Consider the following 72,089-nt stretch of genomic DNA (forward strand, 5'->3'; position numbering starts at 1 on the left):
TATTAAGCTTAATAAATGAGAAATGACTGCAAATTTTGGTCACAAAGGTTAGGGTTAGGGTGACCAAACCTCTTCAGGACAAGAAGTAGAATTTTGTCAACATCGCAGAATCCCCCTGAACACTCCTTTTGAATCACAATTTCTTATATCACAAGTATGTGCTTTCCTGACACTGTGGTAATCACTCACTAGCTTCTTTTAAGAGCCCCCTTGAACAATTTTTATCCTATTTTTGAACTTCGTAAGAATACAGTATACTACATATTATTTTCTATCTGATTTCTGCAGAAGAGTATATATTCCAGAGTCATGCTGGTTGCTACACGGAGCTGCACACTGTTGATTTAATGACTATTCTATTTAGTTTTACCACTACACCACATTTTCTTTGTTCATTCTATGGCTGCAGGGCATTTTAGTTTCTAGTTTAGACTTATTATATTTTATTATGAATAATACTGCTATAAATTTGTTATAAACATACATTATAACTTATTGTAACTATATATATTTTTCCAGGTTCCAATGCACATAAACACATTATACACATACCCAAAATGTATATATAATCTCAGAGTAGAAAGATTTCTGGATCATAGGGCATGTGCTCAAATTAAAAATAATAAAAGATAATAAACATTTTAACAGTATGTTGTTAATTTTAGTAAGTGTTCCATATTCACTTCATGAGAATGTGGATTTTATCATTATGTAATTCTGTATCTGTCATTTAACAATTCTGTGAAACTTATCTATAAATTTGTTTTAAATTTTTTATATTTAAAATTATCTGTATATAATGAGGATTTTCCTTTTTTCCTTAATTTTATTTTTTTCTTCTTAAGTATACAAATATTTTTAGTTCAATTATGATTAGAAGTGGTAAGAACAAGTAAACACTTTTACATGAGATGAATGTATTTGCAATTCAAGCACCATGAAGTATATATTTTTGCTTTTTCTATATCAAATCCTCATCTCAGTTCTACCTGCAGATATTATGCATTTTCTTTATGTCTATTAAATTTAATTACTCCATTTTCATTGGAATTCATTATTATTTTTCTATATCAAGCACTTTAAAGTGAGTTTTGGAGGGATGCTTTGAGGGCTTTTTTTATTACATCTTAATATTATGTTCATTATTTAAGAAATGAAATGAAAAAAGAAGCCTTTTTTGAAATCCAATAGCTCAATATTCAGTTAATATTTTAGATACTTAAATCACTGTTAAAGAAGTATCTTAGTCAGCTTGGACTGCCATAACAAAATCGGATAGACTGGGAGTTCAAACTACAGAAATTTATTTTCTCACAGTTTAGGGACTATAAATCCAAGACAAGGTGCAGATGGTCAGGTTTTGTTGAGAGATCTCTTTCTGGCTGCCTTCCGGCTTTGTCCCCACATGGCAGAGAGAGAAAGAAAGTAAGTTCTCTCATCTCTCATTTTATAAAGGCACTAATCCCATCATGTGGGACCCAAAATTTTGACCTCATCTAAACCTCACTAAATCCCCAAGGCTCTTTCTCCAAATACCATCACTTTGGGGTGAGCACTTCAAGGTATAAATTTAGGAAACACACAATTCAGTCCATAGCAAGAAGTACATTTCTCCCTCATTTTTTCTTTCTTACCTTCCTTCCTTCCCTCCCTCCCTCCCAATCTCTCTCTCTCTTCCTTTCTTTCTTACTCTTTCCTTCTTTCCTCCTTCCCTTTTTCCCTTCTTCCCTTTCTTCCACCCTCCCTTTGTCTCTTTCTCTCCTTCCTCTTCTTCTTTTCTTTCTATCTTCCTTCTTCTTTTAATATTGAAAAGTCTTCAAACAATAATTATTACATAGTACTTTAACTTTATATTAGTGATCATTTCATGATAATCTTTGAATGATTTATTATCTCTTCGGTTCTTTCAAGTTGTCAGGCCTTTCTTTAAATCACCGGGGCCTACATCTTTTGGTGAGGATAATACAAGGAAAATATACATGATCCAACTGACTGAAATACTTTACAGCAAGAGCAGCCTTGTTACACAGTAAGATTGTCATTAAAACCCAGTAGATTATGTAGACGTAAACTATCTAATCAGCTTTTCATAAAAGATCTAGATATTCATTTCTTTAGTTAAACTGATCTGTAATTAGGCATATAGTTGTATACTCATTTTTGTTCTAGATGAAAGAACAGCAATCGTGAGGTATTGAATTATGAGTTATTGCTTTTTTATAGCATAGTAATTTATTGAGGTACTTTGTATGTTGCTATATATGCACTGTTGTTATAGTTTTATTTTTGAATACATTAGTGGATACTAGCAAAACTTTCCTGCCACTTTATCTTTAACACGGAGGACTTGGATCTAAGATATATTTGCTCTGTACTTCTACTGAAATATCTTCTCTGGCAAATTAAAAATGAAGATCAACCAAATTCTGGTTGCTCACATTTATTATCAAAATGGTTTAATTCAAATGAAAATTGTTTACTCCAAAACAGTAGCTTGCTAACTTATTTTTTTTACTTCCATTTCTTTAAAATTATTTTAACACTATAATTGTGCACTTCTCCTCATTTTTTAAATTGACCTCTAGATTTTTTCAATTAGAGTACAAAGTGTTGCATTAAAACAATTTCTGTCTTATTTTTTTAAATGTCATTTAAAAAATAAAACTATTCCATCACTATTTTAAAGTTATCCTTTGTAATATGAAAGTTTCATCTGTGCATTATTTTTAACAGGGTGTGTATACTTTGTTTTCTCATTTAACTTGTATTTGCATTCTCTTTCCTACAATATTTCATCTTAATATAATGTATTTTTTGAGAATCGTGTTTCTGATCACCCCCACCATATTATCCTTAAAAAACTGTAGGCATAAATTTATTATTTAAAAGCAATTTATTTTGCCTGATTATAAAACTTTTTTTTTCTGGAATTAGTAATCCTTACAACTATTATTAGCAAAAAATAATAATAATAATTACAACCTCTCTCAATTTTGAAAAATACATTAAAATTGCAATGCAAAATTTTATAGAGAAGTATTTTTTTCTTTTTTTTTCAATTGGATGGAGTGCTGCCATATTAATGTAAACTTCTTTGTACACAGATCTTTTGAATTGTCCATGTCTGGGACACCCGCAAATGTTTTACCACTGCCCTTTTTAACATTTTACAATGAGTGAAAACTATGACTTATTTCCATAAACTGAAAAACAGTGATTGTGGAAAAAAAAAAATAGATTGGCATATAGAATTTCAATGACATAGGTATATCCTCAAACAAATCAATTCTAGGAAGGAATTAAATTCTTACAAATCATTGATACCAATATACTCCTTGTGAAGTCTTCATTATACCTCAAGAGTTAAAACACCCTGATTTGAAGACTTGTCATTCCAGGGAAAGAATTCAAGGACATTTATTTTCTGAAAATCTCGTAAGGTCTTTCACTTTAGACTCTCCAAAGGAGGCATTCCTTCTGAAAGGAACGTTAGATTAATTAAACTAGTAGGCCACTAGACTGAGGTGATGCTAATGCTCTGGCAGCATCAACAATAGCCAAGACATGGAAGTAACCTAAATATCTATCAAAGGAGGAATGGATAAAGAAGATGTGGTACATATATACAATGGAATATTACTCAGCCATTAAAAAGAATGAAATAATGTCATTTGTAGGAACATGGATGGACCTAGACATTGTCATACTGAGTGAAGTAAGTCAGACGAAGACAAATATCATATGGTATCACTCATATGTGGAATCTAACAAAAAAATGATACAAATGAACTTACAAAACAGAAAAAGACTTACAGATATTGAAAACAAACTTATGAAACTTATGAAAACAAAGAGGAAACGTGGGGAGGAGGGATAAATCAGGAGCTTGGGATGAACATACACACACCACTATATAAGATAGAGAACCAACAAGGACCTACTGTATAGCACAGGGAACTCTACCCAATATTCTGTGATAACATATATGAGAAAAGAATCTAAAAAAGAATGAATATACATATATGTATAACTGAATCACTTTGCTGTACTCCAGAAACTAACACAACATTGTTAATCAACTACACACCAATTAAAAAAAAAAAAAAGCAAACCAAAACCTAAGCTTGTGAATATCTCAAACTTAAAAGTCAAAACCTGAGGACAACCAATCACAGTCAACTAGGCTTTAAGTTATAGACAATCAATAGTTTTCTTGTTTTGCTTGAGCCTTTTCTCTAAAAAGCCTCTCCCTGAGATTCTGTGGGAGAAGCACTCTTAACCACTTCCAGTTTGGTGCTGCCCAATTTGAATTGATTTTTGCTCAAATAAACAAATTTTTTAATATGCATCAATTTATATTTTATCAGAAATAAATTAGTGAAACCCCTACATGAAAAAGCAAATAATGGAGAGACCTTCAAGATGGTGGAGGAGTAAGAGGTGGAGATCACCTTCCTCCCCACAAATATGTCAGAAATACATCTACATGTGGAACAGCTCCTACAGAACACCTACTGAACACTGACAGAAAACTTCAGACTTCCCAAAAGGCAAGAAACTCCCCACGTACCTGGGTCGGGCAAGAGAAAAAAGAAAAAACAGAGACAAAACAATAGGGATAGGACCTGCACCTCTGGGAGGGAGCTGTGAAGGAGGAAAAGTTTCCACACACTAGGAAGCCCCTTCACTGGTAGAGATGGCAGGGGAGCAGGGGGGAAGCTTCAGAGCCACAGAGGAGAGCGCAGCAATAGGGGTGCAGAGGGCAAAGCAGAGAGATTCCCTCACAGAGGATCGTTACCAGCACTCACCAGGTTGAGAGGCTTGTCTGCTCACCCACTGGGTCGGGTGGGGGCTGGGAGCTGAGGCTCCAGCTTCGGAGGTCAGATCCCAGGGAGAGGACTGGGGTTGGCTGCGTGAACACAGCCTGAAGGGGGCTAGTGCACCACAGCTAGCCGGGAGAGAGTACAGGAAAAAGTCTGGAACTGCCTAAGAGGCAAGAGACCATAGTTTTGGGGTGCGCAAGGAGAGGGGATTCAGAGCACTGCCTAAACGAGCTCCAGAGATGGGTGCAACCTGTGGCTACCAGCGTGGACACCAGAGATGGGCATGAAACGCTAAGGCTGCTGCTGCAGCCACCAAGAAGCCTGTGTGCAAGCACAGGTCACTATCCACATCTCTCCTCCCAGGAGCCTGTGCAGCCCGCCACTGCCAGGATTCCATGATCCAGGGACAACTTCCCCAGGAGAACACACTGCACGCCTCAGGTTGTTGCAACGTCATGCCGGCCTCTGCTGCCGCAAACTCACCCCGCTTTCCGTACCCCTCCCTCCCCCCCGGCCTGAGTGAGTCAGAGCCCCCTAATCAGCTGCTACTTTAACCCCATCCTGTCTGAGCTAAAAACATACCCTCAGGCAACCTACACGCAGAGAGGGACCAAATCCAAAGCTGAGCCCCAGGAGCTAAGCAAACAAAGAAGAGAAAGGGAAATCTCTCCCAGCTGCCTCGGAAGCAGCAGATTAAATCTCCACAATGAACTTGATGTACTCTGCATCTCTGGAATACCGAATAGACAACAAATCATCCCAAAATAGAGGCAGTAGACTTTGGGAGCAACTGTAGAATTGGGGTTTGCTTTCTGCATCTAATATTTTTCTGGTTTTATGTCTATCTTAGTTTAGTAATTAGAGATTATTATTACTGGTAGATTTATTTATTGATTTGGTTCCTGTCTTCCTTTCTTTTTATATATATATAGATATATATATTGTTTCCTTTTTCTTTTTTTGTGAGTGTGTATGTGTATGCTTCTTTGTGTCATTTTGCCTGTAGAGCTTTGCATTTACTATTTGTCCTAGGGTTCTGTCTGTCCTTTTTTTTTATAGTTTGTAACGCTTGTTATCACTTGTGGATTTGTTTTTTGGCATGGTTGCTCACTTCTTTCTTTCCTTCCTTCTTTTATTTTTTCCATTTTTATTACTTTAATTTTTTTATTTTTAATAATTTTTATTTTTTTAATTTTAATAACTTTATTTAATTTTATTTTTTTTCTTTCTTTTTTCTCCCTTTTCTTCTGACCATGAGGCTTATAGTGTCTTCATGCACTGGCCGGGTGACAGGCCTGTGCCTCTGAGGTGGGAGAGCTGAGTTCAGGACATTAGTCCACCAGAAACCTCCTGGTTCCATGTAATATCAAATGGCAAAAGCTCTCCCAGAGATCGCCATCTCAATGCTAAGACCCAGCTCCACTCAATGATGAGCAAGTTACAGTGCTGGACACCCATGTCAAACAACTAGCAAGACAGGAACACAACCCCACACATTAGCAGAGAGACTGCCTAAAATCATAATGAGGTCACAGACATCCCAAAACACACCACCAGATGTGGTCCTGCCCACCAGAAAGACAAGATCCAACCTCATCCACCAGAACACAGGCAACAGTCCCCTCCAACAGGAAACCTACACAACCCACTTAACCAACCTTAGCCACTGGGGACAGACACCAAAAACAACTGGAACTATGAACCTGCAGCCTGCGAAAAGGAGACCCTAAACACAGTGAGTTAAGCAAAATGAGAAGACAGAGAAACACACAGCAGATGAAGAAGCAAGGTAAAACTCCACTAGACCAAACAAATGAAGAGGAAATAAGCAGTCTACCTGAAAAAGAATTCAAAGAAATGATAGTAAAGATGATCCAAAATGTTGGAAATAGAATGGAGAAAATACAAGAAATAATTAACAAGGACCTAGAACAACTAAGAGCAAATAAACAATCATGAAAAACCCCATAAATGAAATTAATAATTCTCTAGAAGGAATCAATAGCAGAAAAACTGAGGCAGAAGAATGGATAAGTGACCTGGATGATAAAATAGTGAAATAATTACTGAAGCACAGAATAAAGAAAAAAGAATGGAGAGCATTGAGGACAGTCTTTGAAACCTCTCAGACAAATCAAATGCACGAACATTCTAACTATAGGGGTCCCAGAAGAAGAAGAGAAAAAGAAAGGGACTGAGAAAATATTTGAAGAGATTATAGTTGAAAACTTCCCTAATATCGGAAAGGAAATAGTCAATCAAGTCCAGGAAGAAAGGGAGACCCATACAGGATAAATCCAAGGAGAAACACTCCAAGACACATATTAATCAAACTATCAAAAATTAAATACAAAGAAAAAATATTAAAAGCAGCAAGGAAGAAACAACAAATAACATACAAGGGAATCCCCATAAGGTTAACATCTGATCTTTCAGCAGAAACTCTGCAAGCCAGAAGGGAATGGCAGGACATATTTAAAGTGATGAAAGGGAAAAACCTACAACCAAGATTACTCTACCCAGCAAAGATCTCATTCAGATTTGACAGAGAAATTAAAACCTTTACAGAAAAGCAAAAGCTAAGAGAATTCAGCACCACCAAACCAGCTTTACAACAAATGCTAAAGGAACTTCTCTAGGCAGGAAACACAGAGAAGGATAAGACCCACAATAAAAAACCCAAAACAATTAAGAAAATGGTAATAGGAACATACATATTGATAATAACCTTAAATGTATGTGGATTAAACGCTCCAACCAAAAGACATAGACTGGCTGAATGGATACAAAAACAAGACCCATATATATACCATCTACAAGAGACCCATTTCAGACCTAGTGACACATACAGACCGAAAGTGAGGGGATGGAAAAAGTTATTCCATTGAAATATTAATCAAAAGAAAGCTGGAGTAGCAATTCTCGTATCAGAAAAAATTGACTTTAAAATAAAGATTATTACAAGAGACAAAGAAGGACACTACATAATGATCAAGGGATCAATCCAAGAAGAAGATATAACAATTGTAAATATGCAACCAACATAAGAGCTCCTCAATTCATAAGGCAAATGCTAACAGCCATAAAAGGGGAAATCTACAATAACACAATAATAATAGGGGGCTTTAACACCCCACTTTCACCAATGGACATATCAAACAAAATGAAAATAAATAAGGAAACACAAGCTTTAAATGACACATTAACAAGATGGACTTAATTGATATTTATAGGACATTCCATCCTAAAACAACAGAATACACTTTCTTCTCAAGTGCTCATGGAACATCCTCCAGGATAGATCATATCTTGGGTCACAAATCAAACCTTGGTAAATTTAAGAAAATTGAAATCCTATGAAGTATCTTTTCCGACCACAATGCTATGAGACTAGATATCAATTACAGGAAAAAACCTGTAAAAAATACTAATACATGGAGGCTAAACAATGCAGTACTACATAACCAAGAGATCACTGAAGAAATCAAAGAGGAAATAAAAAAATACTTAGAAACAAATGACAATGAAAACACTCTGACCCAAAGCCTATGGGATGCAGCAAAAGAAGTTCTAAGAGGGAAGTTTATTGCAATACATTCCTACCTCAAGAAACAAGAAACAACTCAAATAAATAACCTAAACTTACACTTGAACAATTACAGAAAGAAGAACAAAGAACTCCCAAAGCTAGCAGAAGGAAAGAAATCATGAAGATCAGATCAGAAATACATGAAAAAGAAATGAAGGAAGTGATAGCAAAGATCAATAAAACCAAAGCTTGTTCTTTGAGAAGATAAACGAAATTGATAAACCATTAGCCAGACTCATCAAGAATAAAAGGGAGAAGACTCAAATCAATAGAATTAAAAATGAAAAAGAAGCAACAACTGACACTTGAGAAACACAAAGGATCATGAGAGATTACTACAAGCAACTATATGCCAATAAAATTGACAACCTGGAAGAAATGGACAAATTCTTAGAAAAGCACAACCTTCCAAGACTGAACCAGGAAGAAATAGAAAATATAAGCAGACCAATCACAAGCACTGAAACTGAGACTGTGATTAAAAATCTTCCAACAAAAAAAAGCCCAGGGCCAGAAGGCTTCACAGGCGAATTCTATCAAACATTTAGAGAAAAGCTAACACTTATCCTTCTCAAACTCTTCCAAAATACAGCAGAGAGAGGAACACTCCCCAATTCATTCTACAAGGCCACCATCACCCTGATGCCAAAACCAGACAAACATGTCACAAAAAAAGAAAACTACAGGTCAATATCACTGATGAACATAGATGCAAAAGTCCTCAACATAATACTAGCAAGCAGAATCCAACAGCACATTAAAATGATCATACACCGTGATCAAGTGGGGTTTATCCCAGGAATGTAAGGATTTTTCAATATATGAAAATCAATCAATGTGATACACCATATTAACAAATTGAAGAAGAAAAACCATATGATCATCTCAATAGATTCAGGAAAAGCTTTCGACAAAATTCAACACCATTTACGATAAAAAGTCTCCAGAAAGTAGGCATAGAGGGAACTTACTTCAACATAATAAAGGACATATATGACAAACCCACAGCCAACATCGTTCTCAATGGTGAAAAACTGAAAACATTTCCTCTAAGATCAGGAACAAGACAAGGTTGTCCACTCATTATTCAACATAGTTTTGGAAGTTTTAGCCACAGCAATCAGAGAAGAAAAAGAAATAAAAGGAATACAAATTGGAAAAGAAGAAGTAAAACTGTCACTGTCTGCAGATGACATGATACTATACACAGAGAATCCTAAAGATGCCACCAGAAAACTACTAGAGCTAATCAATGAATTTGGTGAAGTAGCAGGAAACAAAGTTAATGCACGGAAATCTCTTGCATTCCTATACACTAAAGATGAAAAATCTGAAAGAGAAATTAAGGAAACACTCCCATTTACCACTGCAACAAAAATATAAAATACCTAGTAATAAACCTACCTAAGGAGACAAAAGACCTGTATGCCGAAAACTATAAGACAATGATGAAAGAAATTAAAGATGATACAAATAGATGGAGAGATATACCATATTCTTGGATTGGAAGAATCAACATTGTGAAAATGAATGTACTACCCAAAGCAATCTACAGATTCAATGCAATCCCTATCAAACTACCAATGGCATTTTTCACAGAAATAGACCAAAAAATTTCACAATTTGTATGGAAACACAAAAGACCCCGAATAGCCAAAGCAATCTTGAGAAAGAAAAATGGAGCTGGAGGAATCAGGCTCCCTGACTTCAGACTATACTGCAAAGCTACAGTAATCAAGACAGTATGGTACTGGCACAAAAACAGAAATATAGATCAATGGAACAGGATAGAAAGCCCAGAGATAAACCCACACACCTATGTTCACCTTATTTTTGATAAAGAGGGCAAGAATATACAATGGAGAAAAGACAGCCTCTTCAATAAGTGGTGCTGGGAAAACTGGACAGCTACATGTAAAAGAAGGAAATTAGAACACTCCTTAACACCATACACAAAAATAAAATCAAAATGGATTAAAGACCTAAATGTAAGGCCAGACACTTTAAAACTCTCAGAGAAAAACATAGGCAGAACACTCTATGACATAAATCACAGCAAGATCCTTTTTGACCTACCTCCTAGAGAAATGGAAATAAAAACAAAAATAAACAAATGGGACCTAATGAAACTTAAAAACTTTTGCACAGTAAAGGAAACCATAAATAAGATGAAAGACAACCCTCAGAGTGGGAGAAAATATTTGCAAAGAAGCAACTGACAAACGATTAATCTCTAAAATTTACAAGCAGCTCATGTAGCTCAATATCAAAAATAAACAACCCAAGCCAAAATAGGGTAGAAGACCTAAATAGACATTTCTCCAAAGAAGTTATACAGGTTGCCAACAAACACATGGAAGGATGCTCAACATCACTAATTATTAGAGAAATGCAAATTAAAACTACAATGAGGTATCACCTCACACTGGTCTGAATGGCCATCATCAAAAAATCTACAAACAATAAATGCTGGAGAGGGTGTGAAGAAAATGGAACCCTCTTGGACTGTTGGTAGGAGTGTAAATTCATACAGCAACTATGGAGAACCCTATGAAGGTTCCTTAGAAGACTAAAAACAGAACTACCATATGACCCAGCAGTCCCCCTACTGGGCATACACCCTGAGAAAAACATAATTCAAAAAGAGTCATCTACCACAATGTTCATTGCAGCACTATTTACAGTAGCCAGGACATGGAAGCAACCTAAATGTCCATCAACAGATGAATGGATAAAGAAGATGTGGCACATATATACAATGGAGTATTACTCAGCCATAAAAAGAAATGAAATTGAGTTATTCGTAGTGAGGTGGATGGACCTAGAGTTTGTCATACAGAGTGATGTAAGTCAGAAAGAGAAAAACAAATACAGTATGCTAACACATATATGGAATCTAAAAAAAGAAAACAAATGTTTCTGAAGAACCTAGGGGCAGGATAGGAATAAAGATGCAGACGTAGAGAATGGACTTGACGACACAGGGAGGAGGAAGGTTAAGGTGGGACGAAGTGAGAGAGTGGCATGGACATACATACACTACCAAATGTAAAATAGATAGCTAGTGGGAAGCAGCTGCATAGCACAGGGAGATCAGCTTGGTGCTTTGTGACCATCTAGAGGGGTGGGATAGGGAGGATGGGAGGGAGACACAAGAGGGAAGAGACATGGGGATATGTGTATATGTATAGATGATTCACTTTGTTATAAAGCAGAAACTAACACACCATTGTAAAGCAACTGTACCCCAATAAAGTTGTTAAAAAAAAAGCAAATATTAGCAAATATTTTTTGAAGCCAACTTATTCGTAGTAAATATTATCAAGATAAGGGTTTACTTCCCAAAGAGTTCTTACAGTTTTGGAAGGGTCATGGTGGACACTGAGCTCAAATTGTTAAATAGGCCAAAACTGGAATGGGTATTCACTCAATGCAAGTAATTATTTGAACATATGCAAAAATGATACATATTAACTAGTAACCTTTAAAACACAGACTAAAAGCACAATAAATTACTAGTTATGCTCTAGATACATTGAAAAAATAAACTATTTTGATCGTTGAACTGGATGTATTCTTATTAAGTTAAAAATGTAAATCATTTAAGTGAAGAGATCTTTGCCACTTTTCTTGTGCCTCAGATTTCTCAATTAAAGACAAAAACCTAAGGAAGTATTCTAGCCCTTCTTTCAAGTGTATCATTTATTTATATTTCCATTAAAAAGTAATCGTGTCCAGTCTGAGCTGTCATCATTTGGAAGTTTTATTAGGCTACATTTCACTAGTGAATGAGGTTTTTGTAACTTAAAGTAATAATTCTACGCATACCATATTTGTTTTCCTTCTCCTTTCCATTTGCTATATTCATCTGATTAGGATATACGCCTTTGGGTCAGGCTAAGGAGAACCTTCTCTCTTTTCCATTCTTTCCCCTATGGCTGGATGAGTAAATTGTGATTTGAGGGGAACAAAGAGCCAGCTTTACGATCGCCAGACCTAAAATGAATTCTCCAATCCACCTTTTCCAATCAGTACAGTCTCACCTGTCATTAGGTTCTTGCCAGGTTTTTGCTTGCTTCATTTTCAGTTAAAGTAGGAATTAATTTCTTATTGACAAATTACTCTTAGTGCGCTTTATTTTTTGACTAGAGTTAAGGAGGTATATCCCTCATCACAGTAATCCCAAAGTGCCTTAATACACCTGAAAATAAAAGACAAATCCACAAACTATAATAAAAATAAAATATTAATCATAGTATTACATATATTCACATAAATATTAAATGGCTTTTAAGACTTTACCAAAAGTAATCATAAGCATAGACAAAGATTTACATAAAAAGTTACGTAGCAATGTGACCATGATTAAGAACACTTTAACATGACTCAATAAACACTATGTATAATTTAAAATTCTCTGTTTTTAACCCACTTAAAACATGAAAAATGTTCCACATAATATTAAGGGAAAAATACAGATAAAGTGTTATTGATGTTATAACTGCAAGAGTATGGAAAGAAGCTTACACTCATAAAAAGAACAGAATTAAAAAACAAAAGTGCACAATTATTGGGGGTGGAGGAGTTTGTTATGAATCACAGTTTTCTTTTAATCTTCTTTATTTTCTAAATTTATTAGTGAGCTTAAATTACTATTCTATATCAGTTGTACAAAATTGTTAATATAAGAAAAATAAGGAACCATACAGATAATTTTTGTAGAACTCAATATACCTTGCAGTGCTTCTCATTTTCAATATCCTCTTTTAAATTCCTTTTATTTGTAATCTCTTTTAGATATGTTTTCACCTCCTTATAAATATATCTTTTTTTGTATTGATGACAGATTGACATCATAATGGAGTAATCAAAGTTCAGGCACACAGGAGTCCAGCAGCCCTTGAGGACCTGGTCTCAGACACATCCCTGCACTACTGAGAACTTGAACTTTCTGTGAACTATACCAAACCCAAGAACAGCAAGCATTTGTAAAACAACATCTGCTAGCTGAAACCTTGTGGTCTCAAGGTTTTTCCCTCTTATAACTATGCAATCAACTCAGACTCCAACCAATCCTTGCTTAACTCTTACTTCTTCTTACTTCTTGACTGTTCCAATTACAATGCTTGACAAACAACTCATGTAACTAACTATGGCCTTGCAGTTTTTGCCTTTATGAGGTGTCTCTGTCTTGTCGTCCAGAGGAACACAAATTCCAGTGCTTCATAAATCTGTTTCCCTGGCTGGAGTCCTAAGAAACTAAATAAATAACTTTTAATTTCAATCAGGTCTCAGTTTCTGAAATTTTTTCACCTCACAGGGATGACAAATAAAGATATTTAAATATATACATATATATATTCTTATATTTGATAGTTTGATACCAGGTCCTTTGATTTTAGGTTTATTCTGAATGAATTTTTCAGTGATATTCTTTTTGTAGTAACTTTTCAAGACTACTACAATACTTGTTAAAGACAACAGCGTTAACCTAAATTTGAAGGCATTTCACTCCATTGAAGCCATTTCACTGTATTCTCTTTTGATATTGCTATTATAATTTGCATTGTGACATTTTTAAATACAATATAAAAATGTTTGTACTCTTAAAGTTTTACCATGCATTTGGCATGTTCACATTTTCTTAAATGTCTCTCTGTTCATTCAATTTTGATGTTCTCTGAGTATGCAGGAAAATCTCCAGTATTCATTTATTAGTGTTTATTTTATTCTGTTGAGTTTTATTGGACCAGTGTGGGTTTCAGAAACTACAACTGACTGTGAGCAATTTCTGGGGCAAAATTAAGTACAAAAATTCATGTAATTACTAAGAATATGAATTTAGTCAGTCATGTATACGTGATTAATGAGATAGTTGTTTACTAAAATAGTAATAATGCATTTTACTTTATATTCTTCCAGATAAAACTTGTTACCAGTTATTTTTGCTAATTTTCTTTCAACATTCATTGTACACACTAAAGAATGTTGCACATTCTCTGTCTTTCTGTTTTACCATCCAATTTAGAGAAGGCAGGCTCCTTCTCCGCCTGCCAGGCCAGCCGCTCTCCACCGGAGCTGTCGCGCTGCTCCTCGCCGCGCCGCAGCTCCCGCTGTAGCTCCGCCCGGAGCCGCTCCACCTGGGCCCACAGGCTGCCCCAGACCCCGGCTGCCGCGCCCCCCATGCCTTGGCCTCATCAGTCTCTGCCAGGAGGAATGGGTCAGCAGTGGCAGGTGCCACAGGGTGTTCCTGGAGTCCGGCTGCCTCAGTGTCCACATGAAATCTGTTTTGTTTTGTTTTGTTTTTTGTCCCTGCATCTTACGGAATCTCAGGTCCCCGACTAGGGATTGAACCCGCGAACCTTGGCAGTGAGTGCGGAGTCTTAACCACTGGACCACCAGGGAATTCCTGATGGCTTCTTTTTTTAATTGATAGAAATAGATGCCTTTTTGTTTCATTATGTAGAGAATTACTTTCAATATTAATGATTTTGTTCATTATGCTGAAGCTTCTCCTACTGGTGCTGAGCTAAAACAATTGCATAAAAATATTACACACTTAAAAATTGTAGCTAAGATTTTTATAGATCCATATTTTTATTGTAAATTAAGTCACAAAATTGTTAATAAGAATGTTATATTTAGTTAGACCAAACTTAATCTTTTATGCCAGACAAGAAATGCTGCAGGATGAGAGTAAGGAATGCAGAGCTGACACGGTTTGAACGGAAGCTCTGCATCTTACATAACCTCTTTGCATCTCATTTTCCTCCCCTGTTAAAAGTAAAAAATGATACCACTTAAAGCAAATGAAATGAGCAATCATAGATACCGATATTTGCACTAGCATATTACTCTGGAAAGCCTCTTGTATGCCAAGGTGTATCATTTAATTTCTGGATCATGGGAATATTGGAGGAGGGGGTTCCTGGTGAAATTCCATGGCAGCAGAAGAGGCAGGCAATACTTAAGGTATAATAGCTATATATCAGCAAGTGTGGAAATACTTGTATATCTTAACATCCAGTAACGTCAGTATTTTAATAACTACGTATTAGCTGTGATTACACTCCCGATTAATGTGTTAAATTCTCCCTGAGTGAATAGAAGACAGATGAGGGAAGAGAGATGACAGCAGGGCTTTTGTGGAGAAAGTATAAATGGATTGTAACTAATAAGTTTTAAAATTCCAGGAACAAAGGGACAAGGGGGAAGATCCTTGAACCAGAAAAGGAATCCAAGCTTGAGCTGCTAGACAGAAGGTTCCAGTGAATCAAGAGTGGCACTTTTCAAGTGTTTCGAACTTGTGTTAGACCTAGAAAGGGGATTGTCAGCTGATAATCCAGCCTCCACATCAGAAGTAACTTCATACATATCATCTGTGCCCAGGGAACTTGGCAAGCAAATATTCAGAGATCACTAGAATGAAAAATCCCCATTGCTAATATCAAGCTTCTCCTTGTCAGATGGGTGGAAATTTTGCATTTCTACATCTAGACCTCTTGCAAAAGAGAGTAAGGTTTAGCCTCTGTTTTTGACCTACCTAAAAGAACGGTGCCGTGTAAAAACACTTGGGAAACAATAAACAGTCATTATTCCCATTTTGTGAATTATAAATATATCTACTACCGTGGAAAGAGAGGCAACAGAACTGTTATGCCATGTTTTCAGTTAAACACTTCACGTCTGCTAATTTCAAACAACTTCATGCAAAAGCCTATGAGACAATCATATATGTATAAACGCATGCAGTTGAGAAAATGTAGACTAAAAAGTTGAACTCACAGTTAGAGAACCTGGAATTTAAATGTGTACTTGATACCAACAGTCATTCTTTTAACTACTATTCTGTAATGACTTGGAAGAACCAGTGTACCAGGATATAAATTCATGATGGAGCTTGTCAAATATAATTCAAAGACATTGTGCAATGTTTGTAAATTTATAATAATCATAGTGAAAATATATTCATTTTCTAGTAAAAAGTAATAAAATAGCAGTCACTCATTTATAGACTTTCCATAAAATAAACATTTTACTATGGATTTTACATTCATTATCTTGTTTAATCCTATCAGATATCCAGTATGTAATCTGTGTTTCATTTTACAGATGAGTTAAATGAGAATCAAGCTAGGTTGTTTAAGTGGACAATGTCAAAGTTTGAATATTTCTTGCTCCAAATATCATTCCTTTCCCTCTATGCTTAACATAAATACCAAAATGGGGTAAAAACTCAAAGTAAAACATTTTTGAATTGTTAGATTTTCAAAATGAAGTAAGGAAATTTATTTAAAATCATTCATAGGTATATTTTAGTGATTTTATTATATGAATTCAATATTACAAAATACCTGACAAAAATACATGATGCAATATTAGAAGGTGAGATCTTGTTCAGATACTCAGCCCTGCTGCTTAGTGAGAAACAACTCTATGAACTTTGATAGCAAATATTTGCAGTAAAATATTTGCTTTGAAAAAGGCATATTTTATTCTTTCCAAGATAGAGATTTTTGAGTCATTGTGTAGATTTTTGTGTCATTTACTCTGTAAGGATGCAGTTAGGGTTATAGTTAAATCAACGTTTTTCATATCTATATGTTTTGGTATTGTAAATAGCAGAGAAGTTTGAAAGAACAATGAAGTCAGAGTCTAAACACTTGCTGCTTAGCAGTATCTGTTTTAAAAGTCTACATCTATACTTCTATGCCACTTAATAGCTTCCCCTGAGCAGACATGAGAAACAAAGCCTATTGGACGTTTGCATGCATTTAAGGGTTGTTTCATTCATTATACTCTATAGATGTTCTCTCTCAAGATACTTTCTTGTTAACAACAACAACAACAACAAAAACAAGGTTGGGCAAGGTGTTCTAAACACTGGGGTCAGGGGGACAACAGCCCTGGAAGATACTGTGTTAACTATGATGTGCTCAACTCTGTAGTTAAACCCGATTTTCAAAATGTCTATTTTAATGATATGACAGCAGCCTAGGGTAATTTTGGGGAGAGAAAGAGTAATTTTCTGGTTACAAAATAGACTGAAATTACAGGATATAAATGCATACGTGGTAAATGTGAAATTTAGATTGCCAGTGGTGTATGAGGTATTTTGTTTTAAAGGTGTTGGAAATTCTGCATTTCAACATGTATTCTCCATTTGAATTTAATTCAGTTAGTGATTCTTTATCTTTCCAAAAGTCATTCCTAGCATCTTCTAAAGCAGAAAGGGTATTGAAATTGTGGAAGATTAATAACCACTGTAAAATGATTGACTGTCACCATCAACTTTAATTGTTGCTATTCTCTATTATGAGGATCCTTGGATCCCTTTAATTTACTTATCCCTCTTTCATAAGAGAGCCTGAAAATTCTCTGAGCTAACAGGAAAAAAGCCAAATGTGGAAGTTGAGTGTGAACCTAACTATGGAGGCTCGTATTACATGGACAATTCAGGTTAAATATCTAATATTAGATATTTTAGGTATAATTGAAAATCAGTATTTGTAGCATAAGTTTTGAAAAGAATAAACTCCATTTTTTTCATTTCTGTAAATACATTTCTCTCCCCAGTTTTTTTGTTTTTGTTTTTTTTTTTTTCTTTACTAAACATTTATGTTATCCTGCCTTATCCCAGGTGCTTTGTTGAATTTGGGAAATATAATTAATTCAGACATGCCTGGTAAAGGAACTGCCTACAATAACACATGATAAAAACAATGTACAACATTGTAGATATAACTAATTGTCTTGATGGGAAATGATTAGCAAATCTCCAGTTTGTTAAGAGAGGGAGTCATGTAACTGAGAGATGAACAGTAGATATAAAAGGAAGAAACATAAAAGTCTGTAGAAAATATAGGAAACTTCAGGGAGGTGGCGGAGGCTGGACAAAAGAAAATGTTATTAGGAGACAGATTATGAAATTCCTATTAGACTTCACAGGACAGAAATATTCAGGAACATATGTGTGGAACTGAGCTGAGTAGATTGGACGGTTTAAAGCCTTGCTATTCAAAATATATTCTGTGGTTCAAAAGCACTGGCATCACTTGAAAGTTTGCTAGAAATACAGAAAATCGGGATGCACCTAAAATTGAAAAATTAAAATATGCATTTTTAAAAAGATCCACATAAAATGCAAATCACATGTACATTAAAGTTTGAGACATATTGCAAATGGTATATCTGGCACTGTCTACCTGAGAAGTTTGATGGCAACTGGCTGAAACCAGAAATCATCATCCAAGTCCTTCAAAAGCAGTGAAAGCTTAAAGGAACTTATTCTTGGAAATATAAAAAACAAGGATTTACCACCAATTACAATTAGTTCCATAATATGACCATGTAGATAACAAGATCATTTGGCAGACATGTTTTTGCTTGTTTGTTTTTATTTGATTTTGTTTTATTTTTAAAAAATCAACAACCCCTTCCTTTTATGTAGCATCCTGATTCAGAATATTCCAGAAAGATAACTCTGGGTAATCTTTAATCTGAAAATGAAGCTCAAATGGGCTTAGTACTTTATACCCTGAAATTTTATTTATTTATTTACTTTTATTTATTTTTTTGATACCCTGAAATTTTAAGTTGTCATTGTCTACTTCAAAATTGTCTATTTTGGCTGTTAATGAAGTAGAGGGATGTCATATGCTCACTGCATGTTTTACATTTTACATCATTTATTCTATGTTTTGATTCTTTAAAAACTAATTTTCTAAATAAAAGCCTTGAATTGTTCATCTTCTGTGGAGTAAAATCAATGAGAGTTTTTATTTGAAGACTCCATAAGAGTGTTCTAGTTTAGGCAAGAGGAAGGAATCTTTTATAGCGCTTTAGCAGGATTGGGTCAGCCGAAGTTCTGCAAATGTTGGAGTTCTGCAAAGTTTTGCAATAGTTGGTCAAGGATGATTCTTAGAAGAGGAAGGATTGGCTTTATGGTCGAGCAGTCATTTTGGGGGTAACTTGGATGTTATCAAGAAGGGCTGAAGAACAGTGAAGGACTAAATTTATTTTCAAGAGGTGATGAGATAAAGAGCTCCAGGGGACAAAGGCCTACAGAGTCCATAATGAAAAATTGTTGGTCCTACCATGCTTTTCACATTCAGCATGATATTTTAGCATAGGTGTTACAACTATAATATTTATATATAGATATCTTGTGTTTATTATTATAAATACAAAACTATTTCACTAATGCTAAACCACCGTCAAGTATCCTTTGTTTGTGTTTTTGTCAAAAAGAAAAAGGAAACAATATTGAATATCTTCACAAAACTTTAAACTCAGTCATGCAGGAGGTCTTGAATCCTTTCAGTGAAATACATTAAATATCTCTATTGTTGCCCTGATTCTCATCACTCTCATCCTTGCTCCTTAATTCCAGGATTCCAAGGACTCTGTTTATTATACTTTGCTTCTTCGTACCTAAATTAGGGCAGGTTTGATCCATTGTTGGTCTCAAAGTCAAAAGCCTAAGACCAATTGATGTTATAGCTGAATTGCATTCCCTCAAAATTCATAGGTTGAAGCCCTAACTCTTAATACCTTAAAAAGTGAATATATTTGGAGATTGGGCTTTTAGAGAGGTAATTAAGGTAAAATTAGGTATTGTGGGTAGGACCTAACCAAATATGATTGGTGTCTTTATAACTAGAGGAGCTTAGCATACAGACAACACACAGACTGAAAGACAATAACTAGAGGACACAAAATTAGAATTACTTTTTTATGGAGAAAGATCTCCAGAGTCAAGTTACAAGAGAAAAGTTGGAGAGAAGGTGTTTCATTATACAGTTTACTGTTAATACTGGTAATAAATGGTGTTTGTTTTTTTTTTTTCTTTTTTTTAATCCAAGGAAATAGGTTGTCCTCATTTTAATTCTCTTACATATTGTGGGCACGTAAGGTCTAGGTCTTATGCTGTTCTTGGGAGAAAGTAAAAAGGCCTGCAAGTGTTTGTGGTTGCTGATTAACTGTCAGAGCTTTCTCTGTGTGAACTGTTATTCTCACCCAAAAAGATAATTTCAGAGGCAATCACTGAATATTAAAATTAATCTGAAATTAGCAAACTCATCCAGAAAACCAAGGACAATTACCAGACTAAACTTTTAACACTTAGATTTTTTAAATAAAATTTAAACATTTGCTTTGTTGGCAGAAAATATAATTTTAAACTCAAATTCAAATAAATAATATATGATTTGGCAAAACCATTGGCCAGCCTCTGCCTTACATTTCTACTTTATTATTACAAGTATCAGGAAATAAATGTGTTATTTTGGTCAGTGTCTGATAATTTCTACCTGTGTAACATTTTTCTTTGTGATTCAATAAGAAAAAAAAATCAAAATTTCAATACATCACTGGCCAAAGGGTTTCAAACAGACATTTAATAGACTTAAATCCAAAATATCTATAAAACATCCACAAACTTGCTTTTACAAAAAACAAATAAAATGTAATTTCTACCAAGTTAATTGGTGAAATGAAAACATTTGATCATACATTATATTAGCGACCGTGTTGAATAACAGATGTATCGCAAACAGTGTTTTAGGAATTTAAATTCGTGCAGCTGCTCCCTTTACACGCCGCCCCCTTTACGCGGTCAGGCTGAGCTAGCGCCCGGACCTGGAATAGGGCCGTAGCCTCCGCCGTGCCCACCGCCTCCCGCCGCCTCCGGACCATGGACCCCAGCAAAATGAGGGAGCTTTGAGTCTTTCTGAAAATATGCAAGCAGGACCCGAGCGTTCTGCACACCGAGGAAATCCGCTTCCTGAGGGAGTGGGTGGAGAGCATGGGGGGTAAAATACCACCTGCTACTCATAAAACTAAATTGGAAGAAAATACCAAGGAAGAAAAAACAGATAGTAAGAAGGCGGAGGAAAACATAAAGACAGACGAACCATCAAGTGAGGAAAGTGATCTAGAAACTGACAGTGAAGGTGTGATTGAACCAGACACTGATGCCCCTCAAGAAATGGGAGTTGAAAATGTAGAGATAACTGAGGAGTTGATGGATCAGGCAAATGATAAAAGAAAAGTGGCTGCCATTGATGCCCTAAATGATGGTGAACTACAGAAAGCCATTGACTTGTTCACAGATGCCATCAAGCTAAATCCTCGTTTGGCCATTCTGTATGCCAAGAGAGCCAGTGTCTTCATCAAATTACAGAAGCCAAATGCTGCCATCCGAGACCGTGACAGAGCTATTGAAATAAATCCTGATTCAGCTCAGCCATACAAGTGGCGAGGGAAAGCACACGGACTTTTGAGCCATTAGGAAGAAGCTGCCCATGATCTTGCCCTTGCCTGTAAACTGAATTATGATGAAGATGCTAGTGCAATGCTGAAAGAAGTTCAGCCAAGGGCCCAGAAAATTGCTGAACATCGGAGAAAAGTATGAGCGAAAACGTGAAGAGTGAGAGATCAAAGAAAGAATAGAAAGGGTCAAGAAGGCTCAGGAAGAACATGAGAGAGCCCCGGGGGAGGAAGAAGCCAGACGACAATCAGGGGCTCAGTATGGCTCTTTTCCAGGTGGCTTTCCTGACGGAATGCCTGGAATGGGAGGGGGCATGTCTGGAATGGCAGGAATACCTGGGCTCAATGAAATTCTTAGTGATCCAGAGGTTCTTGCAGCCATGCAGGATCCAGAAGTTATGGTGGCCTTCCAGGTTGTGGCTCAGAACCCGGCAAATATGTCAAAATATCAGAGCAACCCAAAGGTTATGAATCTCATCAGTAAATTGTTGGCCAAATTTGGAGGTCAAGCATAATGCCCTTCTGACAAATAAAGCCCCTGCTGAAGGAAAATCAACTTAGATCACCTAATGGATGTCGCAGTAATACAAACCAGTGTACCTCTGACCTCATGAAGAAAGCTGGGGTGCTTTGAAGATAATCCCTACCCCTCTGCCCCAAAGGCAGCTGAAACATTTTACAGTGGTTTGCCATTAGGGTATTCATTCAGATATGTTTTCCTACTAGAAATTAAAAACTTTAAACAATTTTTAAACCTTAAAAATATTTAAAACAAAAGGGTATGTTAATCCCTACATTTTTCTTTACTAATCATTTTGGTTTTTTCCTTTGAATTAATTCGGCAAGGAAGATATTTCAGTATGGAAGATTTATTGTTCAAGTTTGAGTGAAATAAAGATTTATTAGTGGGAGGCAAATGTAACATTTAAATAGATAAGATTTGAGTTGGATATATGGTCACTGAGGCATTTTGATTTGTCTTTTTAATTGCTTTATTATTATTATTATTTTTAATGATTTGCTTCCATAAAACTATTGGGAAACCAGTATTGCAGTAGGACCTGGGTAGGGACTGGAAATACTTGGCAGGGCAGCAGCAATCTTACTACATTTTATAGAATGTGTACCCTTGTGCAGATGCATTTAAATCTTACACTGTGGTGAATGGATGACTTTTATACTGCTGCAGTAAAATTGGAGTACTTAAAAATAAATAAATAAATAAATAAATAAATAAATAAATAAATTGGTGCAGATGTTTTGGGAAACAATTTGGTAATATCTCTTTTTTGTCTATATATAATCTTGGCCCTGGTATTTTTACTTTCAGAAGTTCATCCTATAGGTAAATATGTGCATGTATATAAAAATATAGCCATGGCTATGTGTTTCATTGCTTTTAATAGCAAAAAGTTTAACACAACTTGTGTCCATCCACTGGAAACTTGTTAAAATAAATAAGATGGGCCCTTCTATCATGATTCTTTTACACCACTGAAAAAGATGAAGTAGATACTGTATATACTAATACAGGGAAATGTGTATTATATAATATAAAGAAGCAAAAAAATGTTTGCAGAACAACATTAAGCTATTAATTTGCCTTATGAAAAAAAAAAAAAACTTTTCTTTGTTCCACATCTTCCATCAGCTACTACCCATATTACTGCTCCGCGTCACAACCAAACTCCTTTGAAGAATTAATTGCCTGTCACTAAATCCTTTCCCATTCTCTCTTCAGCTGTAGTTGACCCCACTACACTACTAAAATCTCCCCTTGACAAAAATCACCAACGACCTCAAATTGGCTAAAACCAATGGTCAGCTATCAATTTGACCTGACTGATAAATAGCAGATAACTGACACAATCTATTCTCTTAGAAATTCTTATTTTGCCTTTTTTAATTGAAATATATTTGACATATAATATTGTGTGTATATATATAAGGTGTACAACACGTTGATTTGATACATTTATATGTTGTAGTATGATTGCCATTGTAGCAATAGTCCTTCTATCACATCGTATAATTATTCTCTCTTTTTTGTGATGGGAAAATTAAGATCTAGTCTCTTGGCAGGTTTGATGATTATAGTACAATATTGCTGTCTATATTCCCTATACTGTGCATTAGGACTTATTTATCTACTAGTTGCAAGTTTGTACCCTTAAACAACATCTTATTGCTTTACATTTCACTTAACACACTCTTCTTCCTTTCCTTCTATCTGGTATGCAATGTGTTCTAAATCTTCTTTACTGACTTCTACTCATCTCTTATTATAGGAGTGACCAGTGATCATTCCTTCTACCTCTTATTTTTATGAATTTATTTTCTTGGTGATCTTATCTAGTTACATAGTTTCAAACAATACTTATATGTTGAGAACTCTCCCCTGAATCTCACACTCTGTGTACAAATAAAACATTTGACTGAACATCATTTATTAAACAAAAATGATATCAACTTCGGGCTTCTTAATTCATGTGAATTACATTGCTTTTTATTATGACACATATCTTAATGCAACCCTTGACCTACCTTTCATTTCTTTTTACATTCATCTCCTTGCTTGAAGATTTCCACTCATTATCAAGCAGACTGAGCTAGTTTTGTTTATTCTTTAGGAATTAATTATGATTGTTAAGTCAGGTTTGGGTATAGTTAGACAATATTTCACTGCACATGATGTAGATGCTATTCTAAAGGGATGTGATAAGGGAAGCAACATTGTTAAGTGTTTACTATTGTCTAGATAGTGATTTAGATATATGTACAGAGGGGAGTAAATGTTTGATCATGCTGTTTTCCCTGCACTGTTTTAATATAGTGATATTTGGATGCCAGGATTTGGGATACAATATTTTGATCACAAAACATGCGTTTATATTTATGAATAAAAATTAAGTAAAAAACCAAAAACCTCCCCAATATTATGGATTAATTCTTATTAAAAAATTACTTTCCATCATGAAACTTTCACTACCAAGATAGTATTAGTATTCCATATGGATAAACATACTTCTCACATGTTATTATTTAATGTTAATTTAAATTAGTTTGTTTTAATTATTCTCAACATAAACATTATACTTATTTTTTACAAAATGTTACAATAAATACTACAATAATATTTTTCTTAATTGTGTTTCAGATTCAATTTTCCTGGATCAAATTAGCCAATCTAAATTTTAAAGTGCTGATTTGATTCTTTCCTCAATTTTTAATAAATAACAAATGTTATTGATGCCATTTTAGTCACTAAAATTTACATTTGTGGAATTTATACTTGTAATATTTATTATCAATATGCTGCTGATTTAAATTAATCTATGAGAAAATAGTGAGAATCTTGAGAGATAACTAGGTTATTTTTTTATTATCAAAATGTATAATCCTAATTATATCATTTATCAGTAGCTACCATTCTTTCCAGTGAGGAAAACTAAAAGAGCAGGATCAAAATATTTGGGGGACAAAATTTTCAGTGTCCAAATGAATGATTTAAAATGGAGGGACAAAAATTTTATTTTAAAAACATAATTCTATTGCAATAAAATAAGTATATTGCGGAAGCATAAGTGGTAGGCTTCAATGATAGTGCAAAGATATTTCTTCTACTGTTGCTCTAACTTTATTCAGTGGGCTAATTTTAACCTGCCACGGATAACTCTTCTGATTACTCTTTGTTCCTTAGATCAGGTTAAATTTGCCAAACCATCTCATTTCAGTAATATAAAATGTCCAGTTCATTAAGCATTCTGAATTTTTAGTTTAATATTGTCTTCTTCATGAACTACGGCTGGCAAAGTGTCGTAGTCCTAAAACATGGGAAGGGGGTAAAAAATCCTTTCCCCCCAACCCCAGTTTTCAACTTCCTACTTTGTTTTGACTAACTAGCTCCCATTTCTAACAGGTCAGGGTAGTAGAAACAAAGAGGGAGGAAGCAGGAGGAATAGCAGTAAATTCTCACTTGACTAAAGCAGTTTTAAAACTGGCTTCTCAATCTTTCCTCCAGATGACATATAAAACTTATGTCTTATTGTTTTGAGGCAACATTCGTATGTCTTCTTTGGAGACATCTTGTCATTAAAAATCTTTCACTTGTCGATGTTAGTAATGCACTCCCAGGAATGCAATGATACGTTCAGCTTCTTCCTACTGAAGTCGCTTGCTCCTCCAAGTACCATTTTGGGCAGGATCTAATTTGATCTCACACTAGTTGTCCCTCACATATTGTCTATATTGTGCTCCACAGGAAACAAACTCAAGCAGTAAGAATCTGTCCCCAGATAGCCACGCCCCCTTGGGCTTTCTTCAGCAGCTAAACACACTCTTTCTCAAATTTTAAAATCAGCTGAAAAGTGTTAAAAATTAGCTCATTGGATCTCCCAACCCCAACTGCAATAGCCTTATATCCTGTTTCCTGAGTGGGCTATATCCTAAGCTTTTCTCTCTAATTCTGAGTTTGGGGGGAAATCCCCCACCTTCCAAAATTGTAGAGAAAAAAATTCATAGCAAATCAGCAGCTCTCTATGGATAAATTATCTTCCAAATCCTCCAATAACCCGTATTTATATCTTTAATATGGGTTACAGTTTTAAGAGTGGTGTAGCTAGTTTTCAGTATGTTGCTTGAAGACTTGTAATTTTGCTTTGGCAAATAACCATGGTGTGTCTTATCAATATTATCTGTTGCCTTGGGCTGAACTTCCAATTAAATATTCTACTTCTGAGTATATATCCAAAGGAAATGAAAACAAGATATTGAAAATATATCTTCACTCCCATGTTTCTTGCAGCAGTATTCACAGTAGCATATGGAAACAATTTAAGTGTCTGGCAAGGGATGAAGAGATTAAGAGAATGAATATATATATATATATATATATATATATATATATATATATATATATATATATATATATATACACACACACACACACACACACACACACACACACATAAGGGAATATTATTCAGCCATGAGAGAGAAGGAAATCCTACCATTTGTGATCACATGAAAGGACCTTGAGAGCATTATGCTAAGTGAGGTAAGTCAGAGAGAGAAAGACAAATATTGTTTAATTATCACTTGTATGTTCAATCTAAAAAGGCCAAACTCAAAAAACAAGAGAGTAGAATGGTGGTTACCAGGGCCTAGGAGGTGGGGATATTATGGAGGTGCTGTTTAAGGGTGCAAACTTGCAACCAGTAGGTAGATAAGTTCTTGAAATCTAATACAGAACATAGTGATTATAATCAACAAAACTGTATTATAAATTTCAAAGCTGCTAAGAGACTAGATCTTAACTTTTCTCATCACAAAAAAGAAATGATAATTATGTGACATGATGGAGGTGCCAGCTAACACTACAGTGGAAATCATATTGTAATATATAAATGTATCAAATCAACATGTTGTATGCTTTAAATTTACTCAGTGTTATTTTGTAATAACCTATAAGGGAAAAGAATCAAAAAAGAACATATATATATATTTATATATCTGAATCACTGTGCTGTACACTAACATGACTTTGTAAGCCAACTTACTTCAATTTAAAAAATAAATAAAATTACTTAATGTTGTATATCAGTTATATCTCAAAATTAAAAACTAAATAAAAAATGTCATACGTATTTCTAAAAATCTTTACAGTTGGAATTATACTTTCTTCTTTTACACTTGTGAAAAAGACAATTCAAAGAAGTTAACTAATTCTTTTAAATTCCATAGTTAACAGGAGTTACAGCAGCTATTTGAAGCCAGATTTTTCTACCTATTTTTATTGTGTCTATGCCATGTCTGTAGTAAAACAAAACATGCAATGCAGTTAAATTGATCTTATCTTTATATAATATGTATATGAATATGTGTAAACAAATATTTACGCTGCATCATTCTATGTATTTTATTTCCAACTAATTCCTTTGCAATTTTCATACTGACATGAGTTAATACACTGCCTTCAATAGTTAAAAACAGGATTAACAAATCATTCTCATTTGCAGTGATCGTCAGCATGCTACTATTTCTCTAACCAGATTAGCAATGTGTTTATACATTATAGCTTTGGAGGTATGAGCCATTAATTACACATGCCCAGTGGCTGACATGTGATTAATTAGAAGTGGGAAAACTATTCTTCAGGTGACCAGAAAACTCCTTCCCCTTGTCAATGTTCATCTCTTTTTCTAAGTTGTATTATCCCAGAAGATATAGGAAATAATATTAAAGAAAAGAAAGCTCACCCAGAAATTTTGACAGTCAAGTTCTTGGACATATTTAGAGGCTCAATGCCAAAGCTATTTGAAAAACTGAATCAAGATTATACCAAAAAAAAAAAGCTGCAGGCTAATTTTACTTATAAATATTAAAGAAAAAATTAAGAGTATAGGAATTTTTTATTGTTTAGTTTAAAATATCATAAATAAGTTTCTATATTAAGGACTGTGGTGGACTAAAAATCAAAATATTCTCTTCATAATTATATCCTTAGTCAACTTCCAAAAATACAATTAAAGTCCATTCTTAATCTCACCATTATAAGGCTTTCAGATTTTCTTCAATGTCAAGTCTCAGGGTTTTTATAACATGAGAATGAATCTATGTTCTAGTTTAAGCTCAATTGCATTTTTTTGTTTGTTTGTTTAAACTTGTACCTACAAGCTTTGCATTTATTTATTCTATACAAGATTATTCAGCTATTTTATTGGTGTCGAAATCTTCCAATCATCTTATAATCATGAGATCAAAATCTTTTTTATAGTACTTAAAATTGTCACAGACAAGGTAGTCATTAATATCTACCTTCATATTTGAAAACTTTTTAAAATGTGAAGATCAAAATTGCTAAGTTTTTAATAATGATTCAGCTTAAGGCTAAATTGTGCATCTACTATATGGAATCTCAAAAAATAGAGTAGCTAAAAGTAATAAATTATTGTAAACACACATACATAAATACACACAGACACATACACATGTTCATTGATTATCATAGTAATAGTTTTACCAGTTTTCTGAGTTTTTTTACATAGTGTTCTTCTAAACATCTTTAAATAGAAATATCCCTTTGAAAAAATTTGATAGTGTTTTTCTAAGTGTGGTCTGCAGATTGTTAATAGGAATTCTGGGAAGCATCCCTGATCTAAAAAATCAAAATCTTTGGAAGTGGGTTCAGGAATCACTTCTGACAAAATCTACAGGATAGTTTTAGTGGGCTCCATTGTTTGAATCACTGCCCTTTGAGGTATATACTACTATTATTCCATTATGTAGGCAAATATATTGAGCTTCTGAGAGATGACATGACCTCCCAATATTACCCAACTAGTAAATGACTGAGCACTGATTCCAACATGGGGTCACTCTAAAGCTCATGCAGCCTCTAGAAGCTGGAAAAGGCAAGGAAACAGATTCTCCCCTAGGGCCTCCAGAAGAAACAAACCCCTGCTGGCACCTTGATATTGACCCCATAAAAAACATTTTGGACCTCTGACCTCCAGAACTGCTCAGGGACACAGTGACTAAATGGACGCAGTTTCTGCCCTCCTTAAACATGGAAGACAGAAGCAGAAGAGTAAGTATCAGAGTAATATAATATAAGAGAGACTTGATGGGCCATTGCTGGTTTGGAAGATGGCAGGGTCATAAGCCAAAGAATGTGGGCAAACTCAGGAAGCTGGAAAAAGCAAGGAAAGAGATTCTCCCCTAGAGTCTCCAAAAAGAATGCAGCCCTGCCTGACATCTTGATCATCATAGTCCAGTGAGACCTATGCTGGACTCCATATATATATACTTATTTTACATAAATGCATGTGTAAACTACCTTTGACTAATGTTCAGTTATTTTTACGCTCTTACTATAATGAAAGGAAGCTCCAATAAAAATTACTAGTCACAACTACACTTATTGTACTCTGATGTATTAATTCAGAAGAGTAAGTTAAAAAATAAAACTAAAGTATTGTATAATTTCAAAATATTAGAGAGTTGCAAGGCTATATTTCTTAACCACTATCACACTGATGTGTTGTGAATTTTTCACTACTTGTTTTGTCCATAAATAACTAAGTCTTGCTATATATTTTATTAAGATTAATAAAAAAAAAATAAAAGCAGAAAAACCTCAACCTGAAATTAAAAATGGAAATGACTTTCTTTTTCCAAAATAGAATAACACAGAAATAGAAAATGCTATGATGTAAAAGAATCTCAAGTCCAATAAGAAATATTTTCACCTTCAAAGATCTCACCAAAATTTTTATTGTTATCATATTTCTAAAGCACTTCAGATATTTTTAGAGATATTGAGACAGCTAGAGCAATACTGAGACATTATTGGTATAGACAATTTAATTAGGTGGGAGAAGACTTAGCTGGTGAGATGTCTTTGCTTTTGCTACACTTACCTTCCTTTAAATTACCATTGTTTCATTCACCATCAAGTTTTATTTTTAATAAAAGAATGAGAAACACGTGACCTTGGGTAGCAGTGGAAGCAATCCCAGAGACCAAGCCCAGTTTCCAGTGCCCACAGCCTCAGGTGTGCATGGTCCAGCCATTTTCCTGACAAGAGCAGTCTTAAAATTCTAATCTGCCTTGTTCCACCATGTGCTTTGGAGATGTGTTCCTGGGTCAGTAATGCTCAGCCCACCCAAACAATTCCAAATTCTTGTGATAAACTCATTTTCTGCACAAATCCCCTGAATTTGGCTTCGGTTGCTTGCAACTGGGAACTTTTATTCATACAAGTAGGTATCATAATCTCATTTCCCATATGAAGAATTTAGATTTAGAGAATTTAATTTATCACCGACTTTATGCAGCTGGTAGAAAGCAGAATCTAGATCCAAATCCACGTCCACCCGATTCCACCTGATTCCAAAATCCATTCTCATTAGTACGCTAAGATATCCCATATGAGCTGAATGAAAAACTGACACATGCTCCTACCTAAATATATTTGCTAAGTACATCAGATAACTACAGCTGCCTTGAAGTCCTATAATTTAAACTTACGGTGTGCATGTGATTTTAAAAATTTACCACATCCTCTTTTGTGCTTCATTTATGATTATGCTTGTTCCACTGTTCTTTTCTAGCTTTAAGCATGAATTTTGCATTGTCATTATTTATACACTGGAAAAACCTCAGTGGTATCTCTGATCAGCATTCTTTTGCTTCTTGAGCTACAGTTAATGTTGTCATTCAGTGTAATCAATCTTATTTAAAAGCCGTCTCTCTTATAGCAAACCATATTGCAAACATGTGCATGCGGCATAGATCCCTAATATGGTGTTTAGCATGGCTCAAAATAGGCACACTGCAAAAGAATCTGAGTTATCCTGGGGCCAGCCAGTAGAGTCAAGCTGAAACTCAGGTCCTGGATTTAATGAGGGAAGAGATCATACAGCAGAAGCACTTTGTGAAGAAGTAGATCTTGACACAGCGTAAACAATCCAAGCTGGAAGAACCGAAACCTGGCATGCAGTGATTCATTGGTTCATTAAGTGGAAAGAAAAAGAGCAGTCTTATTGACGGATGATAGCTCTAGGACAGTATCTTTGGGCCTAAAGCTAAGAAACTCTGGAAAAGGGCACTTCTAAGAAATAAAGAAGTAATGTAGAATGTGAAGGTACCAGAAGACCGGAAATGGTTAGAAACAGTGAGGGGACAATGGACTGTAGCTGCCGTGCTGCGGTAGCTGCATCGGAGTAGCTGAATCAGAGCGTTGTGATGAAGTGCTTACAGGAAGCCATGGCAAATCTTCATTTTCAAAAAGGAACTGCCCCAGTCGGACTTCTTGAATCCAAGAAGGCAAAGGCACATCCGGGAAGTTCAGAGAGCTTTCCTGAATTGACCCCAACTCCTCCCTTTAGTCTACACCTTTCCCAGCCTCCCAGCTTACTGAAGTATAATTAGCAAATAAAAAGGTAAGACATTTAAAGCGTACAACATGATGAGTTGATATATGTATACATTGTGAAAGGATTCCCCCCATGAGTTAAATAACACATTCATGTCCTTGCAATTTTTTTCTGTCCCCTCTTTTTATTTAGTCATTGACTTTGTTTCCAGCGTGTTCCAAATTTGGCATATCATTTTATAAGACTCTTTATCCACTATATTTTATCTTCTCTACCAGACTTATTTCAGAAAAAAACCTTACAGTCATGGAACTGTCTAGCCTTGGAAAATTACTTCTGAAGTTTCTTCAGGGATGACCCTAGAGGATTAGTGCCTGCTGGCACTGGTACTAGGCTTAACTAGGCATATTGAAGAGAATAAGTTTTCTATCGGTCTATCTTCTGAAGATATAAATGAATGCCAACAAATTCAGTTAGCAGTATGCCAGGAATAAGGGGCTTTAATTTTATATGCATAGAACAATGGCAACTTTCTGTAATAATTTACCTTGAAGAAAAATTGTAAACTTAAAAGAAAAAGATTATCTATCTTATAACTCATAAATATATGACAGCAAAGAAGCCAGACCCTTTCACAAGGGTAGCCTAATCCCAAATAAAAGTTGCTAAAGGTAAAAATTTCAGTTGTTATAGCATTTAGAAGAGAAAGACTTGTGCCTAGGAAGCCAGTGTGCCAAAAACTACTTAAAAAATGTGGGATTTCCCATGTAGAGTATAACTGCATTTCTGCAAAAATACTGTCTTCTAACAATGGACTGTCCACAAGATCTCTGACCCTGGATTAAGGATTTAAGCTATAATCCATTCTGCTTCTACAGCTGTTTTTGCATGTAAAAAAAGTCTTTGTTATACAAATTTAATTCTTCAAACTTTTGATGATATGGTTAACCACAACATAAAAATAATTTAACGAAAACATCGTACATGGAGAGGCACCGTCTTCATCCCCTATTAGCAAGTTTTGAAAGTCAATTATAAATTAAAATAATAACTAATAGTACAGAGCCTCTGCTAGCACATTATGCTAAAATTGATATTGCATTACTACTGAGGCAAACTCAACTCTCTCAAATATTAATTTATGGTAAGGGTAATCAACTTTTGTTCAATTAATCCAATTCCTAGAAAAGCACTGAAAATTTCATGAATATCTCTGAGACAATTAGAGAATTTCTATATTTGTAGAGTAGTGACATCTCATAGATATCACATGGTGCTTTTATCTTCATATGTGCTCCTTCTCACTAAATATAGAAAAGTGGTAATTAGCCTTAGAAATATCCATTAAACACGAAGGAAGATAAATATAAAGACTAAATGTTGTATACTCATTATAATTTGCAAAATAAAATACTGCTAATTCTTCAGTGGTAGCTATTAATATGGCAAAATGTTGTCTAACATGAAACCAGAAACTCACTGTAATCCCTATGAACTAAAGGTTTGCTAGGAGAACATCATCATGAAAACAAATCATAGCATTAATATAGGAAGAAAAGCTAGTAAGAGCATGATCTTCTACAACATAATTTCTTTTAATAAAATATTATAAAAGGTAAAATATTAAGAACAATTTAAAATGTTAAAAAATTCCTTATTCTGTATTAAAAATTATAAAATTAATAAATTTTAAAATTTTCAAACAAAGGCAAAGTAGGGTGAAAATAAATGTAAACTAATATAGTTATTCAATTAAATTACAGGCCTTAATAAAAGTATTTAAATAGTAAATAATTTGAGCACATTGAAATAGAGACTGCTGCTATAGACCTCTAAGATTGACAGTCTTAAACTTTTTTAATAATGTTGTAAATTACCTAATGTGTCTTTCCAATTACAGCTAAACATCAAAGATCAGATCTTAATTTAAAATAAAAGTGTCACTTTCACTTTGTAAAACAAATTTTATTCAGAAAATAATATTTAATAACAATTAAAAAAAATTTTTTTGGATCATAGTAAGAAAAATGCACAGCTCTTTTAAGTAAAAATTAATTCTGTAGAATATATTCCAAGCAATACATTTCCCCTATGTCTCCAGCATCACTAGAAAAAAAAGACTCTGGATTAAAACTAAAAACTGTTTTAATCAGAAGTGTTATATTAAATGATAGGCTAGTGATATGTTTAAATTCTCTGGGTTGCAATTTATTTGATATAAAAAGAAGGGATTTTTACTATATAATATCAACTTTTAAAAATCATTATGAGTCTAAGTAATACTTAAGTAACTGGATTTCCTACCTAATTTCTAAATATAATAATATCTGTTGAATTTTAATCAGCATTTTCTATTTCTTAGAATTCATAACTATATTTAATTTACTTCTATTTATGTACACTGAAGAGCTATTATTAAATTGGTATGTCTAAAAGTCAATGGTATTAAAATTGAAAAATATATAGAGAATTTCTATGTCTCTTTGCCTAGTAAGTCATTAGATTAAGAAAGCAAATGTGAAAAACAAAAACATCTTCTGTGAGTTTCTGTAAAATCTGTAATTATGACAGTTTAAAATTAATATATAATTGTAGAATTATATACTCAACTCTGGGCTCTTCCTAGGAGCTCCTAAAACTTGAGCAACTCATTTTTCTCTTGTCAGCAATCATAGCTAATAAAATGGGCTATAATAAAATATGAGTCACTTTACATCCATTTGGAAATCTTCTCCTCTGCATCTACCTCTAATTATTAGCCCTGCCATTAAAGGTCAACTCAAATAGGCAGTTCTCACTGCTTAGTGGAAGGGAGGGTTATATACCAGGAAACAGGCAGGGAACCTATTTGGCCCAGAGCTGTTCCAGGCAAGTTTCAAAATTTGGGCTGCCTCAGAATAGTAAATTGGTCCAGAAAATCAAGTTGTGAAATTAACCTAAACAAATGATTGCCTAGAACTACTTTCTCCAAATATGCATGCTCACACACACAAACACCACATTACTATGTTTGAAAGACTTTGTTGCTAGTCATGCATAATCATTTGTTAATGGCAAGTCAGTTTCATTTACTAAAAATAGCTTGGAGACTCAGCTATTATATGGTTGGGTAATGATGGTTATTACTAACCCAACTGGACCTAACAGATATCTATGAATAAGAACACTCCACCCCACAACAGCAGAATTCATACTCTTCTCAGGTGCACACGGAGCATTCTCCAAAATAGATCATCTGTTGGGCCATATTATTCTTGCAAAGTGAATTCTTCACAATGGAGTAAAGTTAAAATAAACAGCAGAAGGAAATTTGGGAACTTCAAAAGTAAGTGGAAATTAAGCATCACAGTCCTCAATAACCCACAGATAAAGGAAAAAATTCAAATGGAAATTTGAAAGTATTTTGGATGAATGAAAACGAAGACACATATGAAAACTTATGGAAGCATTAAGATGATGATTAGAGGGAGATTTATAGCTTTAAATTCTTACATTATAGAGGAGAATTATTTCAAATCAATAACCTAACTTTCCACCTTAAGACACTGGAAAAATAAGAGCAAATTAAACCTAATGCAAGCAGAAGAAAGGAAACAATAATCATTAGAGTGATCATAAAAAAGGAAAACGGTGGAGAAAATCAATGCAAATAAAAGTTGTTGCTTTGCAATAAGCAAAAAATTGATCTTTAGTTAGACTGACCAAGATAACGAGAGCAAAGTTTCAAATTACTAAAATCACTAATTATAGACGGGTACGTTTCTGGTGAATTTACAGAAATGAACAGGATTATAAAGCTATACTATCAACAAATGTATGCCAGCAAATTGGATAAATTAAATCAAATACAATAGAAATACCAAGACACAAATGATAGAAATTGCCTCAAAAAGAAATAGAAATTCTAAACACACTAATAACAAATCAAGAGTTTAAATAGTAATTGAAAAACATCTCACAATGAAAACTCCAGGCTCAGATGTCCTCACGGTGAATTCTACTAAATATGTAAAGAAGAATTAATTCCAATTCTTCACCAACTCTTTAAAAAATAAAAGGAAACTTTTCTCAATTTATCCTATAAATTCAGTATTACTCTGATATCGCCACAGAAAAATATTGCAATAAAAGAGATGACACTCTTTTTGCTAATATAGAATCCTCAGCAAAATATTAGCAAACCAAATCTAGCAACATATTGAAAGGGTTACACCTCATGACCAATATTTATCCCAAATTGGTTTAACATCTGAAAATCAATCAATGTCATACATCACATCAATAGAATAAAGGCAAAACCACATGATCATCTCAGTAGATGTAGCAAAAGCATTTGACAAAATACAATAAACCATCATGATAAAAAATGTTCTACGTACTAAGAATAGAGGGAACTTCTTCAGCTTGGTAAAAAGCATCTACAAAATATCCACAGCTAACATCATACTTAAGGATAACAGTCCAAATGCTTTCTTCCTAAGGTCAAAGAAGAAAGTAATGTTCACTCTCGATACTTTCATTTAATGTTTTACTGGAGGTTCTAGCTGGGGCATTTATGTAAGAAAATTAAATAAAATGCACCCAGATTGGAAACAATACATAAAACGATCCCTATAGGAGAAAACATGACCTGGTACATTGAAAATGCCAAAGAATTCAGTAGAAAAAAACTGTTAGATCTAACAAAACAAATTAAGCAAGCTTGCAGAGTATAAGATCAATAAATAAAAATCAATTTTATTTATATAAATTATTGATAAAGTATCTGAAAATAAAACTATATAATTAATTCCAAGAGTATTAAAATCATATAGTTAGGAATATATTCAACAAAAAGGTACAAAATTTATACTATGAAAGAAATTAAAGACCTAAATAAATGAAAACCCATCCATGTCCATGGATCAGAAGACTTAATATTGTTAAGACAGAACTAAAACTATAAAAACCTTAGAAGAAAACAGAAGAGTAATCTCTGTGATCAGGGTTGGGGGCTTAATAAGAAGTAATTGCCAATAGGGACATAGATTATTTTTAAGATGATTATATGATCTAAAATTGATTGTGATGATGGTTACACTAACCTGAATATATTAAAATCCATTGAACAGTATTTTAAATGGATGAATTAACATCTCAATAAAGCTGCTGTATATTTTTTAAAGTGTATAGCTTCTTAGAAAATATCACTAAACAAAATTAGAAAGACATCAGGAATTTTTAAAAATATTTGTTTTCTTCTTTCATAAACAGCAAGATATTGCTGGTGTTAAAAATCCAAAAGCATTGCTTAACAAAAACACATTCAGTGGTTTTATTTTTCAAGTCATATGCCATTTTTATTAGGTCTTGAGCACTTCTCTGTTTCTATCATTACAATTTGGTTTGATGCAATAGTAAAGAGGATTTGATAATATATTTAAAGCTATAGATTATATAGTCTAGTGTTTTTCAGTTTGGTCCTGAAGATCACAGAGTACTCTCTGAAGGCTCCTCAGTGTCTGGAAAGATGTGAAAAGCAATAAGGCAGAGGAGTTAAACAGCACTGTCTTCCCATTTCACTCACAATATTTGATGATCTAAATGAAGTTTCCGCTTTAGAACTGAAGAAGATCCACTCCAAAAAAAAAAACTAAAGACTTTATCTGGCTAGCCAAGCAAATTAGTAAAAATTGAAACAAGGACTCAGATTGTGTGATTCTATATTCAGTGAATTTGCGATACAGCCTGCTTGATTTCAGGATATTTAACTGTTTCACACACTATACTTATATAACAAATATGAACTTTATTGAATTTCTCAATTAAATAAATTTCTGAATTTTTGAATATTTGCTTGTAATCTGTGATTCCTCCCACCATTATTTTGAATAAGTTTATTATTTTGACTAGTTCTTCTTATGGGGAACTGGTCATCCCTTCTAATTCAATCATGTCTTTAGTAGCTGCCAAACTCAATATTGTATCACGTTTCAAGCTGTCAAAACAAAAGCATGGTGATTGCCCAGAAATGGGTATATACACAAGCATAGAGAAGATACGTAAGCAGACAGGAGAGTGTCTCTTTTCTTTTCTGATGGCAAGCTTTAAGTATGTGATCCTTGATATGTGCATGATTGTGTGTGCATTGGGAAATTTATAGGAGAGAAATGAACCAACGTGTAGATAGAAGCCAAGTTAAGAGGCAGCAAGTGACTTCTAATGGTGTTTGGGTCCCTAAAGTCAGTTATATTTTAGTTCCATGTCATACTTACTTTAGTCCCACATCTCCAAACCACTGTAAAATTATTTACAGTTTTATTATTTTCAGTTGCAATTTTACTCTTGTTTCATAATTACATAGTTCCCTTTTCCAGTAAAAAAATATGTGTTAAAATGTAGAGAATTAATAGCATGGTTTCCCTGGTGTGTTCTTTGTGGCAGTAGCCATATTTTCCTGTGGGTGTTCTCACTGTATAATTAATTTGCTTTATTCAAAGTCAATGTTACAGAACTTTCTGGAAGCCTATGAAAGAAATCATGATTCCATGACAGAAATTCTGCAGTGGACAGAGGATATGATCCTCTTACCAAGCCATCCACTTGAGCTGGGGGCTGGACCATGGAGCCCCGGGACAATCACACTGATGAAAGTTCTGACTATCTTCAGGGTATCTGATTCAACCCATGATCAGTGGACCTCGCAGAGAAAGGGTCAGGGAAAGCACTAAAAGAAAGAAACGAAGGCCACGCCCGATGGCCCTGGAAGATCCCAAGCACTGTGGGAAACTTGAAAATTTCAAAGGCACTCCAAAGAGTAGTACCCACCACCCAACCCCAGGCACAGAACTCAGGTCAGGGGCATGCCTGTGTCTAAGTGAGGTACTGAACAATAGAAGATATGAAAATATATTTAATGAAATCAATCCTAGAACATGAATCAAATATGAGTGCATAACTACTGATGAAAGAAGTTCTGTGTTGCTCTGTATGTATAATAGTAAAACAATTTTGAGATATGAAAATATTAATTCAACAGATTATCTTTCCCACACTGCCTAAGCCACTTGAACATGAGTTCTTCTGTTGAATCCATTCAGTATTTTTTTCTCAGCTTTTTATAGACACAATCTGGTTCAATGTTACTGACAAATTCTCCAAGAGGGGAAAATGAGATGTGGCTGCTTTTATTCAATTTCCCACGTTAGAAGGAAAGAGCGGACTGTCACTCAGAAAGGCCAAGGGAGGCATGTGGATGAGACCACTGAGAATTGCCTGCATTTGGCTCTCAGCCAGACTCATACTATGTGGTGTTGTTTCAGCCACAAATTGAAAGGAGTTTGTGAATTTGCAAAAGTGCTTATAATATTATTTGACACATCTTTTGATTACTTAAATTATCTATGCCAAAACTGGAAAACATTCATATGATATATTTATGAATTGGAAGGAATCCTGGAGAGAAGTAGCAACATCGATGATTAATTAGGATTCAAAGTACAGACAAATTTCCATGTGTCAAATACACTCAAGTCAATCTTTAAAACTAGGATTTACCCATGGGTGGTTACTCTTTTCCCTAACATGGTATTTTTCCTAGTTGCTATGTAGCCACACTTGAGTGCAAAGAACCCCAGTGTAAGTAGTAAATGGTCAGAAACAGCCTCTTCCTTGAAATACAAATCCCTAGGACTAAATATCTATCAATAATTATTTAATCAAAATATTTTATCAAAAATGATCACTCAAATTTTTATATCCTCGTTTCTTATTTAAACTGTTTGCCAGCATCTACGTTTTCACTGTTTCAAAAATACCAGAACATTATTTTAAATCTGTGTCACAAGATAGTTTTCATCATTTTGTAAAAAATTCAATAATATAGGTTGCTTATTAATAAGAAGGATAATGTGCTATAATAAAAAGATATTTTTACAAAGAATTATTCGCAAGCCCTTAACAGTGATGAAATAATCACGTTTATTGCAATTAAAATATAACTAATGATGGAGGTTCTTATTCTTAATATTGGTAAGAATTCAGAAGACACACTGCCTTGTATAAAATTAATCTGACAACCATATTTTACATATCTGTTCTATATGTTTCATAAAATAGAATCATTACATATATTTTTATTTTATTCCACACAAGAGTCATGGATGGGTTGGTCATTTTTTAATTGAATTAATGTGTTAGTTAATTAGCAGTCACTTGTATAAAAATATTCCTTTAGGCTCTGTTTTTTAAAGATTTCCCATATATAAAAATATAACTGAGACTATATTGTTATTAATATATTCATAAATTTTTATCATTCCATCTTATAACTGTAGACCCTAGAAAATATAAAGAGATGATTTGATTGGTATAACTTTTGAAGATAATTTGGAATGAATTAATGTCCCTAAATCTATCAGTTAGCCATTATTGCTTATAAAATCCACCCAACACCTAGTTCCCTAGAAAACCACTTACTTAACTTGCAATTCTATGGCTTGACTGGGATTCTTTTATGCATCCACGGTCAGCTGTGATAATCTTTTCTTGGATCTTTCACAAGCTTCCGGCCTCACCTGGGACACCTGGATTGACCTGGCTCCGATCCCGGTGATCTCTCATCCTCCCGCAGGACAGCTTAGATCATTCACCAGAGGAGACAGGGGTCCTGAGAGATGACAAGTGTGCAGAGCCTATTGAGCGATAGACTCAGAATTGGCACCATGTTAACTCCTGTCACATTCTACTGGACTGAAATTGTCACAAGGCCTATTCGGATACAAGGCATAGGAAAACAGACTCAACCACTTGAAAGCAGAAGCTTCAGGATCACAATGTAAAACATGCGGATGAAGGAAGGGTTGTAGAAACGGCACAATTTTGTACACAGTCTCTGCTACATCTGAAGTCTGACTCTGAGTGAAACTTTAAAGAAGTCTCTCATAAGCTTCCAAGTTACAATTAGTCTCAAAATGTTAAAACCCTTTGCTTACCCTCCGCTTTCTCAAAATAGCCACTACACCAAGAATACCTATCTTGGTTAACAGAGGGATTTAGAGAAACCAAAATCCCCAAAGACCGATGATTTCTATGACTGTAGATCTGTATCCTGAGAGACCTCTGTTAGTATTTTGTCTTGTGAATTTCTGACATTATGACCTTTAGCATCTGCCTGTAAATACTGAGACATATGGCATTAACAGTCATAGTTGTGCTCTAGGTCCAAATCCAAAGTTTTATATCAACAAAAGGGGAGAAAGCTTTTTTTTCCCCCCATGCTATGCAATTATCATCTTATTTACAGAGAAATACAGCACTATGTATGTATATATACATGAAAGCACAAAACATGCACACACATATCATATCACAATGATTCCCTATCCTTTATCCATCCTTCTTTGCAATTCCAATTTACCTTTGCAATTCCTCCCATCAAAGAAAATTAACTTCCCTAGCCCTTGAATATGCACTGGTCTTGTGATTTACTTTGACCAGTATGCTGCAGCCAAAATGGCAGTGTGCCAATTCTGAACCCAGGCATCAAGAAACCTTACACACATCTGATAGGTTTCTTAGGACCCTACTCTGCCATGAATACAAGTCCAGACTAGCCTCCTAGATTCTTTAGTAAGAAATGCAGCACTCAGCCATTTGATCATACTAGCTAACAGCTAAGCAATCACCAGATATGTGAATGAATTTATTGGTGACAAGCCAGTCTTAACTCAACCATAAGCTTACCACAGACACATGAATGCACCCAACTGAGATCACTCAAACCCAAGTCTGATTGTCAACAGTGCCCAATGACCTATAGATTTGTGAAGAAAAAAAGTTTGTTCTAATGTTAAAATACTAAGTGTAAGCATCATTTTTTACAGCAAAAACTAACAAATATAACTGTACATATCTTGTGTAAATATGTCAAAAATTAAGAAAAAATAAAAGCAATTATTCAGATATATAAAATTCATAACTCCCATCATTGACATGGTTCTAAGAATTTTGTACTCTTTCAGTATATTTTAAATTCTGGTGTGTTTTTGGTCCTCTCTAGAATTTTAATTTTTTTTTTCTCAAAAATTGATTCTATAAATTGGATCAAATGGATTGACCAGTATGCAAAACAAGTACATACTGAGTATCTAATTCCTTCAGGGCATTTACATATTCAATGTTAACCTAGCATATGCATGGCCAAGATATTTAGATATTAGTTTGAATTCTTCTTTGCTAGACCTATATTTTGCTTTAGTCAGACACACTATGAATTTGAATTAGATCTCCCTTGGATTTTTCACCTGTCAAACTCTATCCTATTATAACAACATCAAAAGCCTAACTGTCTTCCCTGACCTAATTTTTCTCAAGTGGGCAGATAAAAGGGAGTGAAAAATAAATTAGAAAACCATCAGTTGCAACACAAGTAAGTAAATATGAAAAGAGGTTAATGAGAGGACAAAGATCAAATAAGCTCAACCAAAATAACAGGCAAACTCTTCTTAATGACTGCAAATGTTCACAAGACTTTTACTTTTATCCTGTAAAATAGAACATCCTAAAACACAATGAATTATATTGAAATATGAATGATTACCATTTCATGGCCAGGGTTCATTGCCCTTATGTATTTATCAGAAGTGTGTTTCTCACAAGTCCTTCTACATCAAAGCTTTATATCAGATCACAGTGGTTATCTTTTATTTGGTCGTTTATTCAAAAGACTTATTCAGTAATACTAAGGAGCAAATTATCACTTTCTTATATACTTCTTTTACCAAGAATCTGGGAGCTCACAATTAATTACTTACCCAAAGCCAATATAGAAACATTAGTCTCTTATGACTTAGGAGAACACCATACCTACATTGACCCAATTCCCTACTTGCCATTATACATGGTTCATAAAGGATTTTTTTATTTCAAAATCAGAACTTATTATAAATTTGACATACATAAACAATTTTTATAATAATAATAAGGGAGACAGTAATCGTGCATTTTTATAAATCTAACTATTAACTCCCAACTAGATGAGAAAATATTAAAAAACATATTTTTCTTTTTTCTGCAACTTGAATATTCCTGTAACAAGTTACAGCTCAGTATGGTATATAAAAATACCAAGAACACCCTTGGAAACTTGCCTCTTGGAAAGACATTTTTAATATACAGTGAGAATTACACAATCCTTAAATTCAAATAACTTGCTATCTTGACTAATGTGTATCAAGCCTTAAGTGAGACCTCATTTTTTTATATAGTGGTGTTCCACAAAAAGTCTGATAATTTTTAAACTAGCAAATAACTTTTCTATGATTGTTTCTGTTCCATTTTTTTTCTTGCAAAACCACTGCAGTTTCTAAGTTATACATTTCTGCTTTGTCTTCCCATATTTATTATTGTCACCTTTTTCCATCTCATATGTAAAGCTTTATGTGAGTTTATTGAACAGTTAAAGCCAGGAAATCTTCTATCTGTATCAATAAGTTTTCTAAACGTAAAAATCAGAGCTCTATTCCAGTGAAGTTGTGATCTGCTGGATTTATAAGAAGCACTTGACGGATTTATTAAAATTAAATTCCCTTGGTTTGCAACAGAAAAGTTATATCTCTAGGTTGAGAGTTGGCCAAGAAATCCATATGTTTGGTTTTCAAGATGTTTGTAATTTGCATGATTTTTGAGTGAATTTAAAGTCTTTGTAGTTTTTTTTTAATAAGGACCAGTATTTTAGAATTATAATTTTCACTATGAAGTGCTTCCAAGACTGTAAGTATAGGTACCCTAATTCTCTAGGTTCTGTATAGTGCTGCTGATATCCACAAGCTGCTTTGATGCATTCAACTAAATGAATGTGAAAGTTAGATAAACATCCCCAATCCCAGAACATTTAACTCTTGTAATTACTTCCTTTTCTATTATTGGCTTACATTCTATACTCTCAAGCTAGGGAAAGATGGAGAGGTTAGAAACTCTTTATCTCTTCTTCCCAGGCAATAATGTAGTTCTGGGAGAGTCTCTAAAGCACATTTTTCAGTTCATTTACATTCAGGTAAATGCAGATGTACCCCAGATTCTGCTGTGTTCTGTTATTCTTACTTCTTAACAGTGTGTGTTTGTGTGTTTGTGATTTCCATGGAACCATATGAAGAATGGTGTTCTTACCTGTTTATAATCATGGTGCTCTTTATCAGCAAGTAAATTCTGTAATAATTTATAAAAACATAGATATAAAGATCTTGATTATGGTTGTCTACAGAAATTGTCTTCTAAATGTGATTTTAATTGTAGTTACCACTTAATTCAATCTTTTTCTTTTTTAAAATATTTCATCAAAGACGAAATACTGGGGAGTGACATCAGCATCCTGGCTGTGTGACATCCTCCCTTTGTCTCTCTCCTTCAATCTACAGCCATACAACATCCATAACTCCGCAGTTTCCTCTGCCCAACACACCAGTACACCAGAGTTCCACAAACCTGTATGTCTAAAGTGGGCAGACTGGAACACATAGAGGAGGTGGAACCAGAGGAACAGAGGAGGGGGTGCCTGCAGTCCTGACCCCTGGCTGTGGCAGCTGAGCCTGCAGCCCCAGAGAACCCAGTAGCAGCAGAGGAAGCGGTGGGACGCACCCCAGCCGCAGGGGCGCCAGTGCCCCAGGGAACTGGACAGCAGAAGCAGCAGGACCTACGATCCCATCCCTTCAGTTGTGGAGGTGCCCATGACTCAGCCCTCCCTGCCTGCGGCAGCAGCTTCCATGAACCCTACAGCCTTTGGGTGCAGCTGAGGAACCCTCGACCCCGGGTCCTCCCCAACCTCCCTTGCCCCCGGCGGTGGCAAAGCCTGCAACCCCGGTGACCCTGAACGTGGCAGAGAATCCCACAATCCCTGTGCTCCTAGCGGCAATGCCATTGACAACAGTGACACCAGCAGCAGCAGCAAGGCACCAGTGAGCCTCCAGACACAAGCAGACACAACGAGGGCACCAGGCAGCACCACTGGCAGAAGCTGTGCAGGTTACAAACTGCATTTCATTTACCTTTTCCATTTTTTTTGGTCTCCATTTTATTTATTTTGGCTCTGATCTTTATTCTTTTCTTCCTCCTGCTGACTTTATGCTTCATTTGTTCTTTTTCTAATTACAAGCATGAAACTCAGCATTTTCTAAAACTAATGACTAATGATTAGGTTCTTGTTCATTTTGTTCTATATTTCATACAAACTGTCTTTTAATTTAAACAGTTGTTATAAATTACAAGACTACTATGATAGAATAAAATTATACCCCTTATATGACCTGTTTTTCCAAAGAAGAATTGGAACAAACAGTTCAACAAACTGTAAGAAACAGTTTACATTTTTCGAGATAAATAACAAAAAAAAAAGAGAAGTTTACTACAGTTTTTATATGCAATTTATGTGTCTTATTTGATAAAATAAAAATGATTTAAAGTTAATGTCTTACAGTCGGATACTTAAAAAGTAACGAAGTGGAAATTTTGAAAAATATTTAGAATAAAAATAGCTATAAATAAATTGCTTCACAAATACTAATTGCATCAATTAGTAGCCTCGGGAATATGCTTTGGTAAGACACAAGCGATCATAACATCTCAGAAGCTTAAACAACATGTTCATGTTGGCCGGGCGGTGAGCTCTGCTTCCCATCTTTTGCGTTCTGGAACCCAGGTTGCCAGGGTGCAAGGGTAGTCACTGTCTAGATCATTGTTGGTTGTTGTGGCAGAGGGAAAGAGGATGGCACATTATGTGTTGGCTATTAGAATTTACATCCAGATTCACAGCACTTCTTCAATTTCGTTGACCTCAGCAAATCACATGAACCAACAAAGCCAATCCCCAGAGGTCAGAGTCACCTAATCCTACCAGGTTCCCAAAATGATACTGAAAGATTTAGTGCAGATCTGATTACCCCACTGGTTCTACGTTATCTTGACAAAATGTAGATCAGCTTTTAAACATATTGATAACATTACAAGCAGGTATTTTTTATTGGAATTCATCTTAGGGCTTTATATTTATTGAATATCCTGACTTTTTTAGGTTTGATATAATATTTGAATTGTTTTCTTTTAAGTCTTATGTTATTCATGTATTGCTAAATTTGCTTTAAGTTGTACTACTCTGCATGATACTAGAAAATGTCATGCTTTTACATTATTTAGAAGTTCATTGAAATTTTTGTGACAGGTCTAGTCTGCCTGTGTGGTGGGAAGTTTATCTAACTGCTGCCTAATGAAGTGTGAGGGTCCATTGGGCTGCTGCCGCTGCTTTAGCCATCCAGTGGAAATAACTAGAGGAGTCTGATATGGATTTTAGTTCAGTCATCATGGTGAACCTTTTAGTGCTGCAAATGTTACAGATTACTCTTTGAAAAAAATGTGCTGGACTAGGAGTTCAAAGGCCAATGCTTTATTTTATGTACCATTGGCTTAACCTTCATTCAGCTTCTCTTTTGATTTCATCCCCTGGAAGGTTAGTACTAAAAAGTAGGCTTTATTTCTTCTTTGCTATTATCTTATCAATGAAGATATATTGAAGAGAAGAGGCAATTAGACAGTTTGATGGTTTAACTGGAGTGTGCTTGATGGTGTAAGACTTTACAGCCCAGTACCCTTTATTTGAGGTCTGCAGGAAGAACATCCAACTCCACAGCTAAGAGAACAGACCCAGTGATTTTTAAATAAAGATTCACAAACTTCTGGAGTTTCTAAAGGACTCTGCAGGTGACATGTTCTCTGGCATTTTTTAGTTTATTGGGACTTCAATAATGTCTTGTTTGGTTTTCAATACTAATCTAACAAAATCAGTTAACGCATTCTGAATCACCCAAAATGTCAGATTAACAAGGTAAAATAAATGAATTCAGTGCCCACATGTAGGTTTGCTTTTAAATTTATGATGACTTTTGAGCACTGTAGAGATCAAATGAAATAAGAAGTGGCTGCACAAAGGACATTTTTATAGCAATTGAAGGACAAGTATTCTGAAAATTAAGTCATCTTAAGACATTACATAGCAGTATGTTTAGGTCAAAGCCAAAAGTCCTTAAATGGTGTAAAGAGGGACAAAGTCACACGAAGAGTATAGGCATTGCTCAGATTCCAGGTTTGTACATTTGAACTTGAACCGCTTTTTTATTATGGAAGCTAGTCACAAATAATCATTGGGACAAAGTTTAAATAGTGCCTTAAACATTCATTATCATATTGTATGAGACTTTATTAAATATATTTACTCATACAAATGATACACATATGTTTAAAAAGTTAATGACAGTAGCAATGATGGTACAATACTTTTCATCATATTCAGAAACAAAAAGCTAATATAAATAAAAACAATTGATTGTTTCACTAGAAAAATTATTTCACCACACTACTCAATTTTAACTTTAGCAAAAAGTATGGTTCACATTGGATTAGTATTGCCAATTTTAATTATGTAACTTTTAATATTGCTCGTATCTTGTTTATAAACTTGTTTTGAGTTTCTGATTTTAATAGTTATAAAATGAGTGAATGTAAACCTAATTTTACTATTTCATAATTTTTTAGTTTATCAGAATAAAAATTTTGAAAAATGAAGTCCATTAAAATATTTGCTTGTCACAACAAAAATATGGGTTTAATTAAAACACAAATTATTTTCTTCCCACGAACATTATCACCTGCAAACTTTACTAAAAACTCCTTGGAGAAACACAAATTTTAAAAAAGAGGGTAATATTTGTATAAAGCACCCACTGTTGGCATGACTGATTTTTTTTTTTTTTTTTCTTTTTAAAGCTGAACTTTTAAACAAGTTGTTTATGAACCTTCCTTTGCACTGAAATAGGAAAATAATGCTTGGGAGTGCCCACTGATGCACAAGCTGGCTTCCAGGACCAGCATGTGATATGTAGTTACAGGTGGTAGTATATTTTGCATTTCATAAATGCTAAATATATGCAAAATACAGCTTGATAATATGGTACTTTCTATAATTTACCAAAAAATGAGCTGAATCTTTGCGATCCCATCTAGGCAAACCTATTTTTCTACCAATGATTCATTCTACCCCAGGAACAGTAGTCTTTTTTTTTCATATAAAAATATAAGAATTATAAGGCCACAGAGTCTTTGCATGTGCTCATCCCTCCATCTGCAATAATTTTCCACTAGAAATTTCATGGCTTTGTTCAGGGATCACGCTCTTGGGGAGGACTTCCTACGCAGCTTGATGTAAAACTACGTTAACTTCAAATTTTTAATTCCTACGTGCCATTCTCATTTCTTTTCTCTATAGAAGGCATCTCCTTCTGGTTTACCATATAGTTTACACATTTATGTTGTTTACTCTCTCCTCTCACTAAAATATAAATCTGATGAAATTAGGATTTTTTCCTATTTTTGTTTCCTGTGAATCCCTTCTGGCACACAGGTTATATACAAATTTTTTTATTAGCTTTTTGTTCCACCATACTCACTGAGAAATAAATCTTTTTATATAGCAGAAATAATAACTTTGGAGTGATATTATGGAAATTATCTATCTTTTTCAAAGTTGTTAAGAGGAGGTATGTCCTAGTTAACCAGTGATGTGTAATTTTAGTTCATTGTTTATTCCTTTAAAAGCAGATGGAATAGATAAATGTATACTATGTTGATGATTAAATTAGCATTTAAACACTTTTTTAGAGATTTTTCTAATGTCAAATAAATATTATGAATAATATTGACCCCACTCAGATGGAATTCAGAGCTAGTAGTAATTCTGAACTTCCAAACCTCTATGTTTATTACTTTCTCTTTATTACTATTAGTGTATTTTGTCTATTTTTAAAATATTTAATGATATTTTCCTTTTAATCCTTCCTATTAAACTCTAAATAGCTAAAAGGAAGGACACATATCTACATGTGCTTGGAAATAATATTGACTCAATAAATATTTGGGCAAAGAAATCCAAATAAATGAATTACAGTAGTAAAATCCACTGTTCCTTTCAGACTGATTTGTGAACAGAATCATGAGACACAGAAAAAAAAAACAAATCCCTCTGCAAAGGGACATAGTTGACAAATGAAAGATTCTTCTTGCATGACCTTAAAATAATCTAATATTTCTCCATTATTACACAAAGAAATTACTGCAGTTTTATTACTGGTCCCGATTGAATAAGGGCTCACCTTTTGATGGTTGCCATTTTCTGCTTTTTGTGCGTAATAACTGACTTGACATTTGTGGTGCTCCAATGTGTCTTTCTTAATGTGAAGGAATCATCTGTGCATTAATGAACTGGCTTGATATATCTGCCAAACCTTTCAAAGAAGCAATTAAGTCTGTGTAAGAACTTGCATGAATGACACGATTTATTATAATCTAAGAAGAAGAAGTATAAACAAAAAGTAATTAATTTCTAAAGGTGGCACTCAAGTAATGCAACACCAGAACTCCATCTTTTGAGCTCCATCTATATAGAGCATGAAAACAACATGCTATTTTGTAAATGTCACATGAAATTTCAAATATTACTTTTGGCAAAATACTCAACTTTATTAGTGTTCAAAAATTTTTTGAATTAAAATAATAGGGTATCATTTTTATCTATCAAACTACAAAACTTAAATTAGACACAGAAAGAATATGAATATTCAGAGTTATGAAAGGAATGGTGAAATGAATACTACTTGACATTGTTAATGGCAGGGTGAGCTGCAATCATGTTGTTTGTTGATAAATTTTCGATCTGTATGAGACGCTTAAAAATGCCATATACTCTAGCTCATAAGCTACGCTTCGTAAATACCCATAAATATAGTTAAAAAAGCACTAATGCCTGAGGATCACTATGGCATTTATTAAATAATTTTTTAAAAAATTCTACCATGAAAGCAAACATCTGAAATATCTAACAACAAAGGAATGATAAATTATACTATGTTAATGCCACCAGCTAAATTGTACATAGTACTTTAGGTGATATTTACTTACACAGAATGCATTTTCCCATTTAGCATGTATTGAACACTTTGTGCTAGACATCATGCTAATTGATTTACATTTAGATCTTACAGGGCTTATTTCAGTTGTAAGACCTAATATTTTTCTTAATTTACTGACAAAGATCATTTTGATTAAAGTAACTTGCTCAGGGTCACACTGCTCTGGAGCAAAGAAAAGAAATATGTCTGATTAGAAAAATCCATGCTCTTAACCCATGAACCATACTGACTATTCAATGATGTAATCTTACTGGGTAGAGCTCAAATATACTCTCTGTGTATAGAGTAGTAAATGCTTAAACTGAATTGGTAAACTCTAATAACCTTTTCATTTTTGTCATTATTATTGCTTGTTATGTTAGGATGTATAAATAGTTGACTAGGTGAAGGAGTTATTCGCACAACTTATTTTTTCCCCCAAGGCTTATAACATGCTTTTGCTCCCTCAGTTGGCCTCCTTGATTTTATCTTAGATAATCCGTACTATACTAAGTTGGACTATTTGGAAGTTTCTGAATCAGGAATCTGCAACTTTTGAGGGGCTGCCTCCATGGACTGAAGATCAATTTTCCATACCATATTTTTCAGGAAGTCTGGATAATAAGGAGTACCTCTGAATGACACTTACAGGAAACAATATAACTCTCTTTTTTTAATGTGGTCTGATTGGAACATGAGCTGAAAAAGTCTACTATCCAGAAAACATTTTTTACCTTATTATAAAAACAACATGTGTTTTTATGTAAACTCATAGTTATCTTTATCATGGTTCATTCTCTTTTCTGTTCCTTATAGCATATTTTATTTGATCTTTGTAGTTCACTCTCAGTGTCAGTTTGTCAAGAATGCCTTTCTTGATTCCTCAGACATGACACTTTATCTGATACTCTGTTTAGTGACATTTAATACAATTGAATTGATTTCTTTGGTTAAATATTTTCTTAGTATTTCTCTTTCCCACTAGACTATGAATTCTATGCAGGCAGGGCAGGAAAGATTCTTTCATAATCTCTACTGTAACACCAGGATAGAGCACAGTGACTAGCACATAACCAGTTTTTAATATATATTTGTTGAATGAATAAATGAGTGAGTGAAAACATGGCTGTCTTATATATGTTTATAAGAAAAGGGAGAAATTTAATTTTTTCCTGATTAAATACAATATACACACACGTGTGTGTGTGTGTGTATGTATGTATATTACAGAAAATTGGGGAGAGCGTATAAAGTGCTCATGAAATTGCATTGATTTTAGGAAACCTAACTTAAACCCACTGAGGTAGGGTGGTGATACGGAATTTTTGGTCACTCCTGTGAGAGGCACAAGAAGATATATCTTCAGGATGAATTGTTTATAGTACACTGTTTTTCATAGAGAAGATTTCTTTGACCTTCTTATCTACTGACTTTTAGTACATCTTTCTAATCATTCCAGTTGAGCACAGTGTGAGCTAAAGTAAGATTATTTGACTTTAAAAATGTTAAGTTTATATGTTGGCAAATGGCAGCTCTCAATGACATCCAGAATTTGAAGGAGGTAAGTATAGATTTTTCTATGGTTGCTGATAATATAATTAACAATATAAAGACATTTTCATCATTTCTTAGATTCCCATTCTTGAATATTAATAGTTTAGCTACAGTCAGAAGGAGACACTCACATATACTATGGCTAAATACAATTCTTTTTGCTTCATTTCCTTTCCCTTTTTATATTGTTCTAGTTTCAATAATCTTGAGGAAAGTTAGGAAGCATGCTGCATTTTTTTTCACTAGATATTGGTGGAAGTGAAGAAAGAAAATTGACACTATAATTTGCCATATGTTACATAAATATTTTAAATTATGGGCCTAATGCTCATTTTAATACAAAAATTTAGCAGTGCTAGGTAAAATAATACTTCCAATTCCTCTTTTCAGCAATTTCCAGATTCATGAAATTGTGGGATGAGGATGTGACAGGGTTAGAGAAGTAAAGATGTGTGATGGCTTTTTATTTAAAAAAATAGAGAAACAAAGGAAAATTATATGAAAGTAATGGAATGTTATGGTTGAGTCTGGACCTTGCATTCTGACATTTGCATTTATCATACTTAAATAAACTGAAAATTTGACCAGGGTGATTTGGACTTACAGTGCTGCTATCTCCCACTCAGAATAAGTAAAATAATATATTTTTCTTCTTTTTATTTATAAAAACAACATGTTTTGAGAATATAAAATGATGAAAGATCTACCAGCAAATAATGTGATAAAACATGCTTATGTACAAATTAAACACATTAAAATCAGTTACTTTGAGGAATGTAAAAATTCCTTTAATCTTTTTCAAAGATTAAATATGCTTTGAGGTACTTTATAATTTTACTTAGCATAGTTACATAATTTATTTTGCTTATTAGTTTTTATGGTAAAACTCTGCTCTCTAATATAGTATCAATAGAAAAGGCATGATGTACAAATAAAATAACTTCATTTTCAAAAATCACTTAACTGTGATTACATGTTTTGCTGACTATCCTGAAAACAGCCTGATTTGTTTCATAAAAATTAAATTTACAAAGCTGAATGCCATTTCAAAAGAACACTTTAATGTATTTTACCTCATACAAAATGAATAGAAGTTGCAACAAACAACAAAAGCAGACAAGATATGGTCAAAGAAAGCCTTTGACAAACTATGGAATAATATTAAATTAAATGAAAACCAATTTCTAAAATATAAATTTCTTTCTAAAGGTTAGTATGGCTTTGCTTTTAATTCCAAAGAATAGTTTGTTAAGAAAAAGAAAATATTTGTAATTCATATTAAATCAGAATTATGACTACAAATTAGTAAAGTAGCCATAGCAACATGAAAATATATTGACAATAAATAAGACACAATTATGTAGTATATTTTAATAAAAACTGGAAAAAATCAGAAAAACTATGCTCCAATAGTTGATATATTTTGGACATATAAAATAGAGTTAATCAAGTAAAATCCTAAGAGTCATAACAAAATTATTTTAATTACAATAATAAATTCTTATATAAATCTAACAATAGTTAGTTGATGGTAATAAGCAAGATTTATTAGATAAAAGAAGAGTTATATATATTTTTCAGTTATATTTAATACCATAATTTAGAGGAAAACATAGTATCAAGATATGATAAAATTATCATGTTATTGTATAGTAGAAAATTATTTGTATTCATATATAGAGTATAACTTATATGATTACAAAAAGTATAATAAATACATGTGCATATTTAGAAAGTCAACATTGGTTATAGTGTGGCCATAAAGTTATGGTTATTTTAATTTTCTTTTCTATGCATATATGCAAAATAGTTCCAAGGAAAATTCATTGCTTTTCAAAATAGAAAAAAATAGCACTGTTACATAAATATAAAGAAGAAATCTTAGCAAATCTACTTTAAAAAGTAGATGTGACTTAATGTAAGGATTCAACAAAATCTCAGCAATTTATTTTGTGGATATTGACTGATTTGTAATTTTATATGAAGAGGTAAAATACCCAGAATAGCCAACTCAATATTGCAGAACATGAATAAAGATGGAGGACTGATACTATCTGACTTCAAGACTTACCACAAAGCTACAGTGATTAAAACAGTATGGTATTGGTGAAGAATACACAAATAAACTTATGGAACAGAATAGAGAGCTCAAAAATAGACCTAATATAGTCAACTGATCTTTGACAAAGAGGAAAACATGCAATAGAGCAAAAATAGTCTTTTCAACAAATGGTAATGAAACAACCAGACATTCACATGTAAAAAAAAAAAAAAAAATCAATATAGACACAGACCTTAAACCCTTCGCACAAATTAGCTCAAAATGGATCATAATCCTAATTGTAAAATGCAAAACTATAAAACTCCTAGAAGATAGTATTCAAGAAATTCTACATGACCTGAGATTGGCAATGATTTTTAGATAAAATGCCAAAGGGGTGATGCTTGAAAGAAAGAATTGATAAGCTTCACTTTATTAAAATTAAAACTTCTGCTCTGTGAATGATGCTGTCAAGAGAATGAAATGACAATCCACAGAAAAGGAGAAAATATTTGCAAAAATATATCTGATAAAGGACTTTTATCTAAAATATACGAAGACCTTAACACCTTCATAACATCACATAATTACCATTTATTTTTTGTAGCAAGAACATTTGAGATTTACCCTCTTAGCAACTTTCAAGTACATAATACAGTATTATTGACTATAGTCACCAGGCTGTACATTAGCTCCCCAGAACTTACTTATCTTATAACTGGACGTTTGTTCCCTTTCACCTAATTTTATTGGCATTTAGAACTAAAATCAAACTATGACATTCACTTTCATTTTATTGGTTTGGGGTGTGGGATTGTTTCATAAGGATGTTAACATAGGTTCTTTGCTTTCAGATGGGCTGCACAGCCACTACAGACTTTTTAAATGCATAGTCCAAGAATTATCTGTATCAAAATTATAGGAGGTGCTAGGTAAACAGGCAGATTCCAACCACAATGACTCTAAATTTTTAATAATTCTTTGTTAGCATTTGACATAGATATGTAGATATATATGTGATATTTATATATATTTATATATATACACACACATATATACATATATATGAAGTTCAAAATTTCTTTTAACATTGTCTTATTTCATTTCTATTCAAAAATAGTATTATTAAACTTAATATTTAAAGAGTAGTATCCATGGGATTATCACACTTTTAATCTACATATCTATGCATCCATCTATAAATATTTAGACCTATTTTACATATGTATTTACATAAACATTTGTGTGTATGCATGTGTGTGTGTAGATCTGAATAATGTTTTCCCATATTTTTGTGGTTACTTCTGTGTTTTGGAATTCAGATATATTTTGTTATCTTGCTGTTTTACTATTTATTTCTACCTTGTTAGGTAAATTCACATATAACAAGCATCTGCCAAACATCGTTATTCATTCTAAATGATGCAGATTTCTGGGCTTACTGCATTACCACCTCTGGGGATGAAGCATGAACATTTGCCTTTACAAAATCTCTCCTGGAATTTTTGCACGTACTCTCATTTAGAACCTTTGCAGTAGTCCATAGGGTCATATCACAATTAATGTGATAAGTTTAGAATCTGAATTTGAAATAGTTGTGCAGGTGATGTTTTCTTCCGATTCCTTTCCCCACCTCTTGAATTAATCTTCTTCCCATAATCTGATAAGACAAGTTTTATCTTGGATGCAAAGAACATGGCTTTCTAGATTAAAATTATATAACATTATTATAACAAATTTAAATGGAATAGGTATCTTATCCTCTGCCTCTGTGTCTTTCCCTGTCTTTTCCTTCCTTTCAATAAAAATGCTTTGATTTGTTTGGTATACATTTGGAAATACATACAGAGTAAAAAAAAAAAAAAAAAAAAGGCATAGTCAACAAAACCTTCTGGCTATTAAGTTCCAAATGTTCAAGTCCTAAAGAAAATTTAGAAGGAGAAAGAACATTCTTGGGTATACTTATTATGACTTAAGAAGTAAAATGAAGAGAAATTTTCCTCTTAAAACTAGTAAAAGAAGACTCAGCCTAAGGAAGATGACAAAGCCACAGCAATCCAGTGCCATGAGCCAGAGGCTAGTATCCTGAAAATTCCACTGAGGCTCTGGCTGTGTTATCCACTGAGTCACATAAATGACCATTCACTTTTTTCAGTGATATTTAGTAAGTCTATTTGCCAAGCACTACTTTAAACGCTGGTAACAGACAATGAACAAAAAACATACAAATCTCTCCCTTATGGATCGTACATAATATGTGGTGACAGGGAGAGTGTGCATAAACAAACAATTGTCAAGTGGTAACAAGTGCTATGGGAAATGATTTAGAAAGAAAAGAGGGATAGAGAGGTTGCCCAGAAGGTGCTGGGAAATATGCTATTTTACATGGTGAAATGGTTAGTTTTCTGTGAGAAAATGATTTTTGAGCAAATTTCAGAAATATCTAGGAGAAGAGGTCAAGTAGATTTCTGGGAAACAGCTGTCCGCCAGTAGTATATATCAGCAATTCTCATCTGCCTGCATGTTAGTAACAAGAGGCTCAATGGATAATGCTAAGGTATATTCAAGGTTAGGAAAAATTGGCCTAGATTAAGGAGGTAAGAAGAAAGGATGCAGAAACATCAACCTGGTTATTGACACTGAGGGAAGAATTGTTTACTTCCATAGTCTCTACAAATCAAATTAGTGTGCTCAGGATATCCACTCCAAAATTTGGGGCCTGGAAAGAGGAATAGGTAGAGAGGTCAATGACTCTGATTAGGAAATGGGTATAAGTGGAACCAGTTCTTAATACCCGGCAAAACTAAAACTTCACAGAGCTGCTTTAAGTCAAGATAGTTGCCTCCAGCATGTTAAAGTCTGGTAGAAAATAGAAACATCCTTTTGTTTAGAGGTTAGAAGGAAAATGTAGAAAGAACATATTTGGGAAAGAGAGAAAGTAAGCTGCACCAAACTATCAGGATCCTCAGAACTCCTAGAATTTCTCAGACCAATTCAGAAAACAAATCAAAACCAAACCAAAACCAAACCAAACCAAAACAAAACTATTTAGACTGGTAGCCAGTGTGTCTCTGAGGAACCAAAGTAGATCTATCTTTTACATGGTGTCTTACAGTCAATGATCATTATCTTACAGTAAAGTAGTGAGGGTGCACTATGAGAATTCTGTTCAGTATAAAACTATAACTTTAGTAGGTTGTACAATAATGACACAAGTTTAGAGATTGCTTATGTGTTGGCAAACAAAAGAACCAGACTTGTGCAGAGTGGTAGAGCTGTGCTGAGTTTAAAATCACCCTGAGATGTCCAAGGGCAGGTATCCATTCAGTAAGTGAAGCTTTGGGGTCTGGAGCTCAAGAGGACAATTAGAACAGGTGGTAAACATTTGGGAATCATCAAAGCATTAAAAAACTGAAAATATGAAAATGGATTATATTGTTCATATATGATATACACATGTTAAAAAGAGAAACAGGCAGAATGAATTCCCAGGACTACACTAAATTTTAAGAGCTAAGGCAAAAGAAGAATGAAAGGGAACATAGGTGGCTAGAGAGTTCCGAGAAATATCACATGGCCTTTAATGTGACCTGCAAGGTAATTTAGCTGCACTCCAAGCACCTATCGGGAATTATAAGTGGCAATACCTTGGTGCTCTGCTGAAAATACAACCTTTCTGATATAACCTTTGGGGTATGCAGTTTATCCATTCTACATAATCTATCCCTGGCTCACATCAGAACAGCTGAGGTTGCAAATATAAAGTACTTCATTTCAGTCTGCTTAGAATGGTTTTATTGAAATACCTTTGGCAAATACCTTGGCAGCAGTCATTAGGGGATGCTATAAGATGTAACTTTATTGAACTTTTCCTGTATTTTCTGTAAGGTTGCAGTGTTCAATAAATTGCAGTTTTTTTGTGTGAGGACCAGCACTAGGCATGTCTCCTTGGTCACTGTACTGGGAATAGTAGTGCTACACCTCAGTAAATTTTCTGTTCTTTTATGGTTCTATCTTTCATTTAACTGACCAAAATTTGATCTTTGCATTGGCTGGAAGAGGGAAATAAATGGCCTAACTTTAGGCTTACAGATATTTAAGCCATATTTTTCACACTTAGTCCTCGCTTGGCTCTTTCTACCTGTTCTACTCTCCTTTTACTTGTTTTTCATTATCTCATCTTAGTAAAATTACTTTTTGCTGTATTATGTGTATGGAAGTCAACTTAAATGATGCTGAATATTCTCCGTTTACCCACTCAGATCTATCATCTATTCTGCTCCACCTTGACCTGTGTCTCGAAGAGCTGAACTTTATGGATAATATCAACTTGGATCAATTTCACTCTGGCTTTAGCTTAGTTTTGGCTAATGGTAGGTGCAGCTTGGAGATCAGAAGACTGGAAGACAGTGAGTTTGAGATATCTTTGTGTCGTTATTTACCTGTTATACTGTGGTTTGGCAGTGGCTGCGTCATTTTCCAAAAGACATAGGTCCTATCATGTTACTCCTACTCTTGGCTGTAGAATCCTCTAGTTTCTGGTTACAAAATTTCTTCCTTTTTCATCTCAAACCTGGTTGTGGCATTGGTCTTCTGCTACTACTGTTAACTTGGTGCTTAGTCATTTGTTTGCCTAACTCTTTCCAAACTTTGATAAAAGTTACTTCAATATCTGTCTTGTATTAACTCTTTTAAAGTGTCTTGTTTCTCGCTGAGATGCGGACCAATGAGGTCATTTTCTTACTTTTTTTTAATTAAATAATTTTTCTATATTTTATTACATGTATGCATGTATGCATGTTTCCACTTGTGCACATACCTGAACTAAGTGAATTATTTCTAATTTTATGAACCAAGAGTTTGAATGCCAGAATGGAAAAAAAATCTCCAAAACGTCTCCTAATAGCCTTAACTAGTCTTATTTCTCTCTCTCTCAAAACCACTTAAATAAATGAATGAAAGTTAATTTGTGACAGACAGCTTCAATATTGGTCCACAATCTCCCTGCCTCCTGGTATTTACACCATTTTTCAGTCGCTCTTAATATTGTACCAAGGTTGGTTGTGCAACCAGAAGCATATGCCAAATCAATAGTATGAGTGACTCTAGCAAAATAGTGCAATAGGCAGCTCCAAGCTCTCAACTCCCTACAGAAACAATGAAAAACAAGCAGAAACTGTCAGTATCAACTTTGTCAGAAGTCTGGAAAAAAAGCCAAAGATTTACAGCAACCAAGGAGATTGAATAAAAAGCAACTTCAAGTTGTGGAAAAGCTTTGTGGAGTTTTGAATTTCCCTTTCTCTACCTCTCCTGGATGTGACAACACTTTTTAACAGGGAAAGCCACATTCCTGGAGTGGGACTCTGGTTCTTGGTTCTGGAGAAAGCAGAGCAGACCTTATTTGCAAATTATTTTGTATGTCTGTTTTAACCTACCTAAGGGCTACTTGTGGGAGTGACCCTAAAGCAGGAGATAGATGGACTCCAGGCTAGACATTACAACTGGACTCCTGTTCACATTTCCTGGGGTGAGAAAAAGATGGGCTTCAGGCTGGACATTCACTACCAGGCCCCTGTTTACATTTCCTGAGGCAAGAGACAAATGGGCTCCGGGCTACATATTTATGACCGGACTCCTGTCTACATTTTGAGATCTGCACTTTGATATAAGAAACAACAACAAAAATAGGGTGGATAACTGGACATTGGACACTTTTATGGCAGAGACAGAGAGGGACTAAACACTGTTAGAAGGTCAAGAGGTCATACGTTTCCCATCCTTGGGGCAAGGGAGACACTACACATATGCAAAAGTCTTTAAAGAGTCAAGAAGGCAGGAGACGCCAGACCATAGTGAGTCTTGCTATTTTCCTCTAAGAAGCCTTTGCGATTAAATCCATCTTGATTGAGGGGTGCGTGTGCACCCAGGGGAGGGTTCTGAGACAAATTAGACATGGGGTCAAACCAAGAGGATTGGCCAAGAAGAAGACAAAGACCCGAAAGACTGCCCCCTTATAAAGGATTTAAACTTCTCAAAGGCGCAACTCTGTGACTCTCTCGCTGAGTTTGCCCATGCATCCGTCCACGTGTACTCTGTTTTTCTAATAAATACTTTACTTTCTTCTGTACCTTCCATCTCCTTGTCATATTCCTCCTTTCAAGGTAGACAAGGACTGGGGATTTAGATTTTAGCCACTGGCCCCTGTGGTCTAGCAGTTAAGATTCTTGGTTTCCATCCAGGTGATCAGAGTTTGATCCCCAGTCAGGGAACTAAGGTCTAGCTTTCAGCTGCAGCTCACTGCAAGCTACTGCTTACTGCTGCATGCATCCAAAATCAACCCAAGGTGCTAATATCTATTTCCTCTAACTCAGAAATCAGGCCATAAAAGAAGTGGCTCCTACTCAAAAACACTGCAAGACAACCTAACAACCTTCAGACTCTTGTGGCAAGAGATTACAGTTGAAACATATCATAGGCTACCTATACCTGGGAGCAAAAGCTGGGAAGAATTTCTTTGGGACATTAAGACATTCAAAAATGTGAGTATAAGAGGGGATTTAGGAGGCTATGTTCACACCCAGGGCAAGACAAATGCTCACAAAGATTTGAGAAGACATAGAACTATCACCCCGTAGGGTACTTCCTGGGCTCAAGGAAAGCCTGGCTAAGTATTGAAGGGGTGCTTTGTTTGCAAATGAGATGATTGTCTAGGTAAAACATCTGAAAGAACTGACAAATAAAAACTAATAAGTGATTATAGCAAGGTTGCAAAGTAAACAGTTAATATATAAAGATAATTTGCTTTTCTAAATACCAGCAATAAACAAGTGGAATTTGAAATTAAAAACACAGTACTAGGTGCCCTCCAAAATGAAATACCTAGGAATTAATCTAAGAAAGATATGTAAGATGTATATGAAGAAAACTACAAAACTGTGATGAACAAAATCAAAGAAGAACTAAATAAATGGAGAGATATTCCGTGTTTATGGATAGAAAAATTCAATATTGTCAAGATGTCAGTTCTTCCCAAATTGATTTATAGATTCAATGCAATCCCAATAAAATTCCAGCATTATTTTGTGGATATTGACAAACTGATTCTAAAGTTTATATGAAGAGGTAAAAGACTCAGAATAGCCAACACATTATTGAAGAAGAAAGGCAAAGTTGGAGGACTGACACTATCCAACTTCAAGACTTACCATAAAGCTACAGTAGTCAAGATAATGTGGTATTAGCAAAAGAATAGACAAGTAGATCAATGGAACAAAATAGAGAGCACAGAAATAGATCTGCATAAATATAGTCAACTGATCTTTGACAATGACCAAGGCAATACAATCGAGCAAAGACAGTCTTTTCAACAAATAGTGCTGGAACAACTGGATGGCCACATGCAAAAGAAAAAAAAAAAGAAAAAAAAAAATCAAGGCACAGACCTTACACCTTCACATAAATTAACTCAAAAGGGATCATTGACCTAAATGTAAAATGCAAAACTATAAAAGTGCTGTAAAGTAACATAGGGTAAAACCTAGATGACTACTGACTATTTATATGACAATGGCTTTTTTAGATGCAAGGCTAAAAGCACAATATATGGAAGAAATAATTGATTAGCTGGACTAAAACTAAAACCTTCTATTTGTGAAATACAATCTAAAGAGAATGAGAAGACAAGACGTGCTGGTAGAAAATACTAGAAAAGACAAATCTGATAAGAGACTGTTATCCAAAATATGCCACAAATTCTTAAAACTCAATAATAAAAAAAAAAGCCTAATTAAAAAATAGGCCCAAGACCTGAACCAAAAACCTCACTAAGGAAGAAATACAGATGGCAAATAAACATATGAAAATATACTTCACATAATATGTCATCAGGGAAATGCAAATTGAAACAATAATAAAATACTTCTACACATCTATCAGGATGGCCAAAATCCCAAACACTGAAAACACCAAATGCTAACAAGGATGTGGAGCAACAGGAACTCTTATTCATTGCTGGTAGAAATGCAAAATGGCATAGCCTCTTTGGAAAGACACTTTAGCAGTTTCTCAGAAAGCTAAACATCCTCTTACTGTATGATCCTGCAATCACATTCCTTGGTATTTACCCAAATGAGTTGAAAACTGATGTCCACACAAAACTTGCACATGGTTATTTATAGGAATTTTATTCATAAATGCCAAAACTTGTAAGCAGCCAAATATGCTCTTCAGTAGATAAATGGGTAAATAAACTGTAGTACAACCAGAAAATGGAATCTTATCCAACACTAAAAATAGATGATTTTTCAAGCCATGAAAAGACAGGGAGAAACCTCAAATGTATATTACTAAGTGAAAGCAGCCAATCTGAAAAGGCTACTTAGAGTATGATTCTAACTATACATTTTAGAAAAGGCAAAATTAAGGTGACAGTAAAAATATCAGTGGGCTCTAGGGGTTGAGGAGTTGGGAGGGGTGAATAGGCAGAGTACAGAGGATTTTTAGAGCAGTGAAATATTCTGTATGATACCATAATGATGGATACATGTTATACATTTGTCCAAACCCACAGAATGTAGAACACCAAGAGTGAATTATAATATAAGCTGTGGACTTTGGGTGAATAAGAAGTGTCAAAGCAGGTTTATCTATTGTAACAAAGATAAACTCTTAGAGGGTATGTTGATAATATAGGAGTGTCAACATGTGTAGGGAAAGGGATATATGGGAAATCTTTGTACCTTCCTCTTAATTTTGCTGGGAACCTAAAACTGCCCTAAAATATAAAGTCAATAAAATGTATTAATTTATATTTTATGTCAATTAAATATATATATATACAGTTAACCCTTGAACAACACAGGTTTGAACTGCATGAGTCCACCTATATGCAGATTTTTTTCAATAAATACGTACTACAGTATTTACTACATGATCTGAGTTTGGTTGAATCCAAGGATGGAGAACTCAGGATATGGACAGCTGACTATAAAGTTATACAGGGATTTTCAACTGCATGAAATCCTGGTGCCCCAACCCCTACATTGTTCAAGAGCCAACTGTATATTAATCATACATGTATTTATATATTTATATATATTAATATATTAACTTATAATTTAATAAATAAATTTATATATGTATATATATGAAATTGAATCAATATGGTTCTTTAAAAGAAAAAACTAAATACAAAATATGGAAGGAATGGAGAAAATGAGAAACCAAAAAAATGTATATAAGATATACAGAAAACAAATAAACCCATACTTCTAGAGCAAATTGATTTTTGACAAGGATACCAAGTCCATTCAATGTTGAAAAAACAGTCTCTTCTACAAATTGTGCTGGGACAACTGGATAACCACATGCAACAGAATGAAGTTGGACCTCTACCTCACAACATACACAAAAACTAACTCAAAATGGACCAATGACTGAAATATGAGAGCTAAACACAAAACTCTTAGGAAAAAACATAGGTGTAAATACTCGTAACTTTGGATTTGGAAATAGATTTTAGATATGACACCAAAAGCATGAGCAACAAAAGAGCAAATTAGGTAAATTGGAATTCATTTTAAAAATTATAAGACATTCCAAAGAAAGTGAAAAGACAACTTACAGAATGGAGAAAATATTTGCAAATCATACATTTAATAAGGAATTAATATCCAGACTATATAAAGAAAACCTACAACACAACAATATCACCACCACTACCAACATAACCCAACTGAAAAATGAGCCAATGGTTTGAATAGACATTCCTCCTAAAAAGATATTCAAATGGCCAATAAGCACACAGAAAGATGCTCAACATCAGTAGTTACTAGGGAAATGCATATCAAAACCTCATAACTCATTTTAAGGAAAGCGACTGGATGTCCTCAAAACACTTGTGCAAGGAAAGCCTGAGCGGCAGGAAACTGAGGCATCAACCACCAGCCAGTATCAAACACCAGACAAGTGAGTCAAGGAGCCTTCAGATAATGCAGTCTCAGCAGAAGGCTTGCCTGCAACCTCATGACAACTCTGAGCCAGAAAGATACAGATAAGCTATACCTGGATTTCTAAGCCTCAAAATCTATGTGAGGTAATAAATATTTGTTGTTTTCAACAACATAGTTGTAATTTAGGGGGCACTTTGTTTTGCACTAATCAATAACTAATATATAACTTACACCTTACCCGCAATGTAAGATTTAACCTCTACGTACCAGAAAACAATCCTTTGTTTTAGAAAATTAAGATCACTTATTCTAAAACCAAAATGAAATAATGCTTAAAAGGTTTAATTGTAATTATCTTTATTAATTTCATAAAAAGGAGAGAAGTAACTTTTTTTCATATATTTTCTGCCCATTGTTAACCTGAATAGAACACATTCAAAAAATACTATTATATGTGACTCAAAATCTAATAAAAATACAAACTTTTCCTTCTTCACTCACATTTTAGAAGCTTGTGAAGTTAACTGAAATGTAAAACACTGTAATAAGTTTCCAGCGATTACTTGGTGAAAAAGATCTGTAAATAAATGGTAAAAAATGTTTCAAAGTGATTATGCAAAACATGAGCAGACAGTAAAAGATACACACCCTAATTGCAGTGCAGTTTATGGTGGTGTTTCATAACTTATGGGAAAAATGTCATTTTATTTTAGAATCAAATTAATGACAAATTTAAATGAGGTGAAAACTATTATAATAACACTTAGGGGAAATACGATTACCTCATAAATAGAGCCAACTGTGGGAAAATATATTTCTAGGTGATAAAATTTACTAAAAGTAGTGTTTAATTAAATAATTGAAGCAATGATGAGGTCAAAGTGCAAAAGGAATTACAGAACACCCCAAATATAATTAATCTTTCCTTGGGTATTGAAAATAAATATCGTTAATATACTATGTATGTAAAAATATCATAAACATTATATCAAACTTTCATTTATGTGGAAACAATTAGAATATACAAATATTTATGAAACTTTTCAATTAATCATTCAGGAAGTATGCTTAAGGTAGGTGGGTAGCAAGCCGAAGAAAGAAAGGAAGCTTATATATGCTAGGTTAATATATGCTAGGTTAAAGCAGAAAAACACTGTGGGCCATGGGAGATCCACTCACAGCAGACCTCTGAGAGACCATATACAATGTGCCTCAATGATGTCGCATCTATGTGGTGAGGAAGCTCATCTATTTATCCGTCAACTCCACTCGTCATTGGTTGAGGGCTGCTCAAAGGGGAATTAAATCCCTATCACTTCCAGAGAAAGCCCTCAGGCAGACAGGCTGGTGTTTGCAGTAGGAAGCACTTGGCTTGAACAGAAACCGTGAGTGTTGAAGGTATGAGCCCAGCGCTGCTGGATCCAGCCACAACCCAAAGTCTCGCTCCATCTCAACCTTGATCCCTGATTCTACCGCTAACATAATACCTACTCCATCAGGCTGTTATTTTAGGTCTAGTCTCACTTTAAATTAGCTGTCAACTGCTATTTTAAGAAATCTAATTCCCACATTGAGAAAGAGCTTGGTGAGTGTCTTCCAACCACTGTGCTGTTTAGAGGTGAAAAGAGGAAAGTATGTGATGGCAGGTAAAAACATACTGTGGGTTGGTAGTGCAAACATCTGGAATTTATTTCATGACCCAAGGAAGAGGGAGTTATTATAGAGACAACATGACACCTTTCCTCTCTTTCTCCAACCTATCTGCTCCTAATGCAGCATGAGGATTATGATTTGGACAGTTAATGCAATTCTGAATTCTGACTATGTATGCTAACTTTCTCCGTATGACTGCATCTCACATTTTGGTATGCATAAATATCATCTAAAATTTTTGTTAAAATGTATATTAACACACATATCTCCTAGGGAATTTGATTCAATTGTCCCTGTGTGAAGCCCTGGACCCTCCAGTTCGATACAAGTGCTTCTAGATAATTTTGATACAAATAGTCCCTGAATCACATTTCAGGAACACTGTGTAGCATATTTCATAGATATTTACATTTTAATTGAGAATACTGAAAAAATAAGTAAACAGGCTTTTTCTGTACTGTCACCAGTGGAATTTTATGACTAGAAAACCCAGAGAGATTCATATTCTGAAAATTCAAATATGGGAAGAAATAAAAATGTTAATATTTCAACTCAGTCTTTCACTCTGATTTTGACCTCTACCTCATATGCAGTATCACCCAGTGAGGGACTGGAATATGCTACTTTCAGCAAGACATTTAAAATTTGGCAGGAGAAGTGTGGGTGGCGGATCAATATCCTTAGAGGGCTCTATAAATATCATTTGTGTGCCAGAAATGAAAGCGGCAAGTACCGGATAGAATTGAGCTCCCTGATCTCAATGAGAAAAATGGGATCTCAGAGGCCAGATATCAGTGCTCCATCAGAGATAAGGGGAGGCAGACTGACATCTATAATGATGGACAAACAATCATGGGACCCTGTAGTTGTCAGAGACTGACAGTCTGTTAGGGTGATATGTGACATGTACAGGAAGAAAAAGTCTAGGACTGATAGAACCCTCACTCCAGTGCAAACTATGAGGATGCTTAGCTTCTTACTAGTTCCCTTATGTTGGTTATGTAAGTGGAGGCCTTTGACTGATGGAGAGGGAAATACCTGAAGAGAATCCTATGACATGGCCATTGGCTTGAAGTATAGACTCTACCCCAAGCATTCCCAAGTGGGCTTTGCAGATATTTACCAGGGTGGGGTTTGGGATGTGTGTGTGTGTGTGTGTGTGTGTGTGTGACAGAGCACTAAGAAATACGTATTACCCAGAACTTTAAGAGAATGTCAGATGCCGGTTCTAAGCTTGCACTGCTTCGCAGAGACCCAACGCCACTCTGGTTCACAAACAAAGGGTTTATGGAGATCGGGTAATAGATAATAGAAAGATTTGGTCCAGGCAAATTTAATAATGTGTCCAGTGGAAATGTTGAAATATCATGTGTTATTTATAAATCCCAAAATATAAATTAGAATTCTACCTTGGTTTCATTATTCATGGAGTAAAGTGTGTTATGGCAGAAAGGGCTACTCAGAAGCCCCTAGAACTACATACTCTATTAAAGAGAGTAAGTCAAAAGAACTGCTCCATCTCTGAGGATTAGAGATTATTTCTATCATCAAGGAGAGATGCATGTGTACTGATACCTACATCTTCGATTTAACTTGCTTGCCTGTCCAGCACACAAACCAACTGAGCAATGCATAGTAACACTGGATGGTTGGACTAAATCAGGGGTTGATGGCAATCAGAGTTATTGTAACTGAAAGTGGGGTCCGGCTGCTTGCCACTCAAAAGCCAGTAAAGAGGCAAGTTTGGTGGAAAGGAAAGTTTGCTTTATTTTGGATGCTGGCAACGGCGGTGGGGGGGAGGGGGGAAGGGGGAGAGTGGATACCTGTCCAAAGGCCGACTCTCCCCACCACAACCAGTGGGCAAGAGCTTTTATAGGTTGAGGGAGGGGGCTACATGTAGAAACCACACAGTCAGCTCTGACAGTCATCTTGAAATTGGTCGTGCGGCATCATCTTGATTGTTTTAAGTACAGTTAATCTTCAGTTTCAGGGTCAGTTTCTTCCCATTCCTTGAGGCCAGTTCTCGGAATTGTGGCAGCTTATGTCATAGCTACAGTCTGGTCATCATGTAGTTAACTTCTTCCACCTGGTGGGGGTCTCAGTATCTACAAGATAGCTCACAGGATATGGCTCAGAATATTACCTGTAGCCCGTAAGAAGGAACTAAAGGTCCTTGACATTGTTTAATGACTACATTATTATTATTTGGTCTCCTTTGACTGTTTTCCTTTGTTTCTGCATTTTCTCACTTCTTTGATTAAACTTATTCTTTGGCTAAAGTTTTTCCACAGACAAAAGGCAGGCAGAGGACATGGGGGCAAGGACCACAGGGTCCTGCTCTGTTTCACTATGGTTCCAGATATGGTATCTTTTTTCAAGGAAATCAGCATAACTCTTGGCACCTGAATGGCAACATATGCTTCCTTTGCATTCCCGTTAGTAAGAAAAATATGAAGCAGTTTACATTTACAAAACAATACTAACCAATGGGGAAATAGTCTTTATCTTGTTCCAGGACTAAATCAATCTAAATCAATATACTGCTGTTTGTATAATGCAATCTGAATAAAAAGCCATCATACTCAAATCTCAGGAAACATCACATCACATCTGCTATTACCTTGATGGCATTATGCTAATTAGATATAGGGAGTAAACATGCTATATATCTTACGAATATAGCTGTGTGATAAAGGGTAAGAGATGAACCTGGATAAATTTTCAAGAATTGGTCTGAATCAAGGCATGTCAGGATATCTCTTTCAAAGTGAGCAAGGTATGATGGTTCATTTTGTTTCACCAATGAAAAGGAGGCACAATGTTTGGTGGGTACATTTAGACTAGGACACAACATATATAACATATATCGTACCTAGGCAAGCTTTTTCAATCCATGAGGCTGACAGATTTGAGTAGAACCTTGAACAAAAGGAGGAGCCAATCATCATGATGGGTGTTATTGTTGTTGTGGTGGTTTTGATTCACTGAATCATAAAATTGGTCACGTAGGGCAGTATTGCATTATACATTTGAGGTGGTATATTGGTAATTGGGATCAAGAAGGTCCAAAAGCCACAAGTAAACTTCCTAAGCTTATAACTAAACAAGCTGTTAATTTACTGATTTTCTCTTAATATCCTAAGATATAGGCTCCAGTAAACACAGGAGGAAGAAATGCAGCCAAGGTTAACATACAGAATCTCCATGGTATGCCAGAACCACCTGGAAGATGGTCAGGTACTTAGAAATAGTAACATTGAAAAATTGGAAAAAAAAAAAAAATTGGTAACAAGGATGAACTTCTTAGAATAGACACTGAGTGGGAAGATATTTGGATTACAAGTGAATGCAAACAGTGAGCATCTGAGGCAATGCAGGTTCTCAGTAATTAGGAGGGCAAAGTGGCCCATTTTGTGGACGACAGTTAGCCTCATTTCCTGATTATTCTAATGATGGCTTAAAGGGCCTAAAACAACCATGATGACAAGCAATGCATATATGAAAGTGTAAGTGATTTGAATCTATGCTGGTATCCTCTATAACAGCCTATCCTTGATCAATATATTTGAAATATTTATCCATATTGAAATATATAGATGTAATTAATTCTTCATATATTTAATTTTTGATATATAGTATTACATTATGTAATTATATAACAATTGATTTATTATCCTGTGATGTCCTTATATGTCATTTCTAAATATTTTCTCTTATAAACAATAATGTTGATTTCAACATTTTTAAATCTATCTTCTTATAAATATGTGCAAGAATGTCTTTAGAGTTCTACAACAATGACTGGAATTGATGTGCTATAGAATATTCATATCTTCAACTTTACTAGACATTGCTATATTGATTTATTAAATAGTGGTAGGTTAAATTCTTATTCCTTTGGATTATAAAATAAAAGTTGCTACATTAAGTATCTTTGTCAAATATCTGTTACAAAATTCTTTAACTTTTTCAAATATTGCATTTTAAAATTTTCATCTAATTTGAAATCCCACTGGAAATAACCTCTTTTTTCATATGCAGATATTTTCAATTTTAATATTATAATTACTTCCTTAGTTTTGGTATGTGTGTGTGCATTTTTAATCTTTTCAAATAAATCCTTTAGAACAATTTTATAAAATATTTTTATAAGATTCTGAAATTTGTTTTTAATCAGACCAAATATAAAAATATCCTGACATATAATTATTGTATATTTATCTTCCAAAAATAAAGTTTTTAAAATTTTATATTTATAATTTTAATGAATGTGGTAATGATATGTGGTAGAGCACCAATTATATTTTTTCATATGGATAGCAAATGTCTCCTTATGGAATTGTCTAAATTTTACCCACACATTTGAAACGCTAGAGCTATTATATATCAAATTTAAAATGTCTGTTTCTGAGTACCATGTTTTATTGTTCTATTTACTAACCTCTGGCAAAGCCGTAATGCAGTCCTATTGCCATGCTTTTGTCTACACTCTGGAAAATATCCTCAACTATCACTTTTTATTCTTTTTTAAATTTCTGCTTTTAATTTCAAAGTAATTTTATTGTTATTATTTTTCTCTAAAGGTTCTATTCTAATTTTTTAAAATTAATATTTCATTTTCTTCTTTCTTATAGACAACTTACCTTAAAGGATACCAATACTCCATTTTTTGTTTTATTTTAGATTTTTTTCTCCAGGCATTTACTGGGTTTTCTTCAGTCCTCTCTGTTTTTCATGTTGCTGTTTTCCCTTGTCTTTCACAATAGAGGCGTTCCTCAGCTACCTGAAGATTACTGTCCTTTGTAATCTCCAACTGCTTGGGCCATGTTTATCGATTGGTGGACATTCCAAAGGTAAATAGATGTGCCGTTTTATTGAGGGATTTTTTTTTTAATTAATTACTTTATTTATTTTTGGCTGTGTTGGGTCTTCGTTGCTGCGCGTGGTCTTTCTTTTTAGTTGCCGTGAGCAGGGGCTACTCTTCATTGCCATGTGCAGGCCTCTCATTGTGGTGGCCTCTCTCGTCTTGGAGCACCGGCTCTAGGCACGCGGGCTCTAGAGTGCAGGCTCAGTAGTTGTGGCGCACGGGCCTAGCTGCTCTGCAGCATGTGGGATCTTCCTGAACCAGGGCTCGAACCCGTGTGCCCTGCATTGGCAGGCGAATTCCTAACCACTGCGCCACCAGGGAAGCCCCTATTGGGGGATTCTTAACTCTCAGGATATAAAATATTTTTTTAAAAAGGTTTTCTTTTCCTAATAGATTCCTCAGAAAAGTCCTCCTATCTTCTGAGTTGAGGTTTTAAGGCTGAATCCGGTGATTTTATAGCTGAGTTCATGGGGGAATGCTGAGGGAAATAATATTCCCCATGTAGATTTTCAGGTCTGGTGTCTAGTGGTTTTGCCATCTCTTGAGAATCAACTTTTAGTATAATGGAAAAGATTGAAGATCAGATGTTCTAACTGCACCCTAGATAGACTTTCCATCAATTTGTTCAAATAGATCTTTCCTTTTCTTTTTCATTGAATTTATAATTACCAGATCCAAGTTTTTATCAACCTTAATTTTCTTGTTTTCTTCTGCTTTCATAATTCTTTTTCTCATTTCCTTTCTTAATATATCTGGAATATATCTTTGTATAATAAAATTATTATTGGTAATTCAAGGTAAACAACTCTCTATGCCTTTATTTAGTGAAAAGCCTCTGTATTTCTTCACTTCATTTTAGATTAATTTTTGATGTAGCAGGTATTTTGTAGGAATATATTGTCTATTCAACCATAGAAAGTAAATTACTGTCAGGACCATGATTAAGACAAAAACTTAGATTTACAGGGTACAAAAACTGCACTATCTCTTTGTGTATAATTTTTTCTAGCTTTATATTAAAAATATTAAGTTTTGCTGGAAGTTTCCCAGTATAGTTTCATGAAAATTATAGCATTAAAAAATTCCAAAATACAAGTATTGCTAATATACATGAAGTGGCACAACTATTTAGGTAGTATGTTCCAGATGCCTCCTTCCTCATCCTCCAAATATATAGAAAGTATGATATATAATATGATTTATTATATTTTCTAAAATTCTTAATATTTGAAGAAAAAAGGAGAAAATACAGTTCATTGGAATGAAGAAAATCAGTAATTGTTATCACTTAATAAACATTTCCTTTTCAAAAATGTGCCCTACATCACCAGTCATTTTTTTTTTTTAATTATGTTTTCCAAGATTTCAGAACTACTGTTGTTTTGCTGTGCAATTTCATTTCAGTTTGTTTCAAAAGTAATTCTATTATAAATTTATTCTAATTTTTGTTTGTTTGTTTGCTTTAGTAGACGACCTTAGTAAAATCGCAAACAACAGTCAAAAGTGCAATCTTTTGTGTTGGTTAATAAGACAGAAAAAAAAAAATTCAGTACTTATTCCCAAAGATTCTTCTACTATATAAAGTTACTCATGGCTTCAAACCCCAGAGTTTCTTTATAAAGCTTTGGTTGACATTATGATTAAGGGTTTAAGATTTGTGGTAACTGTATTAGCATTTGAGCACTCATGGTCTGACATGCTGTGGAAAGGAAACGGAACATTTTCATACAAACTAGGAGAAATTTACTTCTACTTTTAGTCATTGAATAATTATAGCTAATCAATTAATCAATCAATCATGCCAGAGACACCTTTAGGAAATATACCTAAAATAGCATTTAAATTTTTTCCTTTGGCAAAGAGAGCTTCATTTTTAAATATTAAAGTGAATCATTAACTATATGGACTATGAATTAAACGTAACCACATCTCGAAAATAATCAGAAAAAATAAAATAAAGTAACTCTCAGTTATTTGTTTTCTAAAATTTTAATTTAAAATATACATTAATTTTAATTTTTACAGCTAAGTTTCATACTTTTAAATTTTTCTTTCTATATACTAATTTTTTGAGGACTTTGATGTCTATTATCATCTTTTTCTCATTGCAATTGTGCATTTGCTTAGAATATTTACTAGAACAACTTGTAAATTTGCTTATAAAGTTAATATAAACTGAAACAATAGTCAGAAAACATGATAAACCTTACATACTAAATCTGAGATTTAGTTGTAACCTAAAAGTAATAGTTTTCGAAGAAACTTCAAAGCATTTTTTGCTTAACTTCCATGATTAAAATGTCAAACCATTTATATAGTCAAAATAATAGTCTTGTTTTAATGTCTGACCTGCCCTCTGGAGCATTTTAGTTATTCAAAGAAGTAAGATAAATGAATTGAATTGTTAAAAATTGGTTCTTTTTCTTGTTTATGGAACTTCAGGAACAGATAAACTAATGGGAAGAGATGTATGGTTTCTGTCATTTAAATGTCTTTATT

The 72,089-nt window shown here is 34.2% G+C and overlaps 1 pseudogene; it reads left to right on the plus strand.

Annotated features, from left to right (window-relative positions):
• The first annotated feature begins 21,106 nt into the window (after window positions 1-21,106).
• LOC137755991 (hsc70-interacting protein pseudogene) lies at window positions 21,107-22,205 on the plus strand (annotated as a pseudogene).
• The last annotated feature ends 49,884 nt before the right edge of the window (window positions 22,206-72,089 follow it).

The sequence above is a fragment of the Eschrichtius robustus genome, chromosome 2, assembly GCF_028021215.1.
Source record: "Eschrichtius robustus isolate mEscRob2 chromosome 2, mEscRob2.pri, whole genome shotgun sequence".
NCBI lineage: Eukaryota > Metazoa > Chordata > Mammalia > Artiodactyla > Eschrichtiidae > Eschrichtius > Eschrichtius robustus.